The sequence below is a fragment of the Poecile atricapillus genome, chromosome 3, assembly GCF_030490865.1.
Source record: "Poecile atricapillus isolate bPoeAtr1 chromosome 3, bPoeAtr1.hap1, whole genome shotgun sequence".
Taxonomy (NCBI): domain Eukaryota; kingdom Metazoa; phylum Chordata; class Aves; order Passeriformes; family Paridae; genus Poecile; species Poecile atricapillus.
Genome location: NC_081251.1, coordinates 83,307,233 through 83,378,873, shown reverse-complemented (window position 1 = coordinate 83,378,873; position 71,641 = coordinate 83,307,233). Strand labels below are relative to the sequence as shown.

The window sequence follows — 71,641 nt, the reverse complement described above, 5'->3', positions numbered from 1 at the left end:
GATGTGGTGAGCACCCTCCACTCAAATGCCCAGAGAATCACATTCAGACAGATCCCTGCTGTCACGATGCTTTGTATGCAACTCCAGCATCTCCCACAACAGCTACATGTTATGGAAGCACAGGAAATATGAAAGCAGTTTTCCCCCTGGGAAACTCATGAAAAGGGTGCCCAGCACTGTAAGGAGTGTGCAAGAGGCCGGGGAAAGGTCATCCTTGTGCAGGAACAGCAAGCAAAGCCATCCTGCACGTGCTCTGCTATCCTGCAGTTCACACTGAGAGCAACCAGACAAGCAAACCCCCATCAAAGGGGTTCCACTGGCCCCTGTCAGGGTGTCACAGCCCCACACAGCCCCAGTAGCCCAGGGTTTTTTTTCATGCCCCCACTCAGCCAGGTAACAGTGTCAGCACTTGTCCATTCTGTGGAGACAGATAGCTTTGGAGATACCCTGAACTGCAGGAAATGTAAGGATGCATTGGAGAAAAAGACACCACACCAGGGGCTACAGCAAAGCCAGAGCCTTTTGTCCCTGTGCTCACTGCAGGGACAGAACCCACAAAACACAGAAAAGTCCTCGGGGACTTCCACCCACTCAGCGACATTCTCAGCCCTGGCTTGTCCAGGAATGTGTCTTTGGAGACGATTTCCAGCTGCCTGCAAGGAGGCTTCTCTGCACGCAAACCCGTGAGCTGGGCGCCGGGAAATCCCCCTGCTTTCGGCTAGGACCCGAGCGCTGTGATTCAGAGGCAGGTGGCCGGAGGGACAGCTGACGTGCGAGCGCTGTGTGCCTCGGGAGCAGCGTGCAGACAGACACCCTGCAACCCAGAGCAGCTTCGCCAGCCCAGCGTCAGCCTCGGGCTAGGGAGCGCGCCAGCGTCACAGACGCGGGGGAAACCTCTGCCTGTCTCATCCTTTGCTTAGGAGGCGTAAGGAATAGCGTCGTGCAGTTCCCTCCTCCTTCCTCCCCGTGCAGACACTATTCATGCTGGCAGAAAACCGCAGTCAGTTAAGGAGCTGGAAACGCGGCTGTCTCCACAGACTTCAGCCTCCTAGCACCCTTGGCCGTGTGCAGGGTTAAACACAGCCCCCTGCCCCCACAAGTGGTCTCACCAAAGCTCCCAGAGCCTGACACGCCACCTTGACTCTGCAACAACCTAGTATCAGTGGAGAGAGCATTAAAACAACTGCTGAGGTGCAGCAACCTGATCCACCCCCTACCTAGTCACGCACCTGGACACTCATCCGTGATGCAGACAGCCGAGTTAGAAACAGTCCTAGCACATCCTCTGGCTCTGAGCCTGAGGCACCGTGGTGGGAGGAAGACATTTCAGCACTGCAAGCTTCTGTTCCCTTTTGCTAAGGGATAACCCATGATGCTATCGGTTCCCCCCCAATGTCAGGCTAGCTAAGCCCTCCCTGCCACCTGCCACCTTTCCCCCCCTCTTCCCCATTTCCCAGGTTCCTCTTTTCTCACCACTGTCTGAGTCCAGATGCTCAGGACAGACCTGGATATCAAAGGACAAAGCACATCAGTCAGGTCAGTCCCTGGATACCTATCACCAGCTATTTGGGTCCCACTCAGGGGCTTATTCTTGCTAGTGTCTTATAAAGCCACCAAACACTCAAAATTGTAACTACAGCCCCACAAGATGGGTGTCATAATCTTGAGGAAGACAGACGTTTTACACTAGCCACTTGACAAATTGTTTCAGACTACAGTCTGAATTCACCTTTGAGCCAACAGCCCAGTGCTCAGCACCTCAGCAGAGTGTCAAGCCATAGAAAGCCCTTAGCGAAAACTGCAGGGTCAGAAGCTGACCCAGGAATATGTTTCTTGCTAGGCTTTCATGTAGGGTTTTTGAGTTTGATGCCAACTCTTTGGACCCAGGTGCTTCTAAGCTTAATCTGATCTCTGTATCAGCTTTACTGTCTTTCCTATATTATTTTGTCTTCAGTCATTTCCCTGAAACAGGACCCAGTCTTGGCCCCCAGCAGCAGACTTGAGCAGATGAAATACTACAGAGCTTCACCTCAGAGACAAGTGAATTACTTTCAACAGCAGCTTAGATGCCAAACTGACTGTGTGGGTCTGGCATGCAGTGCTTTCCAGCTGGAGGTCTGCCCTAGGCCTCATACTGAAGTGCTCACCTCATACTGAAGTTTAATGTAGCTCACACTGACTTAGCATCCCATCCCTGGAAGTGTCCAAGGCCAGGCTGGATGGAGCTCTGAACAAGGTGTCCCTGCCCATGGCACGGGGTTGGAACTAGATGATCTTTAAGATTTCTTCCAACCCGAACCATCCCGCTAATCTGTAATTCTATTATTCCATGACCTGCTTTTGGCACTGGATGGATGCAAACAATGAGAGAAGGGAATCAGTGGCAAGGAAGAAGTACTGGCTGGTAGGATATGCTGGTTGAAGGCAAACAGTTGGCACTTGTGGTCAAGCTGGTCAGAGAAGCAAAGCCAGAGGGTTAGAATGGTCCATCTCTATGGGACACAAAGCAGCACCAAACTCCTCCTCACTGCTCCAACTGCATGGCAGCTCAGTGCCACCAAGGGTTTGGCAGAATGTCCACCTAGCTTCTTTCCCTTTCTCTTCACTGAAGTCTTACCTTGTCTCCTCTGCCTGGGAAGGTCAAGGGGAGAGAAGACTGGTGCAGCAACCTCTACACCCCAGCAGCACCCTGCAGCCTCCTAACTACTCCATATAAATGCTAGAGGCTATAGAATGGGTTCCCACCAGCTGATCATGGCTGGGATCCATACCTTCACCAGGTAGAGACTCTGCCTCTCCAGTCCTCTAAGTTTAACACGTAAGTAGACCAGACCATTTTCCCTTTGCTGTCCAACACTTAAGCCCTTAGGTATGCAAGTGCAAAGGGGTGACATGTTAAGGCTTAAAGAACACTCCCACATCCCACTTAAAGAATGATCCCACATCTGGGTCAGCACTGCCTCCTTTCACAGATGGGCCTTTGAAGAAAAGGCTACAGAGCCCAGGAATATTCAGTTTCTCACCTGCACTTCAGATCACTGTGGACTCTCTCCCGATCCCACCAGCAAAGACATGGGCATGTTGTGGGTGCACCCCACAGCAGCACATCTGTAACCCAGCTGTGCACAGCTGGCAGCACTGGCAGCATCTGGGGCCTCCAGCGGGAGAGGAATTGCCAGCCTATGTGTGCTGTTCCTTCAACTCTGAGAAAGGAGCTGGTGCCCCCTCTCAGCCTTTGAGACAAGAGCTGGCTGGTCCTCTGTGAAGAATCCCACTCAGCAGGACTTTGCGTCTGGTTGCCACTACATAGCAGTATCCAGTGAGGAAGGAGGATGGTCAAGAGACATTGCTTTTTCCCTGATCACCAACTCACTCATGAGCCCATCATGATGCCCTAGACAGGTCAAATTCCAGAAAGTGCTTTTCCCCAAACCTCCACCAGGATGAATTCCTTCCCTCCCAGCAGAAATGTCTCATGATAAAACAGGACTTCCCTTGTTTCCTCAATACCTGTGATTTAGGGCTTTGATTGCCCAATGCTTGTATGATGGGCTTGAAGGGAACGGGAAGGAGGTCAAGGCAGTGTCCTCAGAACCTGATGACCATCATTCCCAAAAACCCTCAAGCATGTCTTGGAGGTCTGCCCTGAGTCATTCCCTGTTGAACTCAACATAGCTGTACAGTAAACATCCCATTCTTCAAGCCAGCAACGTCAGATGCTGACTGTCCTGACTGGCTGTTCACATACACTACTCACGTATTACTAGAGAGCACTTGCAAATCTGTCGCAGCATCAGAGTGGGATTGTATTTTTCCAGTCTGTCGTGACTCACTGGTGAGCAATGGGACATGCGGATTGTGTCTGGTGATACTGTGACATGTGTACACACATCTGGGGGAGTAATTAGATCTGTGGCCAAACTCTAACCTCAGCCTTCCTCTGTGGTCCCACACTCAACCTGGAAGCTAGAGACTGAGGGTATAGTCTGGCCTTGCTGACCCCAGGTTGGGGAGACCTGCAGTTCAAGGACATTCCTGGGACAAAAGATACTCTGATGTTCATTTTAGCTTTTACTAACCAGTGCCTTACAGGCAGCACAAATGTTGGTGAGAGGATGAAAGGGTGAAGGATGCTGGTGAGGCTCAGCTCTCAAGGCCTAGCACCGCACTCTGTGGTGCATGTCTCCAGGGTGCACCATTCCCAGCCTCGACTGCCCTCATCATTCTCCCAGATCCTCAGCTCAGTGACATGTGAGGCAGGGTATTTTCCAGAGGGTACAGCCAGCTCATGCTCAGCTACAGGAAATGAGGCCTCATTCCTCAGGAGTTCCATGGACAGGCAGAGGTGAAATCCTCTGAAATTTGCTCATAAAAGACCTTTTCTCTTTTCTTTGCTTTTCCATACCCTCCATCTCTCTCTCCCCACCTCTGACAGCCCTCCTGTACTCCCAATGAGGAGGCAATGATAACAGCAGAGCTGGAAAATATCACCACTCTGATGCCCAGAAAGCTTTTGATATGTTTGCTGAGTGCTGTCTCGGGGTAGCTGCAGTCCTTGCTCAGGCAGGCTGACACATGAGGGAAGGTTTCTGCTGCCCAGAGTTCTGGTGAGGAGGATTGGGATTCTCCAGACTGGGCAAGGTGTGAGCAGACTGTGCTCCTGCAGATAAATTCCAGGGGTGAGATGGGGTGAAGCTGCTAAGGAGCAGGGAGGGGGCAACTGGCCAGCTTGCAGAGGAATCCCTCTAGATGAAGAATGGCTGGAGTTTAAAAAATTCAAAGTTTTCCCATATTTCCCTACCAGTGCATCTTCTATTCTGTCTCAGTTAACATCAGACCTTGGGGAGCACACAAGGCACGGGACAGGCAGCAGAAGGGCAAATCCACACACCCTCTAGCATCATCACCATCACCCACCCGGTCATACCAGTGAAGGATCCTCCCTGGCTGCCAAAACATCACTGGTTTTTTGTGCGGATGGCTGCTGCAAGGCCATGGGATAGATGCTGCCTCCTCCCAACAGTAACAGTTTTGCCAACAGTATGGTCAGAGAACCCCAAATCTGTAAACAGAACACATCCATTTTGAAAATTACTTTCATCCTTCCTAACAGGATATATTGAAGATATATGCACCCCTATGCTGTGCACCAAAGCTAAAATCAGGCAAAATCAGGCTGGGCTGGCAAAACTTTCCCTGGCTATTATGGCTTGGTGCAGCTAGGGACTTTTGGGGGGCTTCACATGATTGTCTTTCAGCAGCTTTTGAACACACAAAACATGAAAGTAGAGAGTTGCTCAACCTCTGCTCTCCACAGAGAAAGCAGAAATGAGTGTTTGCAGGCTGCTTTTAGAGAAGTAAAGTCCACCCAAGCCCACCCCTCAGCCCTCAGTCAGCAACTCACTGCCAGCGAAAGTTCTCACCAGGCCCCAGCTCTCTCTCCACCCCAGCTGCTTCACCAGATGTTGGTCATTAACAGGGACCAGTGTGAAGCAGGGCTGTCCTTTGGGAGCAGCCTCCCTGTGCTGGTAGTGTGTGTGAGTGAGAGTGTGTGTGTGTGTGCAAGCCAGCATGTGTGTGTACAAACATGTCTCCAAGGGCTGCAGTAACCATTCCCTTGGCCTGCTGCCAGAGGTGAAACATCTTTCTCACACACTCACACTCTTGGCTTTTTGCTCACCCTTGTTCCCTTGCCGTTTTGTAAAGCCCCAGACTCATCTGACTCAACAGTTTTACTATCCGGAGGCCAGGAGCTGGAAGTGTCCCTCCTCCTCAGCTGTGTTCACATCCAACATACAGTGCTTTCCCAGTGCACAGAAGTGCCACCTTCCGATGCCATTTCTGCCATACCCATTTGGCTTTTGTTCTTGTCAGCCCACTCAGACACACACACAAAAACCCCAGCCTTCTGATTCATCTGCCATGAGTCCTGAGGAAAATCAATCTTCAGCTTTTGTTTTCGGAGGATGGAGTGGGAACTGTTTACTCAGCGAGATGATTGAGTCATTTTTTTCTCCTTTACACCAGTAACAGAAAACCATTTCAAAGGGAAAGGAGTGGGACCGGATCTGGCATCAGATGAAAGTTGAATGAACCCAGACAAGAGTCAAAGGCAAACAAAGCTTTTGGGTGGCTTGTTCATAATACTGATCAGTCCTGACCCAAGTTCTCTGCTACCAGAATCAGAAAAAGATTCTCCATTAAAGGTAAAGCTACAGCCTAGGAATCCTAGCTTCTCATCCCCTCTCCTAGCCACCTAACCTCAGTGCCTTCTACTGCTAGAAAATTATTACAGCCATCCTGCCTTCCAGGGGCCTGCTTCATCTTTTAGGTCAATTGAGCACCTAAGGCTGGAAGGGAAGCTCTGGAGTCCTGTTCTGGTTGTTTGGCATTAGTATTTGGAAGAGCTTTTGTTTTACCCACTGAACCCAGCAGGGGCTGTGAAGACACCTAGAAATAAAGCAAAAAGTGGCACTAACTTCATCCATACACATGATCCCTTCAAAACATGGACACAGGGTTCCTAGCTCATGCCCAGAAGGATTGATGGATTGATGCCAATAGGACTTGAGGTCAAGCACCTCCATCCTAGAAGGATGGAGGAAGAGTCTTTGACCCAAACTGAAAGTACAATAACACTGTCTCTAATATGAAGGTTTTTTCTTTCCAAATATTTGTCTGACCTTAAAGTCTCCTCCATTTGGCATTTACATATTGCAGCAAATGCAGCCAGAGTGCAGCAGACACTGTGTGGCTGCTTGGGAAGATGAGCAGAGACTTGTTGCCCCTCTTGCTGCAGGACCCATGGCAATCACTGCTGTTCAGTCATGAGGAGCAGCACCTGGCAGATGGCTGCTAGTGCCCAGTGGCTGATAGATTTAGCATTTCCAAAACTTTCTTGGCCACAGTGGGTCAGTGATCCTAGGGGTGGCCTCAGCTCCCACATGGGCATCTTCTTGCAGCAAAAAAATTAGCAGAGATTGCAAAGCCACTGATAATGTATTTACACAAACCTGTGCTGCTAAGCAAAGATGCAGATGGGACTGACACAGTTGAAGTCTCCCTCATTCCCCCTTGGCTCTGTTCCCAGATACAATGAGTTGTATTCCAGGAGCTGAGAGGTCTTGCTGCCAGATCTGCATCCAACAGAACATGCACAGGGACAACCCATGGTCATGTAACCCCCAGGACTGGAAATGTCATCATTGACTTCACTGGTGCATTTCACTGCTCTCCAGAACCCCACAGAGCGACTCGCTGACATCATTGCTATGGGCGGGCTTGGCAGAGGCAATGGGGATGAGGCCCAGACCAGCCAGTAGCCTGGGGATAGTCAACATGGTTTCCACGTTACTTTTTCCTCCGGAGTCCATCTTTTCTGCTCAAAAGCCTCAAGTGCCCTCTTTAGCTCACCAGTGCAATAACCGTAACTGCTGCTACGTATGCAATTTCAACACACTTACAGCAAGACACCCTGGCTAAAGGAGCAACCAACTGGAAATCCTTCAGCTGATTCTGCTATAGGCAAAGGGAAATTAAATGCGTCAGCCATGCAGAGCCCATCCTTTTTGTTGAGTTGGCTATGAAATATAAGGTTTTTACCACTGCTGGAATACTACCAGCAGCTCACAGCAGGATTTTGGATGTACGTACATCTGTGCTTCCCCAAAGGTACGTGGACAATGGGCAAGTTGGACGGGCAGAGAAGAAAGGGAAAGCAAGAGAAGGAGAAAGAGACAGGAACAGAGACAGCTGGATAAGCACAATACCAGAGCACTGCTCAAAAAATGAACAGCAGAGAAAGAATAAGGGTTGCCTTTATAAATTAACATTATCACATCCCACACTGGTCCACAGAATCCATTTAGCAGACAAGAGGCCACAAGAATCTTTCTCCCATGTTGCTTTCCAAAAGGAAGTTAAAATGAGCATAGATTTGACTTTATCTGGAGCAAAATACACACACCAAACAATGGTATTGTCCACAAATAGCCAATGAGAGTGACTCTGTATCTCAACACTTCAAAGAGAGAAAAATGAAAGTTATAAGTAACAAAATAGGAGGATAAATATAATTTGTTCTAATGAGCAAAATAACTATCTCCTCCAATAGACTAACAAATTGATGTATGTGCACATTATAACAGAGCAAGATATGCTTGAAATGAGGAGAGATTTCATGACATTTTGGAAAGTGAGATGATGAAGACTTACACACACAGTCAGAATTCTATGAACAGGGCTTTATTTTCTGATGAAAAATACCACTGGATTCATTGATAAAGAGGACGATCACAGGCCTGTTATCTCAGCCAAAAGATTGTTCTTCCTACACCCCAGTTTCTCCTAGTCCTAGGAGTGCCGTTGAGTTCAGCAAGGGAAAGTGCCAAATCTTGAATCATCAGAACTTCCTGTTCACTCCACAGTGACTCAGAAGACAATTTCTAAATTCTATCCACTTCTTGTTTCCCTTTTCACCATGCTGTTCACATTAGATAAGGGTAGTCAGGCAGAAAATATTACACAGCCTGATTTCTGTTACCTGTTGTGTCAAACTAAAGATCCATTTTGTTGTGTTTTTTTAATTTCATTTGCATGTACTAGTAGGAAAAAGGCTTACTAAGTAATTTTGAAGTGCATTTTTTTCTCTATGAGATTCATCTGATGCAAGATGATTTCTGGTACAAATTCTTTTCGGTGTGGGAAGACTGACATGGCTGGACTAGATCTTACGTGATATTTCTCAGCAAGTTTTCATGCCGGTTTTTTAACTGGAAAAAAAAAATAAATTTACTGGACATTAACAACTCTGTGGAAATTTTTCAAGGCTGAAAGATCACATAGGTCAAGGTTAGGTCTGCAAGAAGGATGCAGGAGACCCAGATTCATGATCTGCATCAAATGGACCAGAGAGACTGATTCATTACTCTGCTGTGGTTCCTTTGCCAGGATGAGGCCTGTACTCAAATCCCTCACCTAATGAATAGTGAATCCCTTACGTAACCTGAAACACCTCCTTGGGAAGAGGGAGACCACTTCCACACAGAAACTTGCAGAATGTTTCTAAAGAAACTCTAAAGACTGAGATCTCAGTCCCCGTTTCAATCCAAGCAAATATTTAAGCAACTCTCACACAGCATCTTCAAAATACCTTGTGCCACATTGCCCACTGTGCCCTGGGTGGCCACTGCAGTGACCCATGCCTGGCAGGTCTCAACTGAAGCCCTGCTCATGTACCCTTTCACTCAGGGGATAAGTAAGGACAGCTGAGCTGCTCCCAAAGCACATAACCAGTGTTAATGATGCCTAAAGAGGCTGCCTGGAACAGAGGCTGGACAGAGTTAAAGGAATAAAGTAGGTATTTATTGAAAGGCCTTCAAAGGATACACTTGGGCAGTGCAAGAGTCCGGCCATGGCTCTACCCAAGATGGACCCAAGATGGACACAAGATGGACCATTTTAGTAAGTTTTGAGCCATTTACATATTGGGGTTAATTGTCCAATTACAACTTTGGGTTACGAAGTGCCATCCTCCCAATCTGCTCTCCTCAGTTCACTGTTGTTTATACTTCTTGGGGCCTGAAGCTGCAATGGTGTCCTTGGTTTTCAGGCTGGAAAAGGATTGTTTTGTGTAAGTACGCTGTGAAGAGTACCCTGTGGAGAGAACTTGCTAACACTTTATTTGAAGTTCAAAGTCACGCACTAAGGCAGTACAGAATTTGGAAAATATGAAAGCTGAAACTTAAGGCATCATTAAAGAGTTGAAGCAAAGTGCTGAACACCTACAGGGTAGTGAATGATGACTACAGATATTAAAAACTGTTGGGAAGCCAGTTAATAAGCCATTTCATTGCTGAGAAAACAATAGGGCCTAAATCTCCTGAAAGGCTTCCGCTGGCACCCCAAAAAGCAGATGGGATTTCAGGCACTTCAGGCTTCCCACTGGAGGCCCTCCTCCTCACAAGCCATGGACAGTCCCTATAGGCAGCACCCAGTGGCCCCAAGCAAGTATTATACTTCATCATTCCCCAGACCCCATTGCCTAAGCAGGTTCCTAAGCTGGTAAACAGCTGTCATCTCCACAAAAATGAAGAACAAGACAGACTGGAGCAAATAAAAGCCACACTACACACCTACTCCTCTCCATCAGAAAGCACACGGTCCACAAGCCAACAAGGGTTGTTCAGCCCTTGGTGTCTCAACATTAGCGCAGCAAGTGCGGCCCCCAGTACCAACCATGCTCTGACACCACAGATAGACAATAATCCTGACTCCCATAGCCACCATCCTGAGGGCCAAGACATAAACAATAATCCCCACCATTTACTAAACCACCAGGAGGATGCACTGATTACAAAGCTCAGACCTCATGTCCTTTTTCTCTATGAACCTATACCTGGTGGTGTAAGAGGCCACCTCTGGAGCGGGATATCAGCTGTGGGTTTATTTTTCATGAGGGGACCTCTCTGCTCACTGCAGGGCCACAGAGCATCTGCCTGTCTGCAGGCACCATGTGGTCAGGCACGTATTTGCCATTGTGTAGGAAGCTTGGCTATCAGGAGAGCTTTGAAAGCTTCTCCCAGCTGCACCTTGGCAAAGCTGCTTTCTGGCAGAAGGAATTTCTCATTTCTAGCTGATATGGAGAGCTAAGGAGGCTGTACCATCCTGGTGTTTTCTCCTGGTCTTCCTCCCCACTCCAGTCCTTGCCCAGCCAGGGTGCAATCCCTTGCTGCTTTGCTCCAGAGGCAGTAGCTTCTGGGCTGCAGGACCAGCCCTCCTGAGTGCAGTAAAGCTCTGTGCAAGGCAGGTACCCCTGACTCTGCCCTCCCCAGCCAGCCCCATTCTGTTCCAAAAGCCCTGTTGGCAGAGTGCCTCTTGGCTCCTAAGAAAACATCCCCTTGGGAGGTGTTCCTAATTAGTGGTTTCCTTCTCTTTCTCTTACAGCGACGAGTTTTGCTTCCTAGCTCATATTTTATAAGGCTGGTTTTTAATAGGCTGTGCAGGCTGCCAGACCTGAGTCTACCGTCAAACTACTGGGAAAAAAACATCCTGTCTGCAAACCAGAGGATAGACATGGCTTTGTGTCTGGATGTGGGCTGGGCTAGTGGGCCCATCCAGAAGCCAGTAAGAGTTCTAAACTTTGAGGTTTCAGGCCTTCAACAGTTTGAAGCACCCAAGTATCAGTGCAGCACAAAGAACACAACCCGGGGTGGTTTCCAGTGTTCATTCCTGAGATCAGCTAACTCATGACAAAGTGTACGTGATGGGTGTGAAGGGCAGGAAAGATCTTCATAGACTGAAAACAGCCTGAATATTTATTACCCTCCCATCATTACTATATCTTTCTTCTCCAGAGGTCACCAGCTGGGACAGGGAATAGACTGAAAACAGCATTGTCTGAAATGCAGACAGATTTTATTGCTATATGCCCCAGCTGCTAAGGGAGGAGTGACTACACAAAGGTAATTTGCCAGGATATGGCATACACACAAGAGGAGTCTTCTGCTGCCTTCAGTAGGGCAGGCAGAGAAGACAGAGGCAGCAGAAGCAACACGGTTCCCTCCAGCTGACTTGGTCATTTTTGTCTCTGTCTCACCCCTACAAACCATCCCAGTCTCCCTTAAGAGCCAAGACACTAATGTCTCCAAGGCTACTTTGGCTCTTTCCTCCTATGTGGGGACTTGCAGGGTGGTTTGGGCAGCAGAGCTGAACCAAAGCTGAACACACATTGCACACCAGAGGCAACTGGGCTGGCCAGCATCTTTGTCTTTTCCCTGAGAGCAAGTGCTGGCTCTGGCAGGGCTGTCACAGCAGCAGGGCCCATGTCCCCTCTCCAACCAAACTGCCACTTTTCTGAACACCTGAATTCCATGCTCAGGGAGCAGGCAGGGATGGAGGCACATGGCTATGGTTGATCAAAGCCACAAGTTATTCCCCAAAAAGAAGCCCAGGCTGAACTCTGTGGTGGCAGTTGCAATTCCAGATCCTGGAGGCAGACTGCAGTGGGAACAAAGACAAAAAAGCCCCACACAAGCTCAGACAAAATCTCCATTCCTCCCTCCATCATATTGTCTTATTTGCTAGCTGCTTAGGTCCTCACCTCCGAATCTTCACCAGCTCCTGGACCTGAGCAAATCTGCAAGTTATCAATCCTCACCTGCCTTTTTGCTCAGATCCAAACTGGGGAGCCATTACCCCTCCCACCTATCACCCTCATCACAGTCCACTGGTGCTTGGAAAGGTTTCTCCTCTCCGAGGAGCCCACACACGGTGTGACTGCTGAATTCCACACGTGGCTGGCAAGTCATGAGGGGATGTTTGTGCTCTCAATCCAATTTGCAGAACCGACCAACATACCATGAATTACAAGTGTCAGATATCATAGGCACATCTCCAGCTGGATTTTCCATTCACAGGGGAGGTACTGGTTCCAGAAATGGCAGCAAGTGCCTCCCAAGTGTAAGAAAGAAGGGTAACTGTCAGAGAAGGGTCATGGATTGATCCCCTGCCTCTATCCTTCCTCCTTGCTCACTTGAATATTGTTTGTGTCACATCTCTGAGCCTTTGACCCTATTTGCATACAAATCTCCTTGGAGACAAGGGGCAAAGGAGGGAGACCAGAGGCAGGATTGTTTCTAGAGAGAATAGCATGCCCTCTGTTTTCCCAAGAAGAATCAGGAGCATTCTGCATCCCTTCCAAGACACTGGCCTCCTTGTACTCCAGGGATGAGCCCCACCACCAAGTCTGGACACCAGGTCAAGAAGAAGGAACTTTCAACTTAACCCTGTGAACAGCAGAGCAGGGTTTATTTAGGTGTGAATTGTTACTAATTGCTGTGTGCACTGAAGCAGAACAGAGGGGCTCCAGTGGAAATAATGGTTTGCAAGCAAAGACACATACACAGAAGCTCATCTCTGCCTCAGAGCTTACAGACTAAGGAGGAGCAGATGCTGATGCAAAAGGACCCAGCAGGAAACATCAGAGGCTGCCTCATCCATCCTGAGTGCTTAGCTATAGGGTAACACACGTAGGGAGAGAAAAACACTGAGGGGAAGCAGGGTCTGTAAAAGAAAACAGGTAAAGTACTTGGGAGACTTGAGCAAAGAGATTCCCTGGCACAAACCCCCAGCACCATTTATTCTTGCAACTGGAAGGCATCCTGATGAAAGCGTACAAAATACTCACAGAGAGAAAAGTGACTGGGTGTTGCTGCTGTCTTTGGACACACAAGGGCAAACAGATATTCAACTAGATGAGGAAGTGACCAGTCCAAACTTCATCAAAGTAACTAATTTCCTTCACTCATCTGGACTAAGCCATCCGGAACACAAGAAAATGTGGAGGACAAGAATTTAGCAAACCTTACAAAAAGATTAGACAATTATGTGCATGAGAAGAACAAAAAAACACACTAATGATAGCTAACAACACTTTTGGAAAATATGCTAAAATGCATCCTCCTGGTCTCAATCCCATCTCTAACACTGAGTAACCAGAAAGTGATGTTAAGTGTTGAACAGATTATATTACATCTGCCTACTGCAGATGTTCTTGCACCTTCCCCTGAAGCATCTGGCAAAGGCATCGGAGAAAGCATCAGATAATCAGTGACAGGATCTGGGAATAAAAGGATTTTAGGGTTCACCCAGTTTGACCATTTCAAGGTTCCAGTGTTTCCAGGGACAAGACTGAAATCTCCATATTTGCATATACAAAGTCCTTGCAGACCCCAGGGAAGTGAAGCCATTTAAAGCAGTATTGCCAGTGTTTGTGATGGATTGTGGATCTCATTATCCTGTTCCTGTTTTTTCTTAAAGCTCCAGAACCTGATGACAGATGATTAGGTGAGAAACATGTTATCTGCGTAAGACAAGTTTCTAGTCTTGTGTGTGGGGAAAACCTAAAGCTGTGATACCAATGAAATATGTTTTCTACACAAGAGAAGTTTCTAGTAGTCTTCACTGTGGGTAAAAACTAAAAAATGCTATTTAAAGGTAGCTGTAAGGCTCAGAAAGCAAGGCAAAGAGAAAACGTTGCATTTATTCTTTTACAAAAGCTCATGATTTTGCAGTTATCACAAATTTTTGTGGTTGAGCTTAAAACATCTGAACCCTTGGAGCTTAGAATACTGAATTTAAGGCAATGTGAACTCTTTAAGTTCCCTCATATCTCAGCTCTTTATAGCTTCTCTCAGTTGCAGGGCAGCTCAGCAGTTCTTCAGAAGCCCTCCTCTGCAGGGTCTGCCTCTCCCCATGCTACTGACTTTCTAGATTTCATCAGACATCTCATTGGAGTCACTGTTTTTCTTAATGCTCCAGCTCTCAGACTCACTCAATAATGTGAAAACTTACATCATATAAGGAAAGTTCCTACACCTCATAGCTGCCAGGAAAAGCTAGCAATGGAGCCCTGTTGTAACCCAAAAGCCCAATACTGAAGGCCTGAGAAAAACACCTGTATCTTCTTACACTATTGAAACATTATGATTTGAGAGATTCAGGTCTTGGATCATGTATCTGAACTCCTTCTGCTGGCAACATTGCTCTCCCCAGCCCTCAATTTTGAATGGGTCTCTCTTGCCTCCAGCCTGCTGCTGTGCCATTTGCCATTCCAAATTTACACTGTTGCTTCCTAAAAAGGCTAAAAGGTACTCCACAGCAGTATGGATTCTGGATAAAAGAAGGAAATTGATGTTCCTTTGAACACTACAACTCAGTCCAGCTCAAGCACTTAGTATGTCCTTAGTATGGCCCTGAGCTTTGTCCCAGCAAATGTCACTGTTGTGTCTGCCTCCAGCTGAGCTCTGTGTCCCTCTCCCTGGTCTCAGGGCACAGCATTCCCTGGCCAGGCAGCAAAAGCAGCTCTCCTCTTTCTCCTCCCTTCCATTCATTGTTCCCCTATTAGGTTAGCAGAGGTAGCCCACAAGCTGGGAAAGGTTATGACCAGTTTTCCATTGATGTTATAAGCTGGCTCTTGTTTCTACAGCACAGCACATTTTGGGGGGCTTATGGAACCCCGAGGGCTAGGGCATTCACAATTTGCATTGTGAATTGTGGGAAACAAGTTAATGCTTAAGCTCAGGCTCTGACCCAGGTTTAGCATACAGTGTGAACATGCCCACATATTACAGTCTGGTCCTGGGGCCAACATCTTACAGCAGCATTTTGAAGGTGAATGCACACATATCCTAACTTTGTGTAACCTGCTCAGTAGGGGGTTTCCAGTGCATCCCTCACCACATACTCAGGTGTGTTAGATTTGCATTTGTGGCTGCTGTACACAGGCACAGCTTTCCAGGAAAGGTGTTTTCCAGTTCTCTTCTGTGCCAGTGTTGCCGCCACCTGGATATGAGAGGAATGAAGGGCTCCCAGCCATTTCCTTACCTTCATCCCTCTGCCTTTTCTCAGCCACAAAGCATCCTCCTCAATTTCAGCTGGAGGGAGAGCTGGCAGTCTCCCAGCTTCTGTGGTTACAATATCCCATGAGTACAGCCTGTTGTGAGCCTTGCTCTGTGAAAGATCGGGCCCTTACGCTCTTGGTAAAGACATAGCTCCTGGGCACTGGGGGAGGCTTTGGCAAAAGGAAGCAAGACCCCCTCAGCTTACTCACAGTCCTTCACCTTTTGGGAGGAGGCAATTTGCCCTGGGCTTTCCTGTACTTGTTAGTTTAGAATTTAAGTTGCAGATCTGCATGAATGAATACAGGCTTGTGTGTTCGGCAGAACTGTACACATAAAGGAGAAGCGGTTTTGTCCATGTATTTTATAGCACTGCCTGTGTAGGGAGATGGGGGGAGCTTATACACTGGATACACACATGTACATTTTCATGTTGTCTGCATGTGTGTGCATGCATATGTGCATTTCCATATTGTGTCTAATAGGCTCTTTGTTTCTCCAGAGAAGAAGGAAAAGGAAATCCGCATGTAATGAATCCATTTATTTTATGGAGCTCCCCTGGAGAGGGGCTGGGGAGCATGATTTATGCAAAAAACCAGGCAGCTGCTGTTGGGAGGGGGGCATCAATCTGGTTTTGATTTTAATTCATAAGTGGAGGTGGCCACACAAGCCAAGGCCTCATAAACTCCCTATAGAAGAGAGTGGCTTGTTGGTGTGAGGCTGTCAGAGCCTATTTGGCCATTAGTATCGAGCCGCTCTCCATTGCATCTGACTAATTCCCTCCCTGTTGTTCTGCTTTCTTAGGATGTGCTTCCCTGTGTTGAGGCCTCCCATTAAAACAGAGAGGCAGAGCTGTACTGGGGCACAGACTGAAATCTTTGTACTGAAGGGCAAAATAGTCCTTTACAGAGCATTTGCAGTTTATGTCACAACTCAGTGTACAATGTATACTAATAAAAAAACCAACAAAAATGAACTTGTTGTTACAGTATGACTTGTATGTTACAGTCCAGTTCCTCCCTGCCATTTACAAAGACATAGGGAGTGAGGCGGGATGTAAAGACTTCTGAGTTGGCACAAATGGCCTGGAAACCACATACCACTCATCAGTCTTTTTTCCATCCCTGCCATTCTGCATAATTCAATGCATGTTGTCAGGACTCTGAGTGTAAATGGACAGTGAAGAGATGCTTTAACAGGGCAAAAGTCTTCATAGATTCTGTTTTATTACATGATTCTTCATAGTATAAGACTCCATGGAGTTTAACCATCAGCAGTATAAGAGAGAACTGTCCATAACATACCCACTCACTCACTCACTCTGTGATTGCCCCATATAATAAGAAAGTTGCATTTGGCTTCCTGATCTCCCCCAGCTGTCTGTGCATGGCATAGCTGATACGCAAAGAAACTATCTCAGAATCTAACTCAGGTCTATATTCTTCACCATAATCTCATGCAGGTCTAGCAGAGGTAGGCAGGTAAGTGAACAGACAGTTCCAGTATATCGGCTCAGGAAGCCAAGAATGAAAACTGGTCTTTCCCAAAAACTGTCCTCACATGCTAACAGCAATTAATTATTGCACCAAATTAATAATTTTTGTATTTCACTTACTCTGTGTAATTTGGTTCCATAAAAAAACCCACAGATTTTCTTGTTCTCAATACTGAATGATATTTTTAGATCACTCAGATACATGTTGTCCCTACAGAGAAGAGACAACACTTGTCTGTTGACATTGAACTTTAAAAGACTTTTGCTTGGCAGAATTAAGGCCTAGTGAGGAAGAAGAGGTGTGGTTCACTTGCCACTCCCTAAAATGCCCAAACCACCTTGCAGAAGAATTGGTTTTGAGAGCTGCAAAAAGGAAGGTGGCTCATTTGCATGTTACACCTTCACTGATTTTCCAGATAGTCTTTCCATGGCTTTCTAAGAATTTCATTTGGCAGCAGCTTATACATCAAGAGTGTTTATGCTGCCAGCAATGCAGCTCCTGGCATCACCCTGCTCTTGCATCACCAAACATTCCGAACCTCCTGTTCCCAAGTATCTGGAAGGGAAAAAAAAACCAAACCCTTTGAAAATATAAAGGCCAAGCATGCACCAATGTGAAATGCTGACTTTAGGAAGCAGCCACAAGGAATGGTTTAGTTTTTTTTTTTTTAAATGAGCGGGATCATAGCCTCTCCCTGAAGCCAAAAGTGGTAGATCAATCGGACCATCAGTTTCCAGGCCAAGAGAAAGAGCTGCTTTCACAGGCCATGCTGGAAAAAGCTCCTATAACAAGAGCCTGATCTCTAGAGGAATGGATGAGGCCACAGAACTTCCCCCAGCAGTAGCTTTCAAGCATAAAGTTGGATCCACATCACAATTTTATTTTGGAAGAAACCTAATTGCTTACTAAGTCTCAGAACTACTAGCCCTGTAACAGAGACTAATAAAGATTAGCTAAAAGGCCTCAAATTTGCAGTGAAGTGGCATTATCCACACTTGTCCTTTGATAATCCCTAATTCAATGATTTTACTGTTTGAGAGACAAGATTGAGCACCAACAACCAAAACACTGTGAAAGCCAGGTGAGCAGCTAGAAGTAAACAGATCACCTTTGTGCTGTTCTGTTTTGCATTTTCCTTCCTTGTATATAAACATAAGTGTCTTAGTAGCATTGCAAAGGATATTTATAATTAGGGAAATGTTTGAATCAATCTACCATTCCACCTTCTGCCTGTTTTCACTTCCACTTATCAAGTGCACAGGTTTCAAGTCATCTTATCAATAGTACATTTTATGAAGTCTTGGTTGAATGATACTGTATCAATCAAAGTTTTTTAATGGTCCCTTCAGTTACAGCTTGTGCAACTCTTCATTTTAATGTGTTCATCTTCATACAGACCTACAGGAAAGAGAGGTACAATTATGTCTCAATTATGGTTAAGTCCCTGAGGAACTCAAAAGACTAAGGCTTGTCCCACACTGCGAAGCTCATTCAGCCAAAGAGGTCTGCTGATGTAACTGTGCCAGCAAAACCTCTCATGTAGATGTCTTCAAACTGATGCAACCCTATACTGTCTTCATTTTTGTCACTGGATAAACAAGGAAATGGCCCAAGGCTGGGAAAAGAAGGCAGTAAATAATGCCCAGTCCAGCTTCTAGACATGCAGAACATATTCCTCCTAGGTGGCTCAGCCAATGTTGTTATGCTCCTGACCATAAAGTAATTAACTTCTTAATCCTCCACTAAAAACACATTTTGGTAGGTACTCTCTACTTCATGAATGGCCAGAATACAAAAGTTTATTCTTGCTATTCTCTTGGAGTTTCTCTTCAGCTTCTAAAAATGTGTCCCTTAATTGCTCACAAGAAAAACGTTGGAAAAATCACCCCATGACTTTTCAAGGTCACACAGAAAATCTGTAGCAAAGCAGAGAATTCAGACCAGGTGGTCTGTGTCTCCAGCTAGTCACCTAAGAACATGGATCAGATGAGGCATGAGAAGCAGGACAGCCTAGAAGCACCCTGAGGAAATTTGTGTCACCATCAGAATGTAACAACCCAGAAAACAGAACACAAAGTAATTGTGGGAGAAAGGATGAGCTACCTCAACCAACAGGCCCCAGGGCACGTTCACACATGGTGCTGCAAGGCACACATGGCTTGCTGAATATTCCACAGGATAGCACTACCTACATTGGTGCGTCATGCTAGGCTATGACACCTCCTCTCCAAATAGGCATCTCTGAGGAGAGTGAGAGCAAACAGTTTCCTGCATTATCTCTAAAGATCAAGAGAAGCCTCCATACAACTGGAGTGAGCACCACACAGTGGGATTGAGACAGCAGCTGGAAGCAGAGAAAGCTCCAGCCTGGCCTCTGGGCACCCACAAAGGGCATAGTAACTTCTGATGGTCCTTACACAACAGTTGTAGGGCCATTGCTGCCTGTTTGGAAAGGGTCTTAATACACAATGAGGAAACTTGAAAAAAAATCTTGAAGAGAGTAGTCTAGTTCAGCTGGTTGAGAACAAAGGCTCTTCTAGTAGCAAATAACGCAGCACAGCCATGACTCCTTCATCTTGGAGGTGACTTTCATCCAAGAACTCCTCACCAGGAATTACACCTTTTCAGCCAGCTCTCTGCAGTTCCTACTGATTTGGTCTAATGAAAGTGACTCCTAACCAATACTGGTTTAGTAAAGTTTCCACCAAATCAAAACTGACCTCAGTTGGCTCCTGTCATTTCCAAAAGTCTCCTGCTGATTTGGCTGACTGACTGAGCTCCAGGAAAATTGTGTATAAGCCTCGCAATTGCAAAGGGTAAATTCTCCCTTTCTGGAACACAGAGGAAACAGGAACAAAGCCAACAGGAACAGAGTCAATTTGTCTGGATGAAAATAACACAGCAACCCCTGCTCCAAGGCTACTGCCTCTGAGCGGGACACCAAGACATCCTGGTCTGACCAGCATCCCATGCCACAGAGACACAAACCTTCCCAGCCCCTGGCCACTTTCTTTCTAGCTTTATTTGATTGCCCCAGGTCTGGACACCAGCACAACTGCACGCTGCAGCCACTTGCAGCAAGAACTATCATTACAAAGAGTTCTTCCATCTAGAAAGGGGGAAAAAGATTAGGCTCAAAACAGACACTCAAAAGCACCCTGTATTTGGAGATGAGCCCAACAGGACTTTCAGGCACTTTCCTCACCCCTCTCAAACTCTTGGCAGACTGTGATTCAAAATTATTGCTTTAATTAGAGGCTTACAGCTACTTAAGCATCTGACTTCCATGCATGGCCCACCTGGCACACTTCCCCCATACCCACATCAGGCCCATAATGTTTGTAGGCTGTGTGGGCTGCTCTGTTTCAGGGCTGTGGAACCTGTCGTGTTCCCCTCCAGCTGCAGTGTCAGCAGCATCACACTGACAGGTTCAAGCCATGCAGAGACGGTTTTTATAACCCACTGTCTTTTAACAAAACTTTCCCAAGCTTATTCCTTTACATTATAGTTAAGATCACCTGCTGCTCAAGGGGATTCAGATTCTTAAAGGAAAATTGGGGAAAAACAACAACAACAAAAAAAAACAAACCTGGAAAACTGATACATAATGGCATTCAAGGAAGAACAAAGCACCTCAGCGCTAACCAGTTAGTCCAAATACTGAGCTCTGCTAACATCTCTCATTCCTGACTGGCAACTCCCCTCCTCTCTCTGTTGTTCCCTAGTGTCACCACAGAAGCACTGCTGACCTGCAGCTCTACCTACTGTTCCAGCCCTGGGACCATGACATATTTCCCAGTAGCTGTTTTTGAGCCTTGATCAACAGCCAGTGTGACAGTGACATGCTGGTCTACTCACAAATTACTCATATCTCAGCTCTAAGATCCCACAACCTATCTCTGCTGCATGCCTTCGCTCATGACATCCCAACTGTTCTTGTCCCTCATTCACAGCACAGCTCCTTCCATGTCCTTCAGTCCCAATACACCACCCTCTTTAGCCCATACAGACAGAAACCAGCAGATGTGGAACATGTGAGTTGCTCTGCTGTATCAATCCCAAGGTCTCCATAGTTCAGTATTTTACCTCCTGAAAAAGCTACCAGACTAGAGAGGGGAGGGTTTAAAATCCACTTAGTAGCCTGTGTACCATCTAAATTTGAACTGACATTAGCGTAAAAGCCTGAAATATCATGTTTATTCTGGCTTTCAATTATGCTGTTAATAACTACAGTGATTCTCCACATACTTGCCATTCACACATTGCCCAACCAAGTAAACAGTAATACTGTAATACTGTAACACTGAGTAGTGCTACTCAAGTCTTTTCCTAAATGAATAGAATTAAATTAGAGCAATTCAAGATGACTGAACAAATGAGTTTTCTTTCAAATCATGGATTGTTTCAAATTATTCTACATTATCTCAAATCATTCTACAGGGAACTTAATTTGCCATGGAGCCTCCTCTTCAGTAACTTTAGCTGGGTCTCTCTGAGCTGCGCTCTAGTCATGATCAACCTGAATTTGGCTAATGCTCACATCGTAATATTTAAAGCTCATGCACTGCAAATGAAAAAAACATGCTATAAAAGGATTCAAAACAATACCATTTGTTTGTTTTAAAATTTTGGTATTGAATTTCATGCTATTGAATCCACAGCCCTGGAGACCAAAGTCCCCTTCTTAACTCAAAAGGAACTGCAGAGGCAAGACAAGATTCTTCACAGTGCACTGGAGAATCGACTTCTATGCTCCCTAGTGAGTTTTGACTCTGAGTAACATTTAGTCCACAACTTTTTTGATTAACATCAACAAATGCAATGAAAGTCCAAGGCCTTTTAGAGAAAGGGATATTCTCGTTCACTAGGACTACAAAAAACCCAAGTTATTTCACATATGTATTACCAAAGAGCTATCAAATGGAAACAGCTTATTGTGAAATGTTTTTGTCATAAGAATTAATATTCAGTCAAGAACAAAACAAAATCTACCAACTTCTCTGACTTTAAAAACAAAAAGCCCTCTGGCCAAGAGTTTCAAAGCTGTTCATCTGGCCTGAGATCCAGGATCCAACAAAGTTCAAGAGCTGCTGCCCAGTAGGACAGAGAATGAGATCCCAAACAGGTGTGTACCAGGTGTGAAAAAGTAGAAGGTTAATACAGCCCATCCATCACCAGACAGCACATCTGTAAAAACGGAAATAAATACTAACTCAAGTCATTATCTTGTCTGGAGACGAGCAGAATTCCCCCCAGCGGCAACTACAGAATATCACATGGTAAGGACTGCAGCTGAGCTGATTTACTGCTAAACTGTGCTTGTATGTTTGTTAGAGGCTCTTGTTCCCTTGCTGCTGAATTGCTTCCTCTTGATACAAGAAACAAAGGGTCCTAGTGCCCTTCTGAATATCTCTCTGGTTCATTTTTCCAGTTGCAAAGCAAATGGTTTGAAGTTTGATTGTCTTGCCAGACTCATAAAAAGAAACTATCAAGCACTAGCCAAATTGTGAAGAACAGCATGTTTTATGAAAACCCAATTAAACTATGGCCATCAGTGTCTCACTTTTATCTTTGCTGAGCACTGCCTCAGCTTTCTTGTTGCACGCCAAACTCATATTCTTCTATGATGCACTCAGTGAGACTACAGTTAATAGTTTTGTTTTGTTGTTTGGGGAAAAACAGACACACACAGTTCTTGTTTATATACTAGATCTGCAGGGTGCCAGAAACAAGTATCTTTGGGGCCAGGAGGGAATCTTATTTCCATGTATTGGATGTCAAAATGGGAATTGGTTGTCATTATCACTCACACAAACAGGCACAGAATGTCTTCCCCAAAAACAAACTGACAGACATTAAATGAAAAGCACCACACTGCAATATACTTGGGGAATCCCCATCAGTGGAACAGCTCTTTGAGCTACCCAGCATGACCCATGTAGACCCTACAGTCCAATGCACTAGGAGATTTGGAAAGTGTCATAGAAGTATCCTTTTAGAAATTCTCTTTTCCCTTATCTGTCTCTAAACAGGTCAGGCATCCAGCCATCCACCCTGGAAGACAAAGGGAAATGCAAGATCATATTGTGTTTTCACCTGATGGCAAGGAGGGTATCACTATGGTTTTCCAGCAGCCTCCAAGTATCTTCCCAGTTGATGATAAATAAAAGTAAAGACTTCACTAAAAATGCAATGCAACAGACTGCAAAGCAGAAAGAACATACAGTTAGGGATGAAGTAAAACTGACATAAATGGACCACCAATTATCAATCCAGCCCACCTAACCTTTTTTCCAACATGCCAGTCCAGGAAGCAGGCTTGATGATGACTGAAATAAAACGGAAATGCCCTACTGTCTTGCACTGTTATCACTCTTCTGTTGTCTTCTATTGTCTTCTCTTTAGAAGACTGTCTAATAAGATGGTCTCTTATTGTTTGCTACTCAGTGCAATTTTTATGCTAAGTGATAAAAATGCATTGAGAAGTTCATTCCCTGCTTTTATTTATTCTGATATTTGAGGCTTTTCAATATTGGAAAATTAAAAAAACATGAATTCATCAATGCTAAACAATACTGGAAAATTAAAAAAAAAAAAAACAAAAAAAAACAGAAAAACAAGCAAAAACCTAGAAAGCAAACACATTCTTTCCAGATTTGAAGAATGCAACGATAAAATCAAGGTTCAGATAACTGTTCTCTGTGGATTAGATAAATCTGCTGAGACTCAGATTGGTAGCATATATAGGTTTGTACAAGAAGTGCCATGTTTTAAAATTTCTATCCAGCTGGAAAACAGCAGCATCACAAAGAAATACCACTCTGAGAGCTACATCAACAGCACAGTTGGCTAAGTCAGCACTCTTCTCAGAAATCCTTGGAGGAGTTAGATGACTGAAAGTCTCCAAAAGAAAAGGACTTTGAGGCAAATCCAGCTGATATATTTGTAATATGGTGCCAGCATAATTTCCCCTAATGGCCAAAGAAAAAGGGAAGCATGAAAGCGGTCAGTTGGGAATATATGTGCATGTGGGGGAGGGGAGCAAAGAAAAGGCAAAACTGGCTGAGAGCAGGCTCCATTTAAATTGCATACAGACCTCACACAAAGCACAGAGAATTGGTCAGTAGATTGAAGCCATCTGGCTGGAGAAGCCATAAGAGTAAAACCCTGCTGGAGATCACCCCATCACGTCCCATCATGGTCCAACACCAGAGCACAGCACAGACTTCCCCCACTCCAATCTCATGGAGTGAAATATGGGAAGATGAGCAAGAAGAGGATTGAAAAGCTCATCCTTATGACACAGCCCCTACTCTTTTCACAATGTATATTGTCCCAAGGCCTCTCCAATAAATCTCAAGCTTTGGTGGCAACAAGAGAGAAACTGAGTCAAGGCTCTACGTGCTGCAGCCAACAGCACAGAACACTGAAACCAGCAGCTGCCCTCAGGCTTCCGTGACTCCCTAGTGAAAGACCACCCCAGGGCTCTCCTAATGTGAATGAACCAGAGGACTCCGGTCTCTTCCTGCTCACCCTGGCCATTTACAAGCATGTCTGTTGTAGAAGGGAGATGCAGCATTTGTTACAGTGCAGCCTGGAAACATCTGAAGAAACAATATTTTTATTATCAAAACATACAAATGTACTTTAAAACTTATGAAACCTATATTTACCTCTTGATTTATGTCTCAGATAAAGCCTCTGATTTCATTTAATTCAAATTAAGACTGCTTGTGTTTCAGAACACTGGTATCTGAACACTCAGTAGTGCAGCAGTCTTTATGCCAGTCAACCATTACAAATTTAATGTTTTTTATTGTCTGTTTTTCTGAAGTCCCTCCTTCACCTGGGTTGGAAAATCAAGGCACTTAACATCTGGAAAAATTAAAGCTTTGGAAGTTTGCCGGTCTGATTGCCATGGTGGTGTTACAGAGTTTTTGTTCCTTATGATTCTTCCATGCAGCCCAAATATTAATTGCCAGAGAAAATCCAGTGCAAGTGTTCAGTTGTTTTCCATAATTTTGACTTGCCCATATGGAACATTCCCAAAGCATCAAAAGTCTTCAGTAGTTTTTAAACACTGAGAAGCTCAGAACTTATCATTTCTATATCAGAAGTAATTTTGAGTGCTCCTAAAGTTGTCTTCCTCTAATAAATGCCATCACTGAGGTATTTTAGCTGGTGTCAGCAATGCCACAGATACTGGGTATAAGAACAGTAGCAGCGAAAGTGTATAAGGAGTGTGGTGGGGGGGAGAAAGAGAACTGAAATGCTCTTGCAAAAGGAAGTTGGATTAATTTTCCCACTGGATTTTTCTTGTTTACACTTAGCTTGAAATCTTGGAAGGAAATGTAATGAAATTATTCCTTGGTTATTTTACTTTGAAAAATAGCCATATCCACTGGGAAAATAAGAAAACCTTAAAAATATAAACAAGTTATATTCAAGTGAGTCACTCATTCTTCTACCCGAGTGCCATCTCTCTCTGCTCTCTTTGCAGCATTTCCTTCTTACCATCTCCAGCCACCTTTTCATCTCCCTTCACACGTGCAACTATTAATTTTTGTCCCAGAGTCATTCTCCTCCACCCTCTAAAGTCAGTTTCAGAAGCTAGCTGTCACTTCTTCATGGATGCAGGCATTTGGGGTACACAGTTGTGGTGTGGAATGGACTGGCCTTTCCTGCTGACGAGATGTGGCCACTCTTGACCAGACACCTGATTCACATATGATGAACCCTGCAGCAGCCTCCATGCCCTAAAGGACTCATGACACTGGACAATCTTCAAGGACATTCCTGTGTCTTAGTGTTTGAGTAGGATGATCTGTATTTTGCTGCAGAATGATTGTTATTCTCTTCCTTAATTTAGACTCATGAGAGTTTTTGTCACATTTATCTTTTATGATCAGAGTTTTTCATTCTCCAGGCTTTTCTTTACGTAACTATAAAATATTATAGTAATATGTGCTTTCTAAGTATGGACGACCCAACAGGATAAACCTGTGAATCTGGGTCACTCTCATTACAGCCGAGTATCCCCAGAACATCTCTTAGGATCTGTAACATATGTAACGTACGTACATATCTAACAAGTAATTTTGAAGAGCTCACTAATTTTCCTCATTTAAAATCTTGGATGATTAATTGTTGGATTTGAATACATTTCTTCTGCTTTTGATCAGCCAACATCAAATTATAGACTTTAACATAAATTCTAGACATTTTGCAACCTACTTGTAACCACATTCAGGTTTCCTAATTTTTCAAGAAGGGGGAAGGGCTGTTGGATGCAAAGTGAGCGCTGACCTGCACTGACCCCTTCTGGAAAGCACCAAGAATGTACCATTGGAAACAAACCTGCACTGGTCCTGGGGGTGCGTGTGGGAACTACTTGACCTAATAGCTTTTTCCATCTTGATTCCTATGACTTTTAATCATGTTTGGTTGGAACAGTCTCAGCCTTCAGAAGCTATTTGCATGGGTAAGGCTCTGCAGCAAATATACCAGTCATCCATTAACATCCAGTGGACCAGAAAAGGCTTGCAGGACCAGGAAAGTTTCTCTGTAGATAGAAGCAGATACACTAATACATTACCAGAAACAAGAAAAATAAGAAAACATAGTTCATTTTCAGACAAGAACATAACACAAATTAGTATGAAAAGAAAAATGGAGCCTTACAGAACATCTACGATGTGTAATCCCAAAGCAGTTCAAACAAGGGAATACAATTTCTTTGAGAACAGTCCTGTAAAATCTCTGGAGGCTGTGAGCAGTTAGGGTATAAGTTTCTCAAGTAAAATATGTTGCTTCATTGCTCCTGACCAGACCACATTTGGGAGTACAGATTTAATTTTTATTCAAAAGGAAAAGGACTGATTCTTCAACGGCCAGTGACATCCTGTTCTGCTCCTTGGAAACGTCCAGTTCTATCTAAAGTGGATGACCCACCACAGTGCTGACAAATCACAGACCACGGCTGAACCAGCTTACAGAAAGAAAATCACTTTCTTTTCTCTCATGTACAGGGACATAGTATTCAGGGCTATATAGCTTCTTTCCTGAACACAAGAGCTTGATGGAATAAACACATTCAAAAATTATCTGCAAGAAATCAGAAATATGTCAAATTTCCAAATTTGGAAATAGATTATGGGCTTCAACTCAAATTGGCACATGCTTTGTTTTCGATGGTCTGCACTACTAACAGTTGAAGAAATATTCACAAGACCGAAAAAAAATCTCAGGAGAAGAGACAAATTGCTCAACCCAAGCATGCAGGTTTTTAAGAATGCAATTATCTTCCTCTTTGGATTGAATTATTTGTCACTTAAACACCTTTACAGACAGCATTTCTTTGAAGGTGAGGCAAGCAAGTGGAGTACTTACTGCATTCGAACTATCACCATGTTGCTGATTTCTTTCTGTCTGACCAAAAGCCACACTGCTGCTTAAGTATCTGCTTCAAAAGTTTCATGACATGGAGAAAGTTTTGAACAGCCACTAATCCTCTGTCTATGTAACTTTACCATGGTGAGCCAGCATCATGCTTATCAGCTGTTGATTTCCATCCCATAAAGAGAGCCATCCCTTACGTTTTCCCAATCACAAGACTCAACAAAGCCAGGAGAAGAAATTGCATTTATTTTAAGTCATTGAATAAACTCTTCTGTTAGGTTGTTTCTTCCCCTAGGATAGAGCTCACTTTATAAAGAAAGAAAAAACAACAACCAACTCAAAAATTGTGACTTCACTACACCACTGTGCCCAGAAATGTTCCTTCTCCTCATAAGGAAATAATTCCCAGACTGGATGGCAGTAAATATTTTGTTTGGCTCTTATGTTTAAGCTTTTGGACAAGTTGAAAATCACTCTGCTTCTAGAAATCATTATATAGCATAAAGCAATAAGAGAGGAAGAGGTCTCTTCCGGCAAGCATTCTTACTCAGTTTGTTCTCTGAATAAATGGGATGGCCCTGCTTTCACTGCTTGGCATAAAGCACAAGAGTCTGGACAGAAGCCCTGCCTGCATTCCCACTTCTTTGGAAAGTCCCAGAGTTGAGAGCTTAGACCTACAACATAAAGAGATTTGCAAAGCAGACTGTAACAAGAAGCAAGCATAACACACAAGAGGAAGGAGATGGAAGGACCTCCTGTGATAGCAAGATCAAATTATATTTTACAATAAATTTTACATTTATGTTGCAGTTTACATTTTGCACTTTTTAGATACAAACTCCGAAAAACATATAAAACATCTTAGATGAGCACTGCTGATCAGTGATGAAACAGAATGTCCATCAGCGTGCATGACTCACAAGTGATTTTAATTTACTTTGTTAGTTTTCACTTTCTGGATTTTTTTTTAAGAGTTGAAATGACAGAAAACAAACAAGCACTTGGAGAAACTCCATGAATGACCTTTGCCCTCAAGTACAGTTCAACTCAAGTACGTTCTTCACAAAGATGCAGCATTACCATCTAAGACAAATTGTTTCTTGGTATCTGAATTCCCAGTGGACTATGTGGGTCTGAGCAAGCACCTCTAGGCAACCATCCACCAAAGGCAGGTGTAAGAAGTGATGAGGTATGCTAAGAAAGATGATGGGGAAAATGATCTCTCAGCAGCCTTCAAAAACTGTCAAAGGCAAGTGATATTAAAACAAAAATGTAAAGTGTTTAAACCTGACTGACTGTTTACAAGAGTTACGGCCTGGCAAGACACTGCTTCAAATTGTCACCTGCTGAAACACACAAAGCACTGCAGGACCAGGCAGGAACCTCAAGATTCCTGGAACATACAGGCGTGATAATGCTGATTTGAAACAAACCCCTTCCCCGAATCCCACAGCTGGTCTGACACCCTGATGGATGTGGGAGTCACGCCAGAGCCCATCCAAACAGAGGAGCCATATAGTTGAAGTAAAACTACCTCAGTCTTCCCTCACTGCAGAGCTAGGAGATTCAAGAGCTGTGGCAGGAGTGTAGCTCAGGCTTCCACAACACAAAGGCATCGCTACCTCTTGATTTACCTCCATCCTCCTAAACATGAGCCAACATGTGCCCAGGTGGCCAAGGAGGCCGATGGCTTTCTGGCTTTGTGAGCAATAGTGTGGGGAAGAGGACGTGGGCAGTGATTTTCCTCCAGTACTGAGCACTGGTGAGGCCACACCTCCACTGCCAGGTCCAGTTCTGGGCCCCTCACTGCAAGGACATTGGAGTGCTGGAGTGTCCAGAGAAGGGCAACAGAGCTGGTGAAGGGTCTGGAGCACAAGTCCTATAAGGAATGGCTGAGGGAGCTGAGGGTGTTTAGGCTGGAGAAGGCTCAGGGGAGACCTTATCACTCTCTACAACTCCCGATAGCAGGCTGTAGCCAGGCAGGGATCGACCTCTTCTCCCTGGCAACCAGTGCCAGGACAAGAGGACACAGCCTCAGGCTACGCCCGGGGAGGTGTAGGCTGGACAGCTGGAGAAATTCCTCTGCAGAAAGGGTAATTCGACATTGGAACGTGCTACCCGGAGAGATGGTGGAGTCACCGTCCCTGGAGGTGTTCAAGGAAAGACCGGATGTGGCACTCAGTGACACAGTCTAGTTCCCATGGTGGCGTTCAGTCACGGGTTGGACACGATGACCTCAGAGGTCTTTTCCAACCTAGCTAAATTTGTGACGCTGTGATCCCAGCTGACACGACCGCCAAAAAGCCCAAGCCCCCAAACGAACGAACGAGCAAACAATCCACAACAACAAAAACCCCAAAAAACAGAAATACCCAAGCCAAATACCAACCACAGTAAGCCTAAAAGAAACAAACGAAAACCACCCCACAGAGAAGACGCTGAGCGGGGTAGACGACACCTCCCTCCCCCCGTGCTGCCCCTCAGACAGCGGTGGGGGGGCACGCGCCCCGAAATGGCGGCGGCAGCACCGCCCCCTCCGGCGGAAGCGGCGTGACGGTAGCACCGCCCCCGCAAGATGGCGGCGACCAGCCTGCTGCGCGGGGGGCTGCGGCGGATCTTCTCCGGGCTCCTGGGGAGCCATTGGGCCGCGCTGCCGGCCCGAGCCCTTCGCCAGGGTGAGTCTGGAGTGGGCTCCGCACGGCCTCGCGCCCCGTTTCCTCATCGCTGTCTCGGAGAGATGGTTGCGGTCACTGTAATTCGCCCTCTTTCCCCGCACCCCAAAATGCTATTTCTTTCAGGCTTATGGGTCTCATTCTGGCTTCCCGTCTCTTTTTACTTTTGCAGTCGTGGAGGTGACTGAAGGCAACACGACCACAGTAAGTCCCTTTTCCTTGGAAATTGCCTTTGCCGCGGCTTCTCCCTCCTTCAGCCATGTGTGTATTCGTGCTCTACCCCACAACAAGTAAAGGAAAAAGGGGGATGCTTTTCTACTTTAAAGACTTCTCAGGGTGTGAAGGCAGAGGCAAGGTAGGAGTTGTGAGTGTAGGTGAGCAGTGGAGGGTTTGGCTGCTGAAGGCCAGGATCATCACCTTGTTGCAGGTGCCGGGTGCCTCTGGTCAGAGCCACTCAGTAGCATCAAACCCCCTCGCCGCACCCGGGTAAAGTCGGAATCCCTGACCAGAGGCATTCAGGATCTAAAACACTAGAGGCCATTCTTCAGAGAAGTTCGTTTCCTAAACTGCTGACATTTAGCATAGTCTTGGGTGTGGACAGGCACAAGGCAGGATTGCCAGTGGTTTTGTCACTTGATGCTGCACTGGCAGTGCGATGTGGCCTTGCAGGACATGTCTGTACCGCCTACATGCCACACACATCTCATGCCTTTGGTCTGTGTTGTGTTTGTTAACGGTAGTGTGTGCCATTTTGACTTCAAAGCTTCCATCTTATAACACACATGGTAAAAAAAAACCTAAGTGAAATGGTGTTTTCAAAGGAGGACCCTTAAATACTAAGGGGAAACTGAAAAGAAGTTCTGAAGTAACTGATAAAGAAGAGCATCTTCTTAGCTACAGTTTAAGATAGGAAGGAAAATATTATAGCAGTAAAATTGGAATTTTTTCCTAGTTAGAACTATCTAATATGTTATACTTTTATCAAGAGAATTGTCATTTTTTAGAACTACTGAAATTACAGTTATTTTCTATGTAATATCCTAGCATCAGTCTGCAATCCATCAGTGCCCCTGGATTTCCCTGGAGGAAAATGTTGTCAAAAATGGTGTAAATGTACAAACCAAAAGACTGCTATGTTTCTCAATATATCTATTGGTCACTCCATTTATCTAGCCAATTCTACATCAGTCTTCCCTGAATCCATCTTTCCCTGGTCATCTTTGTTTCCTCATTTTTAATCAGTACTCAAGGAATTGTTTGATGTGAACCAATTAATAAATCCCAGAAAAATACAGATTTCACCAGCATACTGAGAATGTAGAGCCCCTACACTCCCTCTTAGTTGTTTAACAGAAAAATAGCAACTGAGTGGATTAGCAGTATAGAAGTCCTCAGCAGCTGGGAAATAATTGCCAAAACTTGTACACTGAAATTTATATCAAGAAAAATTGATATTGACATAGCATTCTGAATCTTTATTTATTTCCAAGATGGTATTACAGTCTGAAGCTAGACTGGCAAGAATCAAGACTAGATACACCAGCTTCCCTGAAAATAACTTTACTGATTAATAGGAAATTAGATGCTAACCTACATCTTATATTCATATAAGTCGAGTATTTGTTTTTGTAAAACTGGCTGATGTACTTGTGGGGGGAGGAATCTTACTTAAAAATTGACAATTTTGACTGAGGTACTGAGATGCTTAAACTATAAGTAACTTACCTGTTTCCATTTTATCATCAGAAAGGCAGAAATCTGGGGTATGAAATAGCTCTGTGAGTTCAGCTGGATGCCAGGTTCCCATGCACACTTACAGGAAACGTCATGCTTTTCTCTTCCCACATTTTCAGGCACAGAACCTGATGTTTTCTTAAAAGTAACCTTGCATTCCACACAGGTTTTCTTTTTGAATTCTGGTGCTTGCACCCTTTGAGGCTGACAGTTGCTGTTCAGAATCTGCTTTTAATTTTAATTTGACCAGAGGAAACTCCAAAATATCTTGGAGAAAAAAAAGCTTAGTTTTATTGTCTCTTCTGTTCAATTGGGTACAATTTGAGATAGCTCTTTCTTCCATTAGTAAGTCCTCTTAAAAAAAAATGACAAGTGCACATGTAGCTAAGACTTTGCATTTCTAACACATCTACAATTAGGAAACAAATTTGTCAAGTTCTTCCTTCGCACCCCTCGTACATCTCTTTGCATGTTACTTGTGAGAAGATTTGAGTATTAGATGCCACCACTTTATAGTGATGTAGAAAAGATAATTCTATAATCTCATAAAATAATTGTTCAGAGAATTAAACTGGATAAAATATAGGTATTATAAAATCTACAAGCCACACAGACATTTCCTAACTATCCTTTCTTAAATTTAAATTTTCCTCAGAGTTTTCCCTGCTGGTGATTTATAATCCAGCAAGCCCCTGCTATTTTCAACTATAACATGCATCTGCTATTCTGTGACAGTCTCATGTTCCCAAAAAATAAGTTATTTTAAAGCTTTTGGCTAAAGGGCCTCTACACTTTCAAGGCATGGTGGTTCAAAAGAGTACTGCAGTAAATGAAATACAGGTGAATATGAGAACTTCATATGAGACTGTCAGCTAGTCTACATTTTAAAATAAGCACAAGAATTTGCCAAAGGGTTTTCTATGCCCTTTGAATTTGTGCTTCTCCTTATAGTATGTGGGATAAGCATACCAAAGGGCTTGTATCTATATAAAAGTGAGTTGAACAGATGCTGTTCCACTTATATCTGCACAGAACTGGTCAACCTACTGTGGACTTGATGAAAAGTATTCCTTGAGTCACAGGTGCAGGTAGAGTTGTAAGCTGTGCCTGATCATCATTACGTGCTCTGAATTGTTTCTAGATTGAAGGGAGAATTATAGAGGATGCTGAAGCACCACCTCCTCCAAACCCCTCTGGCCAGTGTCCCATCTGTCGCTGGAACCTGAAACATAAGTACGATTATGTGGTAAGTCTAATGAAGGAGTTCTCCCAATCCTCATTGCTAGACAAGTGTTGCTCTCAGATCTATGTGCCCCACAACCTGCCCCTCTTGTCTTTTCTTGGGTCTAGTAAAGATACTTAACTCCAGCTCTGCTTCTCTTGGGTGTGGCAAGAGCCTCTTACACAGTAATTGTTTGCCTTAGCTGATGGTGTTCCTGGGAAAAAGGTTGAGCTTGTATCAAACAGGAGATTTGGAATTACTCACATGGCCATCTGATCTGAAAAGGCCATATAGTTCTTCTGTGCTCAGCTGCCTTTCACCATTGCACTTCCCACAGAATCAAGCTGGAATGTAGCATTTAGTTAGTGGATACAGGCCTAGTTCCAGAGAAGACTGGACTCCAAGTGACTCGACCATGTCAATTATATGACTTGAAGCACTATGGTTTCTCATTTGTCATTGTCCCCTAAGTTAATAACTGTTTCATACAGCTTTTAAAATTCTTCATGAGGATGAAGGATAGGATACATTTTTACTTACCTTGCAAGAAAAAGAACAGGTTTTATTCAAGCATTTTGCAGGGAATACTAATGAGAAGTTTATTAACTAATGAGGGGATAACTAACTAAACCTAGGATATGGGAAGGAAATCCTGTAGTGCTTTAAAACAAAAGCACAACAGTCAAGAGCACTTGAGAATAAGAAGTGTGATATAGGAGACACAGAATGTAGCTTTACAAGAGGTCATTCTAACACAGAGTTTACAAAAGGACTGACTTCCCCCTTTGCGTGTTCAAAACCCAGCACTGGAATTAGAAAAGAGAAAAACAAGACAGGAACATGCTGTTACTAAGATAAGGCAACAGAAATCTCAGAATAAGCTAATGTCAATAGGATTAGAGAGGGTGATACAAATACATTGGAGAAAAATGTTTGTGGGAAGGTCTGTTAATGAGAGGAGAAAGGGTCGGAAAACCACACTGGTTGCAAAATGATGGAGCTGTTTGCGTGTAGTCCTAGTGCACACATGCAAAGGGAAAATTATGGTTTAATATCTGTATATTGATAGCAATCTGCAAATGTAAAATAAAAGGAAAAAACAAATACAGAAGTGACTTGAGCACTTTCTTAGGTGCAGACCAGCAGGCCTGGATTGCATGTTGCCCCAAGATTTTGAAAGAATTAAGTAACAAATATATTACTTCACAGGATTTTTTTAAAGCATGAAAAAATAATCCTAGGGAATCACCAAATGGTTTGAAAATGGCAAGTAGAAATACTAAGTAGATAAGAGAGGAAAGAGGATAATGCTGATGATTACCAATTGGTAAATAAAATGTTGCAAATTCCGAATAAAAGGTGTTAACTAGAAGTAAAAGCAAATAGCCTGTTGGATAGGACTAATTAAGACTCATGAATTATGAAGAATATGAGTACAGCAGTAGTACCAGACAAAATACTTACAATTACTCCAGACAGGTGAAACAATGGATGTGAGATGTAAATGAAATATGTTTAGTGTCTTTCAAAGCATGTGTTGCAGAATTGGAGGCATTTAGATTCCAATGCTGTCAGTGATGCTTACTCAGGCTGGGTGCAATGTTAAATAGTGAAATAAGGCAGGGGAGTATTCAGTGTTTTCTGGCCTGCTTTTTCAACAGGGTGTGAAACCTGGAAATACAATGAATCTGTAAATTATAATAAGGTGAAATGATAAACATTAAGGTTTCTAAAATACTACAAAGACAGATCATGTCTGTTCTGTGTTGCACATGTTCAAATGCAGAGTTTCCTTGCAATTCTTTTTCGTGGTTGCTGAATTATGTTGTGATCAAAACCAACTAGTTACTTACTCTGGAAAATACTTTTTTAAGGTTCATATCATTTTATGTGATTTTTAAATGCCAAGAAATAAACAGCATCATTAAACTGGGTAATTCTAGAGATTTACAGAAGGCATTCCATGAGTCACACATTAACAACCCTTGAGAAACTATAAAATTATGTTGAGGGAATAAATAAGTTATGGCAGTGGATTACATCTTGGAAATTTATATATATATATTTACATAGACTCTGTTCCTACTGCCATGTGTGGTAAAAGACTCCATTGAGTATCTGGAGAGATAATCCATCAAGAACCAAAGAAGTTTTAGACAATGTGATTCTGTAGAGTCTGAGTTCCAGGATTAGGAATTTGTCACAACAGACTGTGAAACATGAATTTTTCATGTGTTTGTAGAGTGAACTAAGTTATGAGTTTTCTTCCACACTTCATTTTGATTCTTAGATCCTGATTTCTACTGTTTAGTAAGGAGGCAAGAGAAATCTAAATGTGAAGAGAAGTTCTGCAGCCAGTCTTGAAAATCATTGCTAAGATAATTTCTAAGAAATTGTGGTGCTGAGAGACAATCTAGAAATGTGTCCATCGCAGCTGTCACATAGATTTTGAATGCATATGCATCTAGTGTGGATATATCCAATACTCCTTCTAAACAAAAAGCTAAAGAGAGCAGTATGAACTGGTATTTTGGAACTGTAGAAGTTTCTTACCACATATTAAGAAACTTGCCTCTGTGGGGGTGATGAGAACTAGAAGTTTGAGTTCTGGAGTAGATCACTTCTCCAGTTGTGTAAATCCCTTATGTTTTTGAATGCTTTGTACCAGTCACGGATTTTCAGGATTTTAAACATTAGGTTGAATAAAAATCTCCCTTTTCTACACTAAAGCAGCCTCTGCTATTTTTTTCTTTGCTGTAGCCATGATGAGCAGCAGAATCTTGAGATGCTTAAGTACCAAAGTGCAGGCATTTAACTCTGTGGGCAATTAAACAGTGGGACAATTTTCTCACTGATGGTTAATTGTCCTAAATGTCTGTAAATTGAGAGCAGCTATTTTTGTTAAAGATATAGCCTAGTTCATACAGCATAACCTATATGCTGAGTTTGGTGAGAGATTGGAATGGTGGCTCCTTTGAGATTGATAAGCTGAGATCAGTTGCTAGCACAGAAGGGAAAGTATGAGCTTTTTTGCTCGGGATGCTTGTAATTGGACTGAATGAGGCACTATGAAAAGGGAAGTGTTGAATTAGCCCCTGAGGGAGTTGAGTAATATGACCTCACAGGACTTTCCTTTTGTCATATGCAACTAGCACAGTCTAAAGTAGTGGCATAATGAGTTACTCTGGCTGTCAGAGAACTGGGGGGCTAGTGTCTCCAAAATCATTAATCAACTGAACAGGCATTGTGAGCACTAGCAGGTCATGATTCCAACCTACCTCAGCTGTGGTGTAGAGGGCTGCAGTTGTCTTTGCCAGTTCAATCCTGATCCTCTGCTATGTCTCAGGATAACAGAACTTAAGATATAAATTCTCACAGTTTGTGGTCTACATGTGTCTCTCTGTCCAGTGAAACTGAGATCTCGGTTGATTTTTTATTCATATCCATTGGAGATAAAAAAATTATTTTGGTCATTGTATGGATGCAACTGTATTGAAACCCACAATTCTGTTACAAAATGCGTGAAGAATGGTGTACAGCTCCCAGGAGTAAGAGCGAAGGAAAAAATTAGACTTGTATAACTGGAAATAATGACTGGCAGACTTGTCTGATACAGCCCAGTAGTAATTTGGCTGCACAGATAGAACTGTTCTTGCAGTAAATCAAAGTTTTAATGAATCGTGTCAGTCAAGGATCTTGCTTTTCAAAGTGTCTACAGACATTATAAATGCAGGTGCCTCTGCATTTTGGTTACCATCTATTCACAAGAATGTGCAGTATATAGTACTTCATCTAGCAAGTTTGTGTAGCCCTTTTAGAAGTTTCCCCCCCTTATCCACTTCAAACATCATTAGTTTGAGTAGGCAGTAAATATGTCATCTTGCTTTGGCAACAGTTAGGGGAAACCGAACTGCAAGCTTTGCCTATTAGCCCTAGATTAATTCAGTCTAAGTTGTTTTCATCAAATGCTGCAGATTACAGGGGTGGGAATCTGTGTCCAGCCTCGTGGGAGCTGTCCAGTGATTAAAGCAAATCTGTGGTTGCAGGCTTGGCTGTCCACTAGCACAAAATGTGAATTTCATGGAACATGACGGCACCATGAGAACTTGCCAGACATATTTTTTAATTTGACTGCTCCACGTACTTGTTCACTTCCCTCCACAGCTGCCCCATGAAGTTGGCTGTACCTGTCTGCTTTCTCCCAGTGGTAAGATACATCTGTGTGAATACTCTGGGAGAGGCACCTGGCCTGTTAACTGTGGGGAATCTTCAGAAGTGGACAAACCTTTGGTCACATGTGCAGCATTTTAAGCCAAGCAGTGTGACTGTAATTTGGAGCTGTAGCAGCTGGGACATGACTAATGATTTTGATCAAGAAATGACTGCCACACCAGGGTGTTGGTCAGTTGGTGACACTGTTGGTCAGAGGTGATAACAGAGAACAGATTTTCTTGATATTTTTTTTTTTCCCACAGGGAGAAAAAAAAATTATCTCCATTTGCTTCATACCACCCGCCTTTGCATGGAAACACTTGATAACAAGCCTGTGACTCCATGAGGTGTGGTGGTAATATGAGAAATCACTTGGACCACACACACACCCTTCACAAGAGTGTGTGGCCTACTTAGCCTTTCATGGCTGCAAAGACAAACTACTTCAAATTTGCCATCAACTCTCTTCTCCACAGAGTAATGCATCAGGCTAGTGCAAAGTCTTGCAAATTTTTCTCTTTCTAGGCAATCGGAGCTGAACAGCCCTTTTTCACTTAGGGAGGTGTTATGTGCTGAACGGCAAATTGAGCTGTTGACGATTTGAAGATCGAGAGAGCTAAAGAAGAGGAAAAAGGGAGATCTTGCTCTGGTTTCCCGAATCAAATACAGTGTACTTCAGGAGTAGTCAAAAGTCAGTGCCCTTGTACTGTTCGGCTGGTCTCCATCCAGTTTCTACCAGTGCAGCTGGCACCATCTGGTGCCCTGGTTACCCTTCTCCTTGGCAGGGCCAGTTTTAGCTGGGCTGGGGGACACTGCTTCCCTTTTAACCATCGATGGCCTCCCAGGAACCTGCTGCTAGTTGCTCGGCTGGGCTTTTCTCCTTCTTTGGATACAGCATTGTTCTGTATGATGCCTGATAAGTCATTTTGTATCAATGAGACATTGAAGTCAGTGTCTAAATGTTGGTGGGCCTAGATGACATGCCATGTTTTCAAAGGAGCTAGATCTGAAAATCAGTCTGAACGTGCTCACTGTAGACAAGTGGATGCAGAAAGAAAGCCAATTATGGGAAGAGGGAAGCTGCGTGTCATGATGATATGTGAGGATGGTATTGATTGGTGATGGGGGTGAGGAAGTGTGCTCACCTCCTCATCACTAAGAGTCAGTAAGGCAGTCACAGAAGGATTCCACAGATGGAGTCACAGCACCACAGAGTAGCTGAGGTTGGAAGAAGCCTCTGAAGATTTAAAACAAACCACAAAGACCTCAAACAAATATAAACTCTCAACATTTTGTCTAAAACTCTTGTAACCAACATTTTGTTCCAGGTGGCTGGAATCCATTTTTAAAAAGAGTAGAAAGGAGGAACCTGAGAACTACTGACCTATCAGCCTCACCTCTGTGCATAGGGAGATCACAGAACATTCCCCTAGAAGCTGTGCTAAGGCACATGGATGACATGGAGAAGATGTACCACAGCCAACAAGGCTTCATCAAGGGCAAGTCCTGCCTAACAAACCCAGTGGGCTTCATTGATGAAGTGACTCCATCAGTGAACAAAGGAAGGGCTTCAGATGTCAGTTATGTGGACTTCTGTAAAGCCTTTGACATGGTCCTCACAATATCTTTCTTTCTAAATTGGAGAGGGATAGACTCAATGGCTTTACTGTTAGATGCATAAGGAGTTGGTTGGATAGTCACATCCAGAGAGTAGTGATCAGCTGCTCAGAGTCTGATAGACACCAGTGACAAGTGGTGTATGTCAGGGGTCCTTACTGGGGACCAGTTTCTATTTAGTACCTTCATTAATGACATAGCAAAGGGATTGAGTGCACCTTTGTCAGGTTTGCAGATGACACACCTGAGGGGCAGGATGCCTTCCAGAGGAGACTGGACAAGTTCAAGAAGTGGGCCCGTGGGAATTTCATGCAGTTTAACAAGAACATGTGCAAAGTGCTGCACCTGGGTTAGCACAGCCCACAGTATCAACACAGCCTGGGGATAAACAGATGGAGAGCAACCCAGGGGAGAAGGACTTGAGGGTGCTGGTGGATGAAGAGGCTGGACATGACCCAGAAATGTGCACTCACAGTCGAGAAACCCAGTTCTATCCTGAGCTGCATCAAACAGAGAGTGGCCAGCAGGTCAAGGGAGGGGATTAACTCAATGATCTTTAGGGTCCTTTCCAATCCAAACCATTCTATGATTCTGTGACAGCATCTGTCAGAATCCATCATCACCAGAGGGGCGCCCTAAATTCCAGCAGTCCCCTTGACAGCTGAGCTGGTCTTGTGCAGTGGGGGTGGGTGAATAATTCCTAGTTAGCTAGATTTCTGAATACTCACTTTATATTTACTCATGATTATTTGCTTTTGCAAGGGCAGTAAATGAAGGTAGGAATGCTCCAGAGAGCTCTTTGTAAAAGAGCAAGGATGTGGGATAGGAGGACTGTGAATCTATGAACAGGCAGTCAGGGTCACCCAACATGAAAAGCAGCAAGTACTCTTTGTTCTTGCCTGTTGCCCTGGCCAGGGGGTGCAAAGTTCTGCCATGCCTCGTTTGTACTTGCTCTGTCCAGACGCTTTCTGGCAGGTCCCTTCAGCTGCAGGCAGCCTCTGCATGATCCTGCTGCCTCAACTAGGAACATACTTAAAAGGGCCATGGAGAAGTAAACTCAACCAACAGCAAGTCTGTCAACAGAAGGGGAAAAAACAAGTGCAAAGTCCCTGGAGGCCCTTTGGGCCATTTTATGCTGATGTCAGGATGCCAAGGATGCCTGCTTACATTGTCCTGAGGGGTATCTTTGCACTGGTGTTGTGTGTGGAAACAGAGAGCATGCATCTGAATCCTGGGCTGTTGTACTGTGTACCGTTAACGGGACACTTGGGCAACAGCTGTTGCTGCTGTGTTTAAAAATTTATCATTCCAGCTCTGTGATACTATCTGATCCTGGAGATCCCTTTAATTTTGTTTTTATTAAAAGGACTGCTTTACATTTTTAGAGTTTTTAATTGTAAAGGTCAACAGCAGTGTAGTCTAAATGGTTCTTGAATCACAGACAAGCCCTCAGCATGCTTCAAGTGCTCCTTTCATCTACCATGACTGTCACAGCCTCACTAACGCACGCAAAGTTGAAGGACTGAGTGCAGCAATTTATCCTATTAGTCCTTACTCATCAGCACATATTGTTTTCTTACACAAAGCTTCCTCATGCAAGATCTTGGACCATTTCCCTGCTCTCCACCCCTCCAAAGAGACCTGAGGGAAGCTCCACCATGGGAAACTAGATAAAAGTTTGAGTAGCAGATAGCACAGAACAGGCCTGTTCTGAGGGAACAAGGAGGAGGTCAGAGGTGATCTAACATATCTGTGAACTTTAGGACAGCAGCTGTGATGGCATTTCAAGTTGTGTAAACAATATCCATCTGTAGGTCTTGTGTAACTCTGCCTGAGTACCTACGACATATTATCTTAGCAAGAATTTTGGAGCAAGTAGTGCAACAGTAAAGGAGCAGGGATTGCAGCTGACATCATGTGTTTACAATAGTGAAGTCAGAGGAAGACTCAAACCATCTGAGTGACCTTACTAAGCTGAACTGGCAGGCAGTGACAGCGAACAAAAGCCACGTATCGTCAAGCTGCAGACAAAATGTGTAGAGAGGAATAATTTTTTGGTTTTACATTGTTTTGAGTTCTGTACACACCACAAGGCTCAGCACAATACCTGCAGCCACAGCAGTGAAGGTGGTTGGGGCACTGATGCTTTTGTCTTTCTCTCTCCTTCAGGATGTCTTGCTCCTGAGTCAGTTTATTCGTTCAGATGGAGGGATGCTGCCACGAAGGGTCACAGGCCTCTGCTTGGAGGAGCACAAGAAGGTTGCTGTCTGTGTGCAGATGGCTCACCGTGCAGGTTAGTAGCTCTACCAGAGATAACCCTTGACTGTAGGGCATCTACTGAACTCCATGAGAGGGGTCTTCTGCCCAGTTGGTATAGCTCAGTGAGATGTCATTGTCCAGTCACCCAGCAAACTCCTTATGGTCTAAGTGCTGGGACAGGGTGATGGAACAGAGACTACTTGTTCTGCTTCCTCTGTGTCATGACACTCCTGCCTTGACAACAGTTTGCATTTATCCCTTTGCAGAAAGACCCAGAAAGTGGCTCAGTCTCCAGTAACTAATGATTAAACACCTTTTTCTGAAATTACTTGATTTACCTAAGCTTGACCTACCCCATTAGTAATATGCAACTCACCATCTGCCATGTGATGACTTTGTTACTTTTCCCTGGGAGTGGGACCCAGGTTGACAAAGTCAAGAGTATTGTGCTGATCTTTATGCCTGGTACCTGATTTGCATCCAAGTTAAATGAAGTGACAATTTTAATAGTCAGGTTTTCCATCCTGGAGATGAAATCTGTTTGGTCACCAGTACCCTGTGTCCTCTGTAAAAGCCTCTGCGATGAGCCCAAGTGACAGTGTCTTTGGTGTGTATTTCCTCCCTATACCCAGTACAACTTCCCAGCTTCTCTGGCTGAGGTGCAGGTTCAGCAGTGACTGAAGATAAAATGCTCTTTCTACTGTACTTGAGCTTTTGTTATGCTGTCCCAGCAGTGACCTGGGTTGCCTGGCTTATGAGGTGTAATGTGACTTCTGAATGCAGTAGAAGCAAAGAGACACTGCAAAATATTCTCACATCTTTTTCTGTTTCAGGTTTGTTGCCAAACCATAGGCCTCCACTTCCTGAAGGGCATATTGCCAAGAAACCCAAACTGAACAGGTGAATAGTCTTGTCTTTCCACATTTCTCTTTTTCAGGAATACATTGGAAAGGGAAAAACAGTTCCTTACAACTGGGTGAGAAATGCCTTAGGCAGCAGGATTCATAAAGAGTACTCAGCATTTTGGAGATCTGTCACAGTATTCTCTTGTCAGTCTTTATGGTCAAGTTGTATCTCATATAAACCCTTTATTCAAGATTAAAACTGACACATATGTTAGAATCTGCCTGCCCTTCCTCAGCTATGCTCACCTTCTCATCACTAACAATCAGTAAGGCACTCACAGGAGGGTGCCACAGATGGAGTCACAGCACCACAGAGTAGCTGAGGTTGGAAGAGGCCTCTCAAGATTGTCTAGTCCAAGCTCCCTGCTTAAGCAGAATCACCTAGAGCTGGTTATTCAGAGCTATGTCCAGCCAGATTTTGAGTATATCCAAGGATAGACCTTCCCCAGATTCTTCTGAGGGCAGCTTGTTCCAGAGAACCAGCCTCATACAAGACAATGTTCTCTTACATTCAGACAGAACTTCTTTTTTTAATTTGTGTCCATTGCCTTTTGCCCTGTCACTGAGCACCAGTGACTGGGGAGAGCCCACCCCTCTCTTCTTTACACCCTCCCTTCAGGTTCTTATGAATATTGGTAAGACCTCACTGAACCTTCTTTTCTCCAGGCTGAGCAATCCCTTCTCTCTTAGCCTTTTTAGCCTTCAAGGGCAGAATGGTGCCCAGGCACTGATACCAGCGGGAAGGGGGGGGGGGGAGCAGGCAGGGGCTGAACAGCCAGAAGGGGCCCATCACAGGCCTGTTACCTTTTGCCCCATCCCAGTTTCCTCCAGTCAGCAATTTGCCCTCTGCCTGCCCTTCCTATGCAACCAAGTCTTTTCCCCCTCCCCAACCTGAATGGCGCCTGGCCTTTGGTGGGTGAAGGGAAAAGCCTGCAGCCGCTTCCTGCTCTGTGCTGGGCACTTGGAGGTGCTAATCCCCTGTTTATAACCTCACACTCTGTTTCCATGGGGATGTCAGAGCGGTGTAGGAACCTCACATTAGCAAACCGTGGGGTTAACAGAGGCCATGGGGCTGTCGCTGGGAGAGCTTAGACTGCAAGGCTGAGGATGGCTGGAGACTCCTGCATTTCAGGTCTGACTCTATAGTGGAGGTTTGAGAGAGGTTTTTGGAAATGCTTGCAGGCTGCATAATGGGTATCAGTGAGGGTCAAATTAGAGGACTCTACGTTTGATGCAGCCCTGTAGCCATCAGATGCTTCAACTGCAAGGACTTCTTCCTTGTGTCTTACAAGTCTTGGGGATTCTTTAGGATCTGCGTCTTATCTGGCATCTGTGGGGTGGAGCACATTATCTTGTTAGCATTCACATTGCAACCCTGAGTAGCAGGTTGAGACTGGAAATGGTAAATGCAGTATCTTGCTGGAATCACACCAGGACTCCAGATCTGATGCCCTGACTTTTACAAATTGTTCTATAGACCTTTAGTAAGAACAAAGAATGAATACCTCCGGATACATTCTACATGCAGGTAGGCGTGCTACACCTCTTAATGAATTAAATTGGTGGTTACTGCATTGCTAGCCCGTCCCTACACTACCCTTGTTTTTCTCTTCCCAAAGAGGGAATGTAGCAGGCCCAGTGGAAACAATTTAGAAAAAGAGAGCAGAGCTGTTTGCTGAGACATTGAAGCAGACAGACTTTGGGGTCTGGGTGGAGACAAGAGAATAGGATCAAGAAATAGGATTGAAAGTTTTAGCGATGGGCCTGACACTGTACAAATGAGTCCCAAGAGAGGTATGATAAACTGCAGGAGTACTTCAGGAGTGTTCTTCTGGTCCCTCATGATACTATCTTCTCGGCCTACTGGAAGGCAAAAGCTCTCTGTGTTGGAGCCTTGCAAAATCTTGGCCATTCTGTGTGAGTTTTGACTGTGTGAACCCCCACCTGTACTTCCCTCATTGCTCTCTGGAGCAGTAGCTGGCATGGCATAAGGCAGGAATTACAAATTGCTTCCTTCCTCTAGCCCGAAGTGCACCCACATGCTGAATGACTGAAGTCAAACTTACTTTGGGAATGAAGCCAGAGCTCTTATCAGAAGTTTCCCACATAAGTGACTTGTCCAAGCTTACCTTGTCTTTGCTTCTGTACTTGCTTCCAAAGCTTCCTGTAAGTCTGCAGTAACTTGGGAAGCACTCAATCTGTGGTGGTGCCAAACACAAGTGAGCTGACAGGGGACAAAAGGGGCAGAAGTGGGCTTGAACTTCGGAGTGGAATAAGCTGCCTTGTCCAGTACCATCAGAATGTGTCTGGGTCATCTACTAAATGTGTAATATCAGGGCTATTCACCTGACTTAACTTGTTCCTTCACTGTGTACTGGATTTTTAAGTGCCAGTTCAAGAAGGGATCAACAGGATCTAAGGAGAGCCTATTATAGCAGGTGGTGCATTACACAGTTAAGTGATGTATTTTCCAAATATTCGAGCTTCATCTCTTTTTGAGATCACTGTATTGGCTGTTCTAGATATCTTTATGTTCTAGATACCTTTATGTTCTAAAGATGTTCTAGACATCTTCACCAGTTTGCTTAGATGAGAGGTAGCGGTGCCTTTCTGCACTACTGCTGTAGCCCTGGGAATGTCAACAGGGAGAAACTGAGATGCCTCATAATATGCTTGGGCCCCTTGTTAAAGCTTTTCCAAGACAGAAACACAGGTAATGTAAGCAATCTGTTGTCTGTGTCTTTACTCGGAATGGAGAAAGTTTTCACTCTTGTAAAGGAAGGGCTTCTGAGAAGTCACTGTCTACTTCAGATGTTACACACTTCTGTGGGAATTTGTAGTGTCTGGGAACTGCCTGTCATCTTACACTGAGCTGAAGAGTGTTTTGCTCATGTCGTAGAGCTTTTGACATACCACATGATCAGCTGCTAGAATGACATCCCTAAGATAGCCTTAGGGACTGATTTCACTCACACCACCTGAGACTGAAGGAGATTTGTTACTTCATTGTGAAGTGGGAGTCAGAGCCCATGCAGACTTGAGTATTGCATGTAGACTCAGAGCAGTAGCCCCAGCCTGACCAAAGTGGCAGATTACTTCGTTTGGATGAGCAATCCCTTTCATTTTTTTCCTGTCTGGCAAAGTTCTGGTTGGTGCTCCCTGTGGCCAGGCTTCTTCCAAGGCTGTGTCAGTATTCTTGAGAGCAACTTCATTTGTTGCCAAAAGAAGGACAAATGAACCTGATGAAAAACTGATGTGTCCCTTAGACAATGTACAGGCCACCTACATGGGAGGAACTCTACGGCTCCTAGGCAAAGGCACTAAGGGATTATATAAACGACTGAGGAGCTGCATGAATGTATACTTTTGAAAGCACTAAAAAATAGCTGTCCCTGAGCTATTTTTTTTACTGCAGTTGTGGCTCTCTTGGCCAGAATGGCCCATGTCACTCTCACCCTGATTAAAGTGAGCCTGTTTCAAATCCAAAGAGTCTGGCATGCACTGGCTAGCACCTAGCTGGGATTAAAAGGTATCATGCCACCACATGGAACTATCAGCAAACTGCCTTGTTTTAACAAGGGTCAGGGGTGCTAACATGCCATTTAGTGTTGTGAAGTGTGGATTTATCATGCAGAACCCTTCTGCTTCTCAAGAAGGTGCTCTTCTGGTGCTTATTCAGTGATGTTTTCCAGAAAGCAGAATTCCTGCTCAGTTTTCTGAACTGGTTGTACTATCTCAGTTGTACGAACTTTGGACATTCCCGTCTACGTGCCCCAGATTTCTCTCCAAAGAGATAAGGATTTCCCTGCTTTGCATTGGATCATTTGGCAGCTGGCTTTCTTCTACCCACTCCGTCTCCTTATCCTGTTTCCACTACTGGAATTCAAGAAGAGCAGAATGCTTTGAGAATATCTGACCTACAGATCCTGCCTTGAACTTGGTTATACAGCTGTCTAGCATAGTATGACATTCATCCATGATATAATGTAACACAGAGGAGGACATTGGGAACTGCAAAAGAAGGCATAACATGGAAGTGAAATGCTAAGCTTTGTGGTCCTGAGGGTGGTAAGAGATGCGTAAGAACACCTTTTGGTCAGAATTCAACTGGGGAGCATTCCACATCTCCCTCTTCTATCCCTTGTAGTTGGGATAAAGGATGGAAGGCAAATCCAGGTGAGACTTGCTGTGATATTTCTCATTTCTTGGACTTCAGTTCTTTGCATTTTTGCTTTCTGCCTTATTTGTTTTGACAGTGATAGCTCATGAATGTTACCACTTAACTGCTTTACTGGCTATGGTTCTTTTGAAGAAATGCCCTTGGGAGTAACCCACATCATCCATGAACTCTTGAGTTTCATGTCCTCACCTTCTCTTACTTATATTTGTCTGAAGAAGTTGGACATTGAAAACAAGTGAAGTTTACCCTGTCAATGCAGAATTACTCCCTACAGTTTATTTTCCTCATGTTTGGCCCAGTCTGGGGCTTTCACTCTTTCCAGGGGATCATTCCACAAGCAAATTTGTCTTGCAGCCAAGGATGATTCTCTCATCCTCAGTCTGTATTCTCCCTTTCAAAACTTCCTGCTGTTATTTCTGCATTTGTTCATGCTCCAGCCTGGCATGTTCCAGTTAAATGCTGCAGCAACAAAATATTTTCACTAGCCTGTGAGGCTGAGGAGGTTCCAAGCAATTTCACCAGCATTGTGTAGGGTGACAGTCTGTTCCCATACTCCAGTCATGTGTGTGCAGGCCACATCACATCAGAACCATTTGGGAAACAGTCAAGCTCAGCTGTAGGTCAGACTTCTTCCTTTCAGTAATGGAAACCTGAATAGTTCAGCAGTTTTCTTTTCAGCATGGAGGTTTTTGCATGGAAAATGTGGGCTAACAGTCTGTCCAGAACAGTCCCTGAATTCAAGCCAGCATCTAGATGCTCTTTTAATATGAATATAGCACTTATGTTCTTCTGGCACGTCCAAAGTATTGGTTAAAACACAACACCATGAAGTTGTTCCCTATCCAAAAGGACTAGGGGATATCAGAAGTTCCCTGACTCTGGGGTCTGTGTCAGCAAGAGGTGCTGTAAGTATGTGATTTCGAGTGCTCACCTTCTACTCCATTTCCAGCTTTCTACTGGAAGAGCATAACTTGTCACAGATAGTATCCAAGTCAGTCCCTCCTCTGCCACCTGAACTGGAGGAGTCGGTCTGTGTTAAGCAAGAGGCAGGCTCCCTACAAATTCCTCATGAATTACAAAGTTCTCAGGCTCTGTGGACACCTCTTGTCCCTGGGAGCAAAATCTGGTTTCCCTACTATCAGCATTTCACTCCAGCAGCATGTGGTTCCTCTCATCTGCATGGAAATTCTGTTGTGCACGCATGTGTATTCAAAAGCAAAGAGCCAGAGCAGCTGCAGGTGAGCAAAGCCAAGAGGTGTCATGGGAAGGGATGTGGCAGGGAAGAGGCAGCCTTGCCAGCACTTTGATGGAGTGTTTCCTGCAGTCTGTAGCCCTCTGCCTTCTGCTCTTAATCCAAACAAAGCCCATATTGAAAAAATTCAGTGAGGGTTCAGAAGTTCAGACTTGAACTATACCAACATGGCCTTTGCTTGAGCTGTGTAGAGGACTGTGGTTTTCCCATATCCCTTACCCATGGAAGCTTTGTGCCTATTCCTTGGTCTAAAGTGGCAGCCTCCAAGTGGGAAGACATGCCCACTGAATAGAATCCATGAAAACAGACTTCCACATGCTACAGAGATTTCAGGCTATTAAAATGACTGCAGGTGAACTAACCATAGTTGTTTCCATCTTGCTTATATCTTGCCTTTTCCCATCTGGGTAACCCCACCAGGGCTCCTGTCACACTTCATCCAAACTACTCATTTCTGCACTTGGAGTCCAGGAATTCTTGTTCTTGCTCAGGACCCTACCATACTCAAGGGGGCAAGCAGAGCCCTGAGGTGAGTCACAGTTCCCAGGACTGGCAGCTCTGTTCCCCTTTGCCCAGAGTGGGAGCTCTGCACACTGGGGTGACAGGTTAGGACACTGCAGACCAGACGCATTTGGCATACACCTAAAGGGTCTGTCTTGACAACCTTCAGCTACTTGAGAAAATTCAGACTGTCTGCCAGTGTGTGCAGGTGATTATAAAATTCCCCAAGACAAACTTTGCTGGATACAATGAAAAGTTGGGAGACTTGGCTACAAAAGGGTGTACCCTACCTTACGTGGATGGCAGAGTTTGCAGAAAAGTCCTGTGTGCTGTGCTTTGAAACTCTCCTATGTGAGTTTTGTGAATTCTTTTTACTCACAGAAAAAAAACCCAGATCTGTGAAATCAGTAGGAAATGGAGCTAGTCAGAGAGGAGAAGGAACTTTGTAGACTGACTGCTCCCAGGCATCAGGCTTTTGCACTGCTGAATCAAGGTAAAAAAATAAAAAAATAATAAAAAAAAAAGAGGCAGCAAATAAAATAGGACAAGTTTGAGTTTGGGACAAAGCAAGTATTAAAAGCCCTAAAAGCAAATGTGCTTCAGGAAGGGAAAGCGTCCAAATGTCTGTTTCAGCTAACAATGAAAAGCCCCAGCCTGCAGTCCCCAAAGGAAGCCAAAAGCCTGGACCAGAGGGCTGGATTAGACCTGCTCAAAAGAGAAATAACAAAAGCTTTAAAATCAGGCCATTACTAAATCCTCCTTCCTATGCAGAATTGGGGTGTGCACTTCCAGCCCCCACACAGAAACAGAGGGATTTCTTAAAGAGCCACTGTCTGTCTAAACCTGCATGCAGCATTGATGTGTATCTCACATTCACACATTCACTTCTCTCCCAGTGAGATCATTTATTATCCCAGGAGCACTTTCCCGTAATCACGTGGACACGTGACCAGAATTGCACTTGGCACACTGATGCATTAAAACAATTTGAGATTTTTTTTTCCCTCCTTTTCTGTAAGTGTAGTCTTGCAATACCAAAATTTGTGCTATGGCACTCCTCTTGCAGCAAGGGGAATATGAAAAGGAGGACCTAGCCCATGTGCCCATCTAATACCCTGACAGCTTCTCCCAAAGGAGCTGCATTGTCATGGTCCTTTGCCAGATTCCAAACTGGGGACCTGCATTTGGTCTGAACTCTGTCTCTGAACTCCCCTTGCATGTGAAATTAGAGATAGGAAAATCTCTTCTACTTCCTGTCCCAATCCTGTTATGTAAGGGATTCCACTAATGCACTAGCATAGCATTACAGGTCAGAAGGGACAAGTTTAATGCACGTATAGGAGAACAGGTGGCTGGATCTTGCTCTGTGTCATCACCCAAACCATTTCTGCTGCTGCTTCTAGGTGTTTTAACTGTCATAAAGTCCTTAAAGCAAATCATTTTGAAAGTGGCTTGATTTCAGAGGTGGAAAGTTCCGTATGTGATTAATTTGTCAGTTTGTGCTGTTAGGGAGTACTGAGGAAGAAAAGTGCTAAATGGGCTGCTGTTATGCAGTCTGTAGGTGCCTGGCATAGCAGGCTTTCTTTGTAGTTCTCAGGAATGTGCCAAATGCCTTCAAACAAATGTATTACATGGTCTCTGTCCAAAGTTCTTAATATCTCAAATTTGCGTGATGCAAATAAAAGGTAACAAAGATTTTGTGGGGAGGATGAGTGATTGAGGTTACATTAGGGCCATGGGATTACTCAACAGACGCATGCAAACATCGCTGGACAAAGTTGATTAGTGTGTTCCAAATTCTAATTTGTTGGAGCATTGTTTGTGCAGATTATGCTAAGGTTTTACTTTGGATATTTATTGTCTGAAAAGATTCCTCTTTCTCTAAGGACCTCTATTCCCCTCTGTACTGGTAGCAAAAGATTCAAAGCCTAACAAAACTCCAGCCCACCCAACCACAGGGTAAGATTTCCAGTAACTGATTCTGGATCTGAAATCCCCTGCCTGTTTGCAAAGCCAGGTCTAAAACTTCAAATGTTAAAAAGCAAGGGATATTTGCCAGACACTGCTCTTCACAGAGATTTGTAGTTGTGATGATAATTCCATTTTAATACCTCTTACACTGTAGGTGCTGACTTCCTGCACTAGCAAGCTGCAATAGTGTTGTACAGAGAACACTAGAGCAAATTTGGACATATAAAAATACAAGACTAGGCAGGAAACCCATTCCATGCAGAAGTAATAATTAATTATCCCCCCAAAGTAAATTTATTCATTTTTAGAAGCTTTCTCACAGAATTTCGCTTTTGTAATTAGTTTACCTTATTGAGACCAGCTGTTGAAATAACATTTCCCCTAGAGGCTGGATATATTCAGTCTTAGACTTAGTTGCAATGAAGGGATTTGGTGCTCCAGCTGCAGGTGGACAAGTTGCCAGCAGCCTGGAGACTACACCTGATTTGTTTTGTGAAACTGGAAGTCAAGCAGGTGCTGGTGAGTTCAGTAGAGAGATGAGCTTAGAAATTCCAAAACAAACAAAAACTCCTTTCCAGTGGTCCGTTCTGAATTGAGGGAGCTCTGCTCATGATTATTCCTTTTATAAAGAGGCATGTTAGGGAGGCAAAAGCTATAGTGCCTTGCTTCTGCTTCAGTTGGAACATTTCCTTGGTGATCAGTCTCAAACTGAAATGTGTTTGTGTTGTTTTGACAGGTACCTGACCCGCTGGCCAGTCAGATCTGCAAAACCCATTTGGAAGAGGGGCCCTAAGTGGTGCAAAAAGCCTTTTCCAGTTGGACACCCTTTGCTGAAGGATAATGTCAAATATACACAAAAGCCTCTCTGTTTAAACCACTAGTTGCCAGAACTGGCATAGTCAGTAAGCACGTTTTCCACATGTTCTGCTGGGTTTTTTTTCAGGTTTGTCAATATCTCAAATTTTCTTATTCCAAAATTGTCCTTAGTACTCTGTATTGTGTCCAGCTGTGATCTCTTCCTCTAGGAGAGTACAAGAGCCATCAAAGCAAAGTTCAGTGTGCAGGATGATTTGACGAAAGCAAGGGGCAAAGACTTCTACCTCAAAGGCAGAAGGGATCTGAAGGCTTTTGTTTCTTTATGTTCCACAAATGGGTTTGGGAAAGGATGTTTCCTTCTTTTCCCAGCAGTGAGTGGTGTTTCGCCATTAACGCGTGTTTCAACGCAGATTTACCTCATTTATGCTTTTGTACCTGTGACACAGATGGAAGAAAAATCTCTCTGCAGCACTGTATTTTCTCAGCAGTAGCAGAAATTTTTAATGACTACTGAAATTATTTTTTTATTATCTGTACTATCCATAATTTTCAGCAGAACACCTGTGGCAGTGGCAAACAGGTGCCCCCTTAAGAATTCCTGGCTTGTGCTTCACTCCTGAATCTGGCAAATACACAGTGTTGACATCCTTGATGACCTGGCCTGGTTTTTTCCCCTTGGCAAATAAATTTTTCATAAATCTTCCATGCCAGTGATACTGTTTCTTCCTGGCAGCTGGGATAGTTTGGAACTGATTATCCATCCTCTAACTAAAAGGTGGCACCATTTCTCTCCCTATGTAGTACACGTACAGATCTTCCACCTACTGACCATTGCTAATTATGGGCCTGGTATGAAAGGCTCATTAAATTTATCATGGTCATTACTGTTTTGGTTCCATTTCTTTGGTATTTATCTGGGGGCTACAAATAAATACAGAATTTTTATGTCCTACTATGCCACTTAACCTTGTATTGCTTTTATCGGAATCATCTGCTAATACCATCAGCATGGACAAGAACAAAAGGTAAGGATAAACAGGTATTATCCAGGAAATCAAATTAGATTTAAATGGTTCTTTTTAGCCTTACTTTGTGAAATGAAAGCCCTAGATTCATGCCCTTGGCCAAGACCTTTTGCTTTGGGAGACATAGCCAAGACTTTATTAACCATACTGAGATAAAATCTCTGGCTGTCTCTGTTTTATAAAGCTTTGAAAGCTACAGCCCTTCAGAAAGGAAAATATTTTTCTTTATTCTCATACATACAGAAGTTATTCTGTCTTCTAGTCTGGGTAGCTCTGCTCAGTGAGCTTTGCTAATGGAAAAGTCACTGGATTAAACCATTGTCATGAGATGAACCGAAATAAGCACATTTTTCAAGACCAGGTAATGCCCACAGCTATTTTCTTCCTACAGTTTAGTGACATGAGCTGGAAAGACCCCTCTAATTTTAGTGAAATCTTAACACATGAAAAGCAAAATACTCTCTTCAATATGCCTTTCTAGAGTTCAGGGTTTAGTACACATCTCTTATAGCATTACATCAGCTTTCTACTCTGACTGCCTCTGCTTTTGTCATTCATAGGTGACAGTAGGTATTCATTCATGTTTCCAAATTCTTGTGTAAGCAAGGTGCTTTGGTAATCAAGACAGATGGCCTAGGTTTGATTTCTGACCTAGAGCTTGCCTGTCAGGGAAGAAAATGCTATTTGTTACTATCTAAAGGATTTGCAGTGACACATTACAGAGGGAACTTGGTGCTAATAATGTCAAGGTGATGTTTAATCCCCATATGGGCCATCCACTTAAGAGCTTTGTGGACCCCTTCCAACTAATAATATTCTGTGATTCTCTGAATTCAATCTGCAGTTGAGGGAGGATTGCATACAATGAAGTCCTAGGAAAAGAATCAGGGCCAGCATCCAGGCACAAAAGAATCCTGCTCAAAGTGCAGAGGTTTCACATTTTTATTAGAACAAGCAGTAAACAAAATTTCCTAAGTGTAAAATCTAGATCTTTTCTAGTTCTTCAGTCCTTCCAGACAGAAGTCAAAGCATGAACGGCAGATCCAGATTCTTCTCACCAGTGCCAAAGTAGACATAACCAAATTGCTTGGTTGTTGGGACATGGTAGAATGTCAGTCCCAGCCACAGCAGGCTCCGCAGCACCACCACAGTGCCTCCCTTCTCCAGCTGGATACTCCAGGAGCCTGTGTGAGAAGATGTGCAAATGAATTGCTGGAAAAGAGAAAGAGGCAGTGTTCCTGCAGTAAGTTATCCTAAGCTGAGAGAAGGGCTGTCGTGGGTTTTGCCTGACAAGTTAGCAGGGTGCAAGGCTGCACTGGAGTTTGTGACACCTGAAAGGAAGGAAGTCAGGGAGAACATAAACCTCAATGCCCTGTTTTCCTTTTGTCAGTACAGCATTGCAGGCTGCCCTCATTTCCAGATGTCTGTCTGGGTTCACACAGTAGCATATTCCCATGGCTATGGTGGTAATGTCATATGCATCACAGGAAGGGACCCTCGAGCTCCTGACTGGTATAGCTGATCCCCAGGCTAGAGGCTGCAGCTATTTTGGCTGTTTCTGAGTGGGCAGTAGTTACTCCAACAGGCTCTGCCACCTACTTGGTGTAGCTAATAGCTATAGAGAGCCAAGATGAGTTACAGCAGTTCTGCATAGGTATGAAATTTGTCCTTAAAATAAACTTCAAGCATTAGTAGTGGGAAGAGGAAGAAGGTGCTTTCCTCCTTCAGGGAAGACTGGTTTCTCTGATGCAGCAACTGGAAAAAAATGAGAAAATTAAAAGTAGGGTATTTTCTATCTGAAAATTTATGGAAAAGGTTAATTCTTTTCAGTCTTTCTTGGCTCCACCATTGAAAAGGATGTGTGTGGTAGGGGCAAAGGGATTAGTTTCCACATTAATTTTGTTTTGGCTCCACAGAAGAGGTTCAGAGCCAGTGTGAAAATGCAGTTTCTTCTGGATGCAAGGAGCTCAGAGCCTCTTAGTATTTATTTTGCATCTGACATGACAGCTTGGGAATTGTGCCAGAGGGAAGGGGCTGAAGCATCAGCATGGATTCACTGCCAGAGGGCAAGGAGCTGCCAGGAGAAGAAAATACCAGCTTCAGCATCAGTAATGTCTAGAGGCTACAATGTAGGGAAGAAGGTTCCTGTTGAATCTACATTAAAAAAAAAAAAAAAAAGGAGCAGGCCCAAACTAAAAAACATATGGTTGGAACTGTCAGGCTACCACTGGCCTACAGTCAGCGTATCTGTACCTAAAGCCTAAATCTGCCAATTCCAGGATAAGCAGAAAGCATATAATGTATTGGGCTATTTAGGCAGTATTCATCTTTGTAGATAATTTTAGGCTCATTAATTTTAGGCTCATCCATTTATGCTATGATTCATGCTTACTCATGTCACGGTTAGCCTGGGGAAGGGCTTCTGTGATTGCTGTCAGCTGCCTGTGCTCCTGCTCCACTCACTTAAAACTCTTGGCCAATTTTAGTGACATCCAACAAAGGGCTGAAGGGCTTTAACACCCCAGTTTCCTACAGCAGATATCCCTGGGATGTGGCCCAATGGCTGACTGCAGCTCCTGGAGCTTTGGCCTGCCAGCAGCTGTAAGGAAGCACGGGCTGTCAGGCCTGCCTGGCAGCCACAAAGCAGCAGCTAGCTGGGCAATCAGCATTTATGGAGCCTTGGGCTCTTGCGTGCTCCCTTGCAGTAGATGTTATGCAGTTCATGGCAAACTACAGGAGCTGAGGGAAGTGGAGGGGAAATGTTTATGTGGTGGCTCCAGAATCAGAAAGGAGCAATACCATTCAAAACCCTGAAAAACCAGGTGTTGTGAGTTCTGCTGCTCACCTGTTACCTAGCTCTTCACTTTGTATTTCTGTACTTCTCAAGTTTTTTGGACACCATTTCCTCTGTCTCCTCCAGAAGCAAGTTCCACCTGTTTGTTATATTATAATAAGCAAGTCTTGCATCTTCTCTGATTTGTTACCTTTCAAAGTCCCCTCTTCAGTCATATGCAAATGTGGAACTCAGTGAACAAGAGCAAGAATACCTACCTCCTTTCTGACAGACTGACTCGAGCTGCTGGACAGAAGTACAAAACAGACATTCACAGTCTTTTTCAGGAGATTTCTGCTTTAGAGAACTTACTTCCGACTCACTCTCCACATTTCCACTGAAGACAAACAACTGGGGTTGCAGTAAAGCAGAGCACTTCTTAATATTGTACGGTCAATACAGCTATGTGCTGTGTCCTTGCACTGTGAAATTCTTTACACAAGTCCTAGGTACAACATGAGCTAATATCTTCACAAGCAGTGGTTTCATATACAAGGCAACCCTAGTCTTCCATCCAGTCTCTCCAGTGCCACTCACATGAGCACAAACTGGACTGGCTCTTTTTCATATCTGGAGTAAAAATGCCTATTATGGTTCAGCCAGTGGGATTACAAGTCCTGACTGAGGGGATCTGTGTGTTCTTAAGAAATTTCACAACGTGGATAGCTTGGAAACCCATCTGGTTTTCCAAGAGAGGAAAACTTCACTACAAGGCAGATTATCCAGTGATAGAAGCACTACAGCCAGTGTCAAAGGACAAGCTTTCAGTTTCTTGAACTTTTTGTCTGAAAGTTTTCAGCACTAGTGTGTCAGAACTGTCACATGCTAGTGACAGTAGCATGACCACGCATAGGAGTGTTGATCAACAAGTAGCAGGCAAATAGGTCTGAATGTAATAGTGACAAGTAACTCTCAATTTCTCCTTTGAATGACTGCTCCTAGCACATGATTCTTCAGCTTGAATTTGTAGAAATTATCTACAAGTCTTTCCTCCAAATACTGGTGGTACTTGCTGCAGCTTTATACATTGATTTGTGGGGAGGGACATGACAACACACCATAAACTTTTTGAAAAATTTCTCTGACAAAAAGATAATGCAGTGAGGAACTCTCATTGTCTTTGATTTAGGACCAGTCCTCTGAGAAGCAAGTCTGTCAAGAATAGTACTGTGCCTTGCCTTGCTGGGTGGTGAAAACCTTTAGGGATTATGTAATTTGTTGATGCCTCCCAACATACTGAAAACATCTAACAACCTGGGTACATGTGATAGTTTGTTTATATGAGTTCACCTACACAGATGAACCCTCTGCCCCAAACCATTTACACAGAACAAAAAATAAATGCCTGGAGCATGACAACTGGGAAAGGTAAGAGGGAAAATGGGGTTTTTAATGCTCCTAGGAATTATATCTAGATTTAGAGATCTTTTTGTTGGATAAATTCTTAGAGGAGATAAAGTAAATCAAGTTTAAAAAAACATAATTACATCCCTGTATCTGTGCTTTGGAGCAATAGAGTACATGGATCTATGATCTCCTCAGAACATTCACCCAGTGACACACAGGCTTATCAATCTTAGCATTCATCATAAGTATTCATCAGCAGTTAACTCCACTGATCAAAGGAACTTCCCATGCACCTTCATACCTGGCAGAAATGGACAGATATAATTGAAGATGGCTCCATTCACTTTCATGCTACATCTCTGAAGGCTGTGATGTGCAGGTTCTACATTTCCCGATCATCTGTCCAAGCTGCCAACTCCCAAAGGGCTCAAATTTGTAATCTCATAAATGTGAGACCTTTGGGGAATATGAATTCTTATGGTTATACCTTCCAGCTCTTCTCTGGCCCTTCATTCTGCCTGTAGTTCTGCGCAAATATGAACAGTGAAGTTTTGCTGATGTTGCATAAGCCTTCCACTGTAATGAGGGTCTGAACAAAAACAAGCAGGTTTGGGAACAGGAAAAATTACAAGAATCTGTCTGGAACTGTAATGTCATTTTCACTGGCATCCTGCTTTCAGTCAGAATGATGATTAATCCTAGAGTTGCTCTTTATTCTGCAGAGCCAAAGAGTAGCAGCAGTGCCACCTTCCACCTTCTACTAACTGGATCACTAGAGACATTTTTCTAACCTAATCATCAAAGGCGATTTTTTCAATTTATTTTTCCAGACTGGACTCTTGCAACACACAAAACCCATTCAGAAACTGCATTTGATATAGAATGCTGGTGTGTCTTCTAAGAAGAGATTACATTAAAGTTCAGGAACCTCTCTAGGTTCTTTGGACTTCTTAATAAAGGGAAAAAATTAGAACCCATTATCTCATTACTTTTTTTTTCCCAATACCTCACCACATCAGCAGTATTTCAGGAAATAGTGCATAAAACAAAATTTGAACTTATGAGACATGAAGAAAGTTGTTCTCTTGGAAAGATACAGGACATTTGTGTTCTATCACAGCTCAAATCTCACAATATTCAAACAAGATGCTTTTTTTTGGGAAGGCCCACCTTTCTTGTAGGAGTTTGAAATATTGATGTTGTAAATCACTCTAGAAGTTCTTTAAGCAGTAACTAATGAACAGTATGCAATAATAGCTTAAAATGAATATGCCACCTTTTCTTCCTTAAGAGAAAGTCTTAGAAATGCATTTAACAATGCAATATAAAAAGGAATGAGAACTATGAAAATTAAATGCTAGTTTCATCCCTATTTTTTTCATATCTCTTTTTGTTTTTTAAACTTCTGTGCTATTACGGATGGTTGTTGGGGTAAAACCATTGCATAGCTTCAGGTCTATATTACTATAAAAATGCGGAAGTGGGCTTCTGGGTCCAAATCCTTTCCATCACTGGCTAAGAATATTCCATGGCAGTCCCTGTGTCAGACAATATGTTTCTTACTGAGAGACTGGGAAGCTCAAAGCATCAGTCTGTAAGGTACACCAAGATTCCTAGATCAAAGTTGTCAAGAAAAAAATATTTTTAAATGTTATTATTTGCACTGGAGGGAATGCAACTAGAACTAGGAGACAGCAAATTAAGGTTGGATTTCCTAGACTTAAATACTGATTTTTAACTTGCATCTCCATGTGTGCTGTCTCTAAGTCAGGTAGCAGAGTTAACTTCACTCATCATGTAAAGCTTGCTGAAGTGCAGGGAACTGGTCATTGTTCTCACATGAGAGATTCCTACCAGAATCATGGCTCTGGTGGAGGTTCCCAAAGTTCAAAATACATTTCTTAATGCAAGTTAATATTCAGGCTGCACCCAGAAAACTTAAGAAAGCCAAGCACTGTCTGTGCTGAAACTATTGCCTGTTGCTGCTCCAGAAGGGAAGGGAGGGAGCTGCTGTGTGGGAGGAAAGAGCATGGGAAAAGTATCCGCTGGATGAAGATCTGGAGCTTCCTATTCCCTCTTTGGATCAGGCTGCAGCCTCCACCCCTCCAAACACAGGCAGGAATTCTGAGGAGTTCCTTACATCTTTCCCAAACAAGAAAGTGCTTTGAAGATCCTGATGCTCACTCAGTGTTAAACCACTGCCTTTTTTATGGCCCTTCAACAGCTGCCAGAACACCAGGGCTGAATTTCAAAAGCCAACTCCTTCTCAGCTTCTTCTTCTTTTCCAGTCGCCAATAGAAATCCCTGTCTCATCCCCCATGTTCAGCTATGGGCTGAATCCTGTAATCCACAGAAGCAATAGGGTGCGTGAGACATGGGCTTTTAAACAAAACCCTTTTAAGAGGGCTGTTTGTAGAACTTTCCTGCTGTAACTGGTCCACTTGCAGTATGACCTCTCATAACACTGTTGCTTTGGAGGTGATTCAGCAATGCCTCATTTCAGTGCAAGCTTGAGAAAAAACAGCTTTAAGAGCTAGACAGCCTGATAGAGAGGCTCCATGTCACAAAATCTCACAGAGGGCCATAAAACTGACATTATCAATTCTTCAAAGGAGGAAATGTCTCAAAGGAAAAGCAGCCATAGTGTGGCTGCACATACTGTTAACACATTATGCTGCCACAAGAGCAGGTTACAACATCCATTGCTGCAGCTAGTCCTGAGTAGGAGTCAAGTATGGAGTTACAGGACAAATATTAACACCCGGAGAGGGGCAACATAACCATTTCCCTCTGCAAAAGCAGCCGCTGCTTGGCTGCATGACCCCAAGCACTTAGAGCTGACAAAGCCTCCCTACACCCATGGGATTTAGCTTCCATTTCCCTCCAGCAGAAAATCCTACACTGGGTAGATATTACTACTGCTAATTTTTTGTCTATAGGGAACAAAGACAAATTGCAAACAGAGAAGCTGTAAGGAAAGGTCACTGTGCTCTGGCTCTCAATAAATTGTGCCACACGGACGTTTCACACACAGCCTACCAGCCATAAGGACACATCCAAACAGTCCTATGTGGGGCCCAAACTCTTTTGTGCCACTTACTGGCTGCAAACTAAATCTCTTCCATTTGCTTGACACACCACATGCACCCCATATGTTAACACTGCTGTCAATATTCCAATTCCCTATATAACTATTTAATAATAATTAAATAAAAACACAGACTGGTTGCAGGTGCAGTACTATTTTTAAAAGCCTCCAGAGCCAGGAAAGCACAGCTTACAGTCAGATGCTGCCAAGCAACTCTTGCATGGTCCTAATGCCTGCCATGTCCTTGACACACAAATACCACCATGCCCAAACCCCGAAGTAAAATGGTCGAACTTTAGATGCTTTTCCTCTCCCACTGGGGATGCTTCTGCCGTAGAAATTATTTCAACAGGCCCAGGCCTTCTATTTACACATTAAGAACCTGTTTCCTGATGACGAGGAAGACTCGGGGATTGCAGTGCTGTCCCAGATACACAGTATTCATGTACCTCCAAGTAAAAATGAAATTCAGGCCTTACTTAGGCATCTGACAGCAGTGCTGCTTAATCCAACTGAAGCAGCCTTTGCCCTGAAACCCTTATTCCCATCCTCATCATTCTTCCATCATAGAGACCACAGAAGTGTTTATTTACTGCTTAGTGAGTCAGGTTGGGGAAACAATCCATCTGAAAAATATACTGGACAGAAATAACATTATTTTTCCAGCTGGAATCTGACTGCACAGCCAACAATTCCAACACAAAAGAAGTGACAATACACAGATATAAATGAGCAGCAGAGGATGGGAAGGACTGAAAAAGCTAGCACTGACTCAAATTAGAGCCTCCCTTATAGCCTTGTTAATTTGCCCTTTAGTCCTAAATCCACCTGATGAAACAAAACATCAACAAAATATTCCAATTAAGAGAAAGATGCAGATTGCACAGAATGCATTGGAATAAAGACTTGGAATAGGGCTGTGCACTAGAGGAAACAGCAAAATCATATGCAATCAAAACTTAAAAGGAGTAGGAAAACCTGATTAAAATCCATGTGATTTGTATTCTGACAACTGTAATACAGATCACTGAATATTGGGTTTTCTCTAGTAAATTTAGAAATCTCTGAGTGGCAAATCACCTCCTTCCAAAGCACAAGGTTATGCGGGATCTCATCACACTCCATATTTCTTGTTCAGCTGGTCGCTGTGGAAACGTTTTTGGAGCGTGCTGGGAGTCACGTAGCATCTACCTGGGGAGCCCCTGCATTAATCCGTCACCTTCGTGGGTTTCTCTGAGCCCATTGGTTGGTAGGAAGAAAAAGGAGTCTCTCGCCCCTCCCTGCTCTGAATGAAAGACGCTTCCTCTAAATCTTGCTACAGGATTTCAGGCTCAATTCAGCTTCTTTGGGGCTTTTGTCACCAAACAAATGTGATGTCTTTGAAAGAAAGATTAACAGTTTGATGAAAGGATGCAATGGGCAGCTTTGTTCTAGCCTGCTTCCCCTAGAGCTTTTGGTCACTGTCACTTTCTTACCCACGGGAGAATATCTGTCTGACTCTCAGAGGAGATTATGGCCACCTTGTAAGATTTTTCCTCTCCTGGTAACAAAGCTTAGACCACTTTGAGGAGGTGATAATGATGAACAGGGGCTGGATTAGGGGCAAAGAACCTCACATTGATCTCTGAATTCTGAGAAAACACAAAGGAGTCGATGCTGGGATTCAAAACCCACCAAATGCTTAGAGCATATCCAGTTCACTCTCCTGCAGGAGGGGCAAGTCCACAAGCCTTGTCAGTCTCCCAGTTGTAATTCTTACCTCATCATCAAATTAGCAAGGCTAGTTAAAAGGGCTTGGAATGAAGAACAGATGGCACGGATTATAAACTGTTGATGTTTTTGTACTAAACTAGATACAAATTCTGGACCAAATTACCCAAAGAGTTTACCAGTTTCAGAGAATACTGTCACACTGAGCATATTCACACAGCACAGTGCAGTGCTAATTCTGAACACTAAAGGCTAAGCATCTTTTAATGCCTGTGATAGCCTAGCTATTTCTGCTCAGCATAACTGCTGTACAAATATACCTGACCCTTGTCTTTTCCCTTTACACACTGCCACATACTTCTTCAGCATGCAGAATTTCAATCCATATGATACTTGTGTATGATAAAACAGAATAATGCCAGTGGGCTTCCTTCTTTCAAAAGCTCTGTGGCCAAATGGACAGCAAACAGCAAAGCAAAGCTATATGCAGGGCTGGCACCAATGCCAACGACTGCACAGGCAGGAGCTGCCACTCCTTGAAGCCCCTTCAGAAATCGATCATTCCTAGCAAAAGCTGACCTCGTCCTGACTTCAGTGACACACAAATGTCCCAGGATTTCCCCCACAAATAATTTTTCATCATTCCTTAGTGAAAAAGTTAGGCCAAGGCTGACTGATGTGGTGATAAAACAGCGGCTTCTGGTTCTGTAAGGCTTTACCAGCATTTCCCATTATTTTAGCAAGAAGTTAATCTCCTTTTTATGTCCAAGGAACCAGGAGCTTAAATGGAGACAGGGTGGGTCATGATTTCTTTCACTGAGGAGAAAAAAACCCTTAAAAAAAACCCTTTCAACCCTGGAGAGCTGCTGCAAAGACTCTGCTTCTGTCCTCATTCTTTCCCTGCAACAGTCTGGAGGGTGAAGGACTCCACCACAGGTCTCAGCTGATGGGCAGCCCTGTTCCAGTATAAACTCATACAAGGTCTGACTAAACAAGACCCTGAGGTGATACAGACTCCGAACCCAAAAGCCATGAATGTGCTGCTTTATTACCCATAGACACAAAGTCCAAGGAAAACAGGCTCCTTTCCAGTAATCAAAGCAGACAGTGATCAGCCAGTCAGAAGCTCTAATACTAGCTGGGCCAGGAATCCTCCTGCTGTGCTGCCACATGAGAGGTTCTAGTCTGATCTTGAACTCCCGAGCTGGGAGCACCCCAGCTTGTAGGAGGGACAGCATCTTGTCTTGGTCTTGGGTCTTGGGTCCCTGTAGGAACGACATTAATAGCCTCTACACATCACTAGCAAAAATTAAGAGTGACCCTGCTTCTGAAGAATGTAGGGAACATGCTTATATATTGTGTATGTCCATTTGCATGCATATGATTCAAGCCTAGTGACCATTCCAGAAATTGCCTAAGCTTGAAAGAGAGAGAACATCTTCTCTGTACCTACAGTTCAGGAGGCCAGTATGCCACACTGAGTTGGGAAACTCAGGGCATACCTTTTCCTTGATTTGATGCCGTTCTTGGTGATTTTCTTTCTCGTTTTACTTTTCCGTGTTTTCCTTTTCTGTGCTCAGCACTGACAACGCTGGCACCATAGTGCGCCCTGCTGGAAGGCAGCAGCTAGAGTCATCCTGGAATTATTTCTAGGAATGGCCGACTTCAGTTTGAACGGAGAAATTCAGGTACCAATGCTTTTACCAACAACCCACTAAGGTTCGATTTTCAGATCAGAAATCCTGCTGTTCAAATGCACACTCATCTGGTTTTCTCATTCTCTAACACTGTATTCTAAAGCTAATTTGTCAAAACTACTTGTATGAATATCAGGTAACTGATACCATGGGACTCTGTAGCTCAGTTTCACACATTCACCAAGCCTAAGGATCACATCTCCTAATGAGGAATGAGGATAGCGGCGAGCCATGGTAGACATTTCAGTCTACATTTTCACTACCTCTTTTTATCCTTGCGAACATCAAGTACTGCCCTCTCATTTATTATGAGTCTTTTAGTTTGGATTTCAGTGAGACAGCTTGAAAAACCTTGTCCCTGTGTGGCTCTTGGCAAGCTAAGAAGTAAAGTGCTCTGGCTTTCGGCTTTCACAGAGCTAGGGAGGTGCTGCTTATTGTTAAGCAATGAAAGGGGAGGGTTCAGGTCACATCTGTGAAATGTTAGTGGAGAAGGGAGGCTGGGTGAAAGTAGGTGGCCAGCACAGCGTAGCACATCGCTGGATTTTGCAAGGCCACTAGGGAGATAGGCAGCCATTTGTCTTAGAACCCTGATAAAGGGCCCTCGCCTCTGGTGGCTGGCTGGGGGCTGTAAATACCTCTGCAGACACAGACTCTTCAAATGGCTGGAGACCGAGGCTGATAGGGGATTAATCGCCTTGAAGGGAGGAGGGAGGGGGGAGTGGGATCGAAAGCAAGTTAATTAGCTGTGTTAATGTATGGAGATAAAGCAGGGTCGTGCCTCCTGGCCTTCTTCCTTCCTGCACCCTGACTTTTGGGACAGCCATGATGGGGCTACCAAAATGGCCCTAGAGAGCAGCCACAAAAACTATCTCCCACTTAGAAATGCAGCCCCTTCATCTTCAAGGACCCATTAGGCACCAGCTTTTGCTAAACCGATAAAGACTGTGCTAATAATTCTCAGATGACAGGAGGTTAGTGTTCTAACCCAGGCTACTGTTCAGCAAGCTTACATAAAGCTCATGCTCAAAATTTTCAGCCAAAGAAATGGCTACAAATCCCTTTGCAATGCTGCATAAGGAGTGCTCCAAAACCACTGCACTTTTGGGTGAAGAAATATAGCTACAATCCATGTGCCTGTCACTTCCTCCACAGTCAAGTGGTAAAGGAGCTTGAATGATCTTCTGTCTGGGCACTTCTTCTACCCTACCTTCATCTTGAAATGGCAAGTAGACAAGACTCACTGGTTCACCCTGCCACTGTATACCCATTTGGATTGATGCTATAAAATCTCTCCCAACAAAGGTCCACAGTGGCAGTAAGTCAGGAATCTCATCAGTCCTCTTTTGAGCCCTCACATATCATAGTTCAGAAAGCAATGCCAGCTGACTTGCACTTGGAACCCATTGTCACCTTTGTGTTACTGTCACTGACAATGAAGTCCAAGCTGAACATAATCCTCCATGGCCATCATCAAGTTTATGGCCAGTCACACCAGGACTCCTGGTGTACATACCACTGCCCATTAAGCTGAAGTCACTTATGTGTGTCTGGGACTATCAACTTGTATTTGCATTTGACAGAAACACAATTCCCACAAAGACATCCAGCATGATGTTAAGATACCAAGAGACATAGGCTCATCCGTTACCCTTGCTAAGTGGTAGTCTTTTCACTGTTGTAAATTGTATCTCATTGTTCATTTTAGTTCTGGCTATAATTTTTAGCCGCTGATTCCTGTTACACCTTTCTCTGCTATAATAAATAGATCTTCAGTACCTAATACTTAAACTCCATGTAGTATTTACGCAGTGTAATAAAGCCATTCTCATGGGCTTTTCCTCAGGATAAAGAGATTGAACTGTTTATGTCTCTCACCAGCCCTTTAATCATTTTGTGACTCTTTTCTGCAACTCTCCAGTTTTGCAATGTGCAGTAATCCAGTTATGATTCCACTAACAGTATATGTACAGGTAAAGTCCCCCCCTGCTCCTCGTTGCTACACCCTTGTTTATGCATCTGCAGATCAAGTTACCCTTTTAAGTATCAGGATCAGCCTGGGAGCTGATGTTCAGTCAGTTGTGCCTAGATTTCCTTTCAGAGCCACAGTTTCTAGAACACAATTTTCAAAGTCTGATTTACTTTCCTCATGTGACTTTGCAGATAAGTACACCAAAATGTACTGTATTTAGGTAAGCTCTGTTTTCCAGATCTCTGTGTCCATCCCGCCCTTGTCATTATTCGTCTCTCCACCAACCCTTTACTTTTAGATCATTTATAAATAAGTTGAAGAATATCAACATTGGTACTGGTCCCTTTCTAACCTCTCCCAGAAATACACCCATTCAGTGAATTCTGAATCACAACTGCTAAGGAAGATTAAATTTAGGGGAATAATTCTGCAATGCTGGGATTTATTAAAGATTACTATGCCACAAGTCTCCTGAGATAATGATTTCAGAAGTAACTTGTCTGACTGCCATTTTAATGTTTTTGATCCACAGTAAATGCTGTTTAACTCTACCCTCCCTTAGCAAACAATCTGAAACACTATTTTATTGTCTGTGCTTGATGCAAGTCCATATTCTTTCCAAAAAGAAAGCAGAAAAAAATTGAGCTCTTCTGGCCTTCCACATGCTTATCAGCCTTTTTACCATCACCATTTAGTGGCAGTTTTCAGTATCTTTACTATGCCTTCTTTTCTTCTCAATATAGTTTAAAAAATCTGCCTTACCGTTGTCATGGACTACTCCAGTTATTCTGGCTCCTTTTGTCATTCTTTACTCTTTATAAATTCCAATTTATATCAATCATTAATCATTCCAAACCTTCTGTATTTCCTTTTACATGTCTTTTTTTATTCTAATTTCTACTCTCAATCTGCAAGTGAACTGTGGTAGGTTTTCAGCCAAAGGCAGCTATTTACTGACTGGGGGTCATGACTTTTGAGGAAAATCTTCTCATAGAAACCCTATTTCCACTCATATCTTTTCCTATCTAGACATACGTCCCCACCTACATCAGTTTTTAGCAGTGTTCTGTTGGTGTCCCTTATCTCCATATCAAAGTGGTCTGAGTCAGTAATCTGTAACAAACCCCCAGAGTCAAGTTATTGCTTTTCTGAATTGCAGTTTGAAAGTGCCAAAGAACTGGATTCTGCAACCCTTGTCTCTCTTCCTTCCAAGCTTTCCATTCTACACTAATACCTCAGGCTTTCATTCATCCCCTTTCTTTATCATTGCAGAATGGGTCATAGTCTGATCTGATACCAGGGTCACAGTAAAATCAACCTTCTCCCTCCATTTTCATTTCCCCCATCATTATCAATGCCTGAAAAGTGTCTATTATTTCGTATGTGTGATTTCAGATCATATTTCATATTATTTCACAACATTAAGTCATCAAGTAAAAATGCTGTAGGCATGCTAGGAATTACTGCTATTTGCTTTGCCATTCCGTTATCTACAAGCAGATGTAAAACTGCCACAGCCCTATTTTCTGAAATACTATTTCGAGGGTTCCAAACTCCATGCAGCAGAAAGGACAACGCTGGCAATGTGCCAGCAGCTGAAAGGCCACATCTAATTGTGCATAAAGTTGAGCAGATTGTCTGCTTAGACTAGAGCAAACAAGCTTATCTTTAATGCAGACATATGGCCAGCAAAACCTACAGCAACGTTCTGGCCAGCTGGCCTTTTGGATCAGGATGAAGCATTACATGATCTGATACTGTGGTGACAGAAGATCTGTATCACAATCCCTCCGTGTTCATTCTGTCAAGACAAGTTTCTCATTTCCCACTTTTCTCTAGAATAATTTTTAAAAATGCATTTTTTTTAAAAAAAAACTAAGTCAGTCACTTTTCTGTGGGAGTTGATACACCAAGAAAAAACAGACAGAATAATTAAAGGAGAAGCAGCAACATCTTCTGAACTTTTAAAGTGCACGGATAACCTGATAGACACACAGACAGAATCTGGAACCTGTAAACACCACAGATATCACTGGTAAAGATAAGAATGGTAGACAGTTTTGTTACAAAATTCCAGGTTTTCCAATTTTGCATTAAACTCTGCTTTTACCATTGTTGCCTTTATTCAACTCAGTTTTAACTTCCTTTCTTCCCACCTCTCAGCTGTCATATAAAATGTTCTCTTTGCCTCCAACCTTCCATTCTGTAAGACACCTCTGCTCTCCTATAATGACACGCCGTATATCTTATGACAGTTACTCCCTTGACAGTCATCACAGATGCTAAATCTCAATTAATAGAGAAAATTATTCCAACAGAGTTGTTACTTTTAGACAGGTTAAAATCAGCTCTTAATCTCTCAGTTCTGTTCTTTAGGTCTTTTAAGATGCTAGGAGAATTTAGCCAACACAGGCTGGGAGCTTCATTCCAACGTCACTTACCCCCAGATCACTTCTTACGTATTTACTGAGAAAAGAGACAATTCTATCTTCATTCACAATTCTAGATGCTATAAATTTGAGAATTCCTACTTCTGCTCTGACAATAACTGTTCAAGACACGATCTAACCAGGAAAGGCAAGAAAAACTTCAGGTCAAAATGAGGGGATTTGCCAGAGCTATGAACAGCATGTCAGTTAATAGAAAAAGCGCTGTCTACTTTTTCTGCTCTGTCAAGAACAACATGCACTGTCAGAGCTTAAGGAAAGTAATCTGAGAACCAGAGTTGGAGTATCTCACAACCAGGAGTGACTGGCAAAGCCATGCAGATAAAATCAGCAGAAAGCCTGTGTCTGTCGTGGTTTTATTTCCCTCACATTTTCATAAGCAACCAGTACTTTTAGGCAACCTGAATTCTCGTTAAAGGAGGCTGAGTTGATCTTTCTTTAACGTCAGAGCTCCCATCTGCCGGCGATAGAATGCAATTAGAGAGGCTACACACCTTGCTGATCCTGTAACCAATTCCTGTTACCAATTACCTCCTTCACCTCCTCCACCTCATTCCCAAATTCAGGACAGAGCAGGCAGAGCTGCACAGGCACCGTGATGAATCTTCTCTTCCATTAAGAAGCACTCAGCTGCACTTCAGCTCAGGTAGGCTTTTAGAGGCAACTTTTTTAAGGATACTGAAATCTACACTAACAGCAACATCCTCCTGGGAAGGGTGTGAAGGTTCATGCTTTCACAGACATCAGGCTGCCACAGAAACACAATCATGACAGTGGTATAGTTGAATCTCACTTTCTATCTGCCACTGGGTAAAATACAGCTACAAGTCAAATTTGATTTGAAGACTTTTAAAAAAACACCATCTTCATGTCTAACACATGGTATGTTTCCCTACCATGAGGGAGGGAGGAAAAAAGAGTGGGGAGCAGCAGGAAGACAAGCAGGAGCAAAACCTGAATTATACTACAAAACTGCAGCTAAAATTTTCTTACAAGATATCTAAGATCTAATCTCTCTTGCAATTCTGCTTTGAGTCAAAAGGGCCACCTCAACGAGCCAGTATGTAAACATGTGCATATTACACCATCTCCATATTATACCTCTGGAAAACAACTGCATAAGGACACTCCCAGTAAATTGAAGAGTGGTTTAGATTTTAGTGGTTTATGCTCTGTCAAAAATGTTCAGAATTCAGGCAGAAGCTCACATTCTCACTTTTTTGCCAAAGGTAAGATTGGGAGGAGGGGGTAAGAAGAGAGAGGAAGGGCAGGAGGGAGAATCTGAAAAGCTATTTACAACACTGGCAATTCACTGTCCATCCATTCAATTCCATCTAACACAGGTCACCTGGTATCCTATCCTACTACTCCTGGACAGGAATAAAATAACAAATCTAAGTTTGACTTGTTTCCCAAGAATCTCCCTAGACAGAAGACATGAAAACACTTGGTCCAATCCAAAAAATTGCAGCAAATCAGCAAAACACAGATAGAAACAAATAACAAGCCACTCCCTGCCAGAGGGATCCCTGAAAGAGACTTTCAATATATTTGCAGTTGTCCAGCAGAACAGTAGAGATGTAAACTGAAGATACAATCCAGTATACCTGTATTTTTTTCTCCTTTCACAGTGTATAATCCTACCACAGTAGACTATTCCAACACAGTTCATCAAAGGAACATTTGAATTCAGCCTCTCCGAGATAACAGCTTGGTGTTAATGAGAGCCCATTTAGATAAAGAAGAGAAACACTGTGTGGAACAAGAGGTGTGAAATACTTCAAACCACATAAATTCCCTCTATCAGTAGTGGAGTTATCTCTCCCAATGGGGTCACCAGTTGTCACATGCTTTACAGAAGCCAGGAGGGAATATGGCACTGAGGCAGTGTGGTCGGACCTGTTGTGAGGATGTGACAGCCCTGGTACATCTTTCTGTTGTAAGCATTTAGAATCATATAAAACAGGAAATAACTACAATATTTAGTAAAGGATAAAGTTCCTTTACAGATTCACAGAAGCTTCTCACACCACCTCTACAGTAACCCACACCAGTCCCCTCAGTGTTTTCAAGGCTATTCAAACTTCCCTATTGCCTTCCTTTTCATTGCATCTGTTGATTTTGCTAGCTTTACCTCGTGGGATATCATGCTCCAGAGAATCTAGAAAGTCAATGGATGGGTCCAGGTCAGCTTTTTCCAGCAGGGTTTTATTCTTCAGGTTAACAGGCTCAGTGAAATGGAAATAGGAACTTAACTTTTTTGCCTCCACTAAAGACAGACCTGCAAAAAAGTCATTGGTGAACATTAATACTAATGCAAATGAACTAGGGTAACATTCATTATACTATCGAGTATAACATTGTTTCTCTAATGCCCACAGCCTAGGACAGAATCACAATCTTTTTCCATAGATGCCACAGAAGGCTTGTTAGAAACAGGTGTCAGCCCTCCCCGCTGCTGTGCATTGCAGACCATATTGACTGCAGTCCCAGATAACCAGTGGGTACCAACTTGAGGACAACTTTCTGTGCCCTTTTGTTCATATCCTATATCTAAATGGACGATTCACTACACCTAGAATTGCTAAACACTGACATAAACCATAGTTTATACAGACAAATTATTCAGTTTAATGACTCAGAACTATTACTGACTCTTTTCCCACCTTTCAGAGTGGAATCATGCCTGAACATTAGTGGCACTGGATTCTCTGCTCCCTATTCATCTTATCCATGGGAAAAAAAACAACCAACTGAAATCAAAACATCAGTTAGAGAAAATCATCTTAATTTACAGCCTTTATGATCAAAGTACAGTTGATCCTGATAAAGACAATCAGAATTTACCTTCAAATTGTCTGTTTTCATGCACAGGCCCAAGAGGAGTCTTCACAAATGCCCCCCGGGGGACAATGCCAACTGTTCTGTCTATCTGTTCTATCGTAGCTATAAGGCGGGTCTCCTCCTTGATCACAGGCTTTAAAGAAAAATAGGGAAATTTTAAAGGCAGGGCTTTCCTCGTTTTCATTTCTGAAAATAAACTTGGGGTGACACAATGGACTTATCATCTTGGAGTCCAATAACATTAAGAGGACCTCAAAAGACATTTCTCTCCTAAGACAGGACAGAAAACATGTCTAGGAGCAGACAGTTTAGAACCACCAGAGATCTAACTATCTCTTCATCTATTCTTTCCTCCCTCTCAATTCACCTACTTAGGACTTTTCTATTAATTTATAAAGAATGCTGCCTGCAGTTACTATTAAAGCTTCAGAAACCGCAGTGAGGATTTGTACCAGTTGTGCACAATAAAGCATAAGGGATATTTACTATTTCTGAAGCCTGTTGAACTCCAGCAAAAACTGAAGTACGAGTTCAATCACGAAGCTGTTGCTACACAATGGCAGTGAGGAATCACAAACAGAGTTATAGAATATTCTGAGTTGGAAGGAACCCATAAGGATCATCAAATCCAACTCTTAGGCGAACAGCCCACACAGTGATTGAACCACTGTGACCTTGGTGTTACAAGCACCGAGCTCTAACCAGGAGGAAATTGTGTATCTTTTGCCTGACCACAGGCTCATGCTGCTCATTACAAACGAGGAGAAGCCACCCCCTGTCCAGTGTGAGGGGCACAAATGTAGAGAACAGAGTTCGAAAACGTCTTGCTGTATTTACCTCCTTACCACTTTCAATCAGTCTTGCAGCTGCTTCTGCGTTTATCTCAGACAAGTTGTACTCAAAAGAAGGATCTCCCTGAAAGCGGCCCTTCACCTGCTCCGTCAGTGCAAGCATCTCCTTGGTGGCTGGCGTCAGGAGGCTCCAGTCCAAGCAGTTCAAGCTGCCAACGACAAGCACGACTCAGGGCCGAGCCCGTTAAAGAACGGGGCTCGAAGCAACTTCGCCAGGCCCCTGAGGGCGCAGCGAGGCTCCCTCCCGAGAGCCGGACAGCATCCCCCGACTCGCACAGCCCCAGACCGGCCCGGCCTGACCCTGCTCCCCGGGGCGACCCCCGCACCTGTACAGGCGGCTGCGGGGCGCGGCGCGGTCGGGGCCCAGCCCCTCGGCGATGTAGTAGGCGCCGCGCACGCCCTGGATGCAGCCCCAGAACCAGACCCGCTCGAAGCGGTAGTCGCGCTGCACCAGCGGCAGCGAGGCACCCAGCGCCGCCCGCCGCTCCGGGCTGAGCCCCGCGCCGCCGCCGGCCACCAGCGAGAGCGCCGCGGGCAGCGACAGCGCCTCCATGGCGCTCCGCGTCCCCGTTGCCGGGAGACCGCGGCCCGCCCGGCCGGGGTCACCCTGCGCTTCCGCCGCCGCAGCGAGGGACGAGTCCGGCGGCGCCGGGCTCAGCTCACCACGCCCGGGACACAGATGCTGACAAGCAATAAGCCCAATACGGATGCGGTTATGGGTGGGCTCCTGCGCTGTGTTCCTCCGTTTCAAGAGGCCTAAATCCAAAGCCGAGTCCAAAACCCAGGCGGGCAAACAATTGCATTGCTCCTTCACCGGGATACCACAAAGGGCTCCATTTGTTTTATTTCTTACAGGGACATCAGGGAAAAAAAAAACCTTCTGAAGCTCACCGCTTACAATGTCACTCTTACAGATCCTGAGAAGGGCCATGAAATTGATAAAGAGGACTGAAGCGCGTCCCCGATGAAGACAGGCTGAGAAAGTTGGTACCCTTCAAAGCCCTTCAGGCTGGAGGTTTTTGGAGACCTCATAGCAGCCTTCCACTACCGACAGGGAAGCCAGTGAAGGACACTTCATCCGGAACAGTAGCGATAGGACAAGGAGTGATGGGTACAAACTGAAAGCGAGGAAATGTAGGTTAGGTATTAGGAAGAAAATCTTTACTGTAAGCATGGTAAGACAGTGGAACAGATTGC

The 71,641-nt window shown here is 43.8% G+C and overlaps 2 protein-coding genes across 3 annotated transcripts; one reads left to right on the top strand and one right to left on the bottom strand.

Annotated features, from left to right (window-relative positions):
- The first annotated feature begins 29,839 nt into the window (after positions 1-29,839).
- On the top strand, positions 29,840-51,336 carry MRPS18A (mitochondrial ribosomal protein S18A). Of its 2 annotated transcripts, XM_058835485.1 has the most exons (7): positions 29,840-29,967; positions 30,137-30,168; positions 32,840-32,944; positions 40,919-41,042; positions 41,842-41,908; positions 47,766-47,874; positions 50,554-51,336. In XM_058835485.1, exons 1-7 carry the CDS (start codon positions 29,868-29,870, stop codon positions 50,608-50,610), a joined length of 594 nt encoding a protein of 197 aa, XP_058691468.1. In that variant the 5' UTR covers positions 29,840-29,867; the 3' UTR covers positions 50,611-51,336. The 2 variants fall into 2 exon arrangements, with proteins under 2 accessions (XP_058691468.1, XP_058691469.1); XM_058835486.1 differs by lacking the exon at positions 47,766-47,874.
- Positions 51,294-70,997, bottom strand: RSPH9 (radial spoke head component 9). The gene is made up of 5 exons (XM_058835484.1): positions 70,771-70,997; positions 70,431-70,593; positions 69,597-69,726; positions 68,884-69,030; positions 51,294-52,842 (listed from the first exon to the last, which is right to left on the bottom strand). Exons 1-5 carry the CDS (start codon positions 70,995-70,997, stop codon positions 52,682-52,684), a joined length of 828 nt encoding a protein of 275 aa, XP_058691467.1. The 3' UTR covers positions 51,294-52,681.
- Positions 70,998-71,641: the final 644 nt, after the last annotated feature.

Bases quoted from the DNA above. Each gene is read 5' to 3' on its own strand.
- MRPS18A (XM_058835485.1), top strand. From the start codon at position 29,868: ATGGCGGCGACCAGCCTGCTGCGCGGGGGGCTGCGGCGGATCTTCTCC. The intron at 32,945-40,918 runs GTAAGTCTAATG...TCTCTCCTTCAG, and splicing joins AACATAAGTACGATTATGTG to GATGTCTTGCTCCTGAGTCA. The intron at 47,875-50,553 runs GTGAGTCACAGT...TTGTTTTGACAG, and splicing joins GGGGCAAGCAGAGCCCTGAG to GTACCTGACCCGCTGGCCAG.
- RSPH9 (XM_058835484.1), bottom strand. From the start codon at position 70,997: ATGGAGGCGCTGTCGCTGCCCGCGGCGCTCTCGCTGGTGGCCGGCGGC. The intron at 69,727-70,430 runs GTAAATACAGCA...TTTTCTTTAAAG, and splicing joins TGATTGAAAGTGGTAAGGAG to CCTGTGATCAAGGAGGAGAC. The intron at 69,031-69,596 runs GTAAATTCTGAT...ACTTTTTTGCAG, and splicing joins TGAAAACAGACAATTTGAAG to GTCTGTCTTTAGTGGAGGCA.